The sequence below is a fragment of the Ursus maritimus genome, unplaced genomic scaffold (assembly GCF_017311325.1).
Source record: "Ursus maritimus isolate PB19 unplaced genomic scaffold, ASM1731132v1 scaffold_9, whole genome shotgun sequence".
NCBI classification, from domain to species: domain Eukaryota; kingdom Metazoa; phylum Chordata; class Mammalia; order Carnivora; family Ursidae; genus Ursus; species Ursus maritimus.
This window is the reverse complement of record NW_024427107.1, coordinates 15,460,228-15,532,316: the sequence shown is the minus strand read 5'-3', so window position 1 is coordinate 15,532,316 and position 72,089 is coordinate 15,460,228. Positions and strand designations below refer to the sequence as shown.

The following is a 72,089-nucleotide window of genomic DNA, read 5'->3' as shown; positions in this document are numbered from 1 at the left end:
ATCCCAGAAAATTTCCATGTTTCTAAATATGATGCTTTATAGGATGGTTGTACATATATGCAGCCTAGAATCAAATTGATCCTCTTGAGATATAATAAGCCTATAATTCTCAGCTACTTTAAATCCTGTCTTGGTCCCATATGCAACCACAGCTGTGAGGTCCTCAGTATGGTTATTTTAAATCAAACAAACTGTTTGTCTAAAGATAGGCAATTAATAATGCTAGTAAAATTGTGGGATGCAAATCTTTACAAATTGAAATTTTACTTATTTCACAGTATTTCATGGATTGTTGGATTTGGAAAGAGATCTTACTTCTCCATCAGGTGCTTAAATCCTCTTTAGAATATCCAAATGTCCATCTAGCCTCTATCTGAAGATATGTTGAAGATGGAGGTAGTTATTAAGGCTCTTCCATTTTTATTTTATTTTATTTTATTTTTTTAAGATTTTATTTATTTATTTGACAGAGATAGAGACAGCCAGCAAGGGAGGGAACACAAGCAAGGGGAGTGGGAGAGGAAGAAGCAGGCTCATAGCAGAGGAGCCTGATGTGGGGCTCGATCCCATAATGCCCGGATCACGCCCTGAGCCGAAGGCAGACGCTTAACTGCTGTGCCACCCAGGCGCCCCATGGCTCTTCCATTTTTAAAGCACTCAAATTATTAAAAACTTCTACCTGTGTGAGAAGATTTGGACATAATCTAAGTATTTTTCTATCCATCCCTTCTTCCTTCAGGATTTGTAGCTTGCTTGCAATAAACCACTTCCCCTTATCCCAATAAAACAAAGCAAAGCAAAAACCAACCTGAACAGAACTTACAAAGCTACAAAGACCAGTAAGAAACTACTACATTTATTTAATTATGTAGGTTTTTGGTAGTAATGCAAAGAAGTAACTTGTTAAAGCAGGAACACATACAAAAGAGAATACTTAATTATATACATTTTTTTCCTTTGGGGAATCCAACCTTTTATTGGCTGAACTATTGATAACTTCAGCTGTTACATTTTTTTCTCTTAAGACTTAGGATCTGCCCTTTGGTTTGTGATTGTTGAAAACATGGTCTTAAATACATATTAACTTATTTTTGTTTCATAAGAGCCAAATCTTTGCGATAAAATTAGCTCAAAGCACAGTGCAAAAGTAAAACATTCTAAGCTAAAAACAAAAGAGTCAGCTGAACTAAAATGGAATCTATTAAGAATACTGTATTTTAAAACTGCACAATTATTCCTTTTAGTTTGCTGTTGACATGAAAAACAGGCAAGTGCAGGGAAGAAAGAGCCATTGGAATAAACTGTGGGGGATGAGAGGTGGGCGTGTTGACACTCAGAGGTGTGATGTGGTGAAACATACCAACACTGCCTCTGGCCCTTGGTTTCTTCATACACAAAAACAGAACAGCTGTAATATCTCATCGGAAGGTTGTTAAAGGGATTAGAAATAAAACACACAAAGTATCTGACAACCAATAAAAATTGGCCATTTTTATCACTCATATGCCTAATGTCCAGGTTTATAATGAATCTCTAAATTGAGAAGGGTCCCCAGGGAGTCCCCAGAGTTAGTGACTAACTTGCTGCTTCATAAGTTTAGGGGGCAGCTATAGAAGAAAGATCACGGACGTGGGAGTCTGAAAGGCTTGGTCTTGAATTCTAGGTGCACCACTTGCCAGAAGAGTGACCGTAGGCAAGATATCCAGGAGTCTGAACCTGCATTTCCCAATCATGAGTACCACATGAATAAAACACATGGCAGGTATTTAATAAGGGGACAATGCTCCCCCCCTTTTCTAATACAGCCAATCTATTGCAGACATTCCTGTAGAGCCCAGAGTGATCATAACCACGGGAGGGAGTGGGCACTATCCAGTTACTTTCAGAGATTTCAGGGTTCCAGACTGTTAGGCAGGTTGTGAAGTTTTGGCGTTGTAACATGCTAATAAGGTTCCTACTGCTCGTCAAATGCATATTGTTATTGTTCTGTGTAGAAGGATGAGACATTCCCTCCTGGATCTCATTGAACATCTCTATCCCGAGATACAGCCCCCGCCATGCCACTGAGACAAGGTTGTTGTCACAAGCTCAATGTCATCACTCCAATCTGTGGTTCTGCCAACTAGTATTTATCAAAAAGTCATATGGCTTCTTCTTCTTCTTTGTTTTTAATCTTTCCTTTTTCTCAGGAAACAGAGTAATGGAAGTTTCTGAAATATGGGCATTACCATAAAAATAGAGACCTGGAATCTGGATGTGTGGGTCTGGCTCTTCGCACTACTACTTACAAGACGTGTGAATTTGGACAAGTCACATACCTAATTTTAGTCTTAATTTCCTTCTGTATAACATGAGAATAATAATAATAATAATAATAATAATAATAATAATAATAATAATAATAATAATAATAATAATAATAATAATAATAATAATAATAATAATAGGTTGATATCCTCAGAGAGTTGTTTTGAGAATCAAATGTGATGATAAGTTGCGGAGAACGGATGTGTCTTATGTAAATGTGAAGCATATTATCTAACCAGACCTGGGTGAGCCAAAGATAACAACACCTTTGAAATCCCTCCTAAGATGGAGAGAGGCTGAGATACTGCGCTTCCCTGCACCAGATGATCCACTTGGAGTCAAAGCCTGGGGAGCATCGTGCTGAGGCTGGAACTGCAGTGGAGCTCCAAAAAGCAAAACAGATTGGCAATTTAGGCTATAGAGAATATATTTTTAAATATGTAAGTTTCAAGGCATAAGCGTCATATAGTTGTAAAGGTTTTGTGTAGTATGTTTGTAGCAGTATAAGTCAATGGATTAGTAGTTGGTGAAATATCTCTGTGAACTCCAATGGACTAACAAATGGTAGTTATCATTTGTTGTGACAGCTGTTAGATATAGAGTCAACCCCGTAACTACCCCCTATACTCCCTGCCTCCAAACTAATGGGGAGACTTGCTTCCCTAGATAATTCTAAAGAAAGGGCTTTATTAAAAAAAAAAATAAAACACCAACAAACATGTAAACAAATAGGATTAATCATAACTTTGGTTCTGATCATTGGTCTTATACATGGTGTTTTATTTTTAACTAATATTCAATTTAAAACAACTTAAATTAATACGGTAAACACAGGAAACCCATCATCCAACATTTGACATGATTCACATGTGTGATCCTCCCTCATCCTATAGCTCTTGGACATAACTACTATCCTAAATCTTGTGTGTATCATTCATGCTCTTGCCTATTTTAAAATATAACTTTATCTTAAACATCTGTATCCCTAAAAACATGCAATTTTAGCTGTTTTTACTTTATAGCAAAGTATTATGCTTATTCTGCATGTAAATTTGTACTTTTATTTTTCACTCAATTATATATCGCTAAGATTCATTTATGTTCCTTTAACCATAATTTATTCTGACTTTTGTGTAATATTCCATTTGGCGAATCTACTACTGGTCTTTTCCCCGTACATTTATTTGTAGATAGACATTTGTGTTGTTCCTGCATATCGCTCTTATAGTGTACGTTCTTATATGTGTCTCTTCATGTACACTTGCAAAAGTAGCATTGCTAGATTTGGGGGGCATGTCTTTAATATTACAAGACAATGTTTAACTCTTTTCCAAAGTGATTACATCAATTTATATTTACACAGCAATGTCAATGTCAACGTCTATACCCTGTCAACACCTGGTAATGTTAGATTTCTTAGTTTTGTATGTGAATTGACATATCATTATGGTCTTGATGTGCTGTTCCCTGATAACCAATAAGATTGAACATTATTTGCCATAAGTGTTTTCTCTTTCATGAAATTTCCACTCATGTCTTTTGCCCATTTTTCTATCAGATGTTCTGTTCTTACTGATGCAAAATTTCTTTACATATTCTTGATGTTAATCATTTGTTGATTATACAGGTTGCAGATATCTTCTCTCAGTTTGTCCCTGTCTTGTCTCTTTCCTTCGGGTAACTTTGGTTGAACAGAAATTCTTTAACATCCTTCGTATAATTTATTTATATGTACTTGGTATTATTTGGTTGTTGTAATGGTGTGCTCTTCTTTTTTCTTATTTTTAAACTCAGATGTTTTCAGTAGATGCCAGAAAAGCATTTGATAAAGTTCGACCTCCATTACTCTTAAAAACGTAGAGACTGAAGGATAGCCACAGAGTTCCCAGTGATAAAGATATTCAGTCAGTAGTGACTTCATCCCTAATAGTGATACAGCCTTTTCGAAACTATGTTTGAGGAATAGAGAAGCTGATTTGGTTTGCGCAAAAAAGAATTTGGGGCCAAATAACATCTAGAAAACAGCACTCTAAGAGACAGTCCCTTTAAAGTCAGTTGCAAGACAAGCATATCCTGTCTTATTACTATTAATTATTATTCTAGAAATTCAAGCCAATGATTAGACTAGGGGAAAAAAGTGGCATAGACTCAGAAAGGGGGTTTCAAAATTAATGTTTGGAAATGGATACAGTGGTTTTTCAGGTTTTCAAAGTAGACACACTGAAAAATAATTAGAAATAGTTAAGACAGTGTGATGGCCAGTTGCAAAATAAATATGCAAACATCATTAGATGTTAAGAGATGTAGCCTGGGGCACCTGGGTGACTCAGTCAGTTAAGAATCTGCCTTCAGCCAAGGTCATGATCCCAGCGTCCTGGGATCAGGCCCTCTATTGGGCTCCCTCCTCAGCAGAGAGCCTGTTTCTCCCTCTCCCTCTGCCTGCTGCTCTGCCTGCTAATTCTCTCTCTCTGTCAAGTGAATAAATAAAATCTTGAAAAGAAAAGAAAAGAAAAGAAAAGAAAAGAAAAGAAAAAAGAAAAGAAAAGAAAAGAAAAGTAGCCAGAGGAGGAATACCTCCACCACCTGTTTGCTTGGGTGAAAATGAACCAGTGGCCTTATTTTCTGTCTCTGGTGGCTGCCAGCATCTTCTTTGTCTTCCTGGAGTCCAGAATCCCAAGAAATGTAGGAAGAGTGGTATAGATGGTAGAATGCAGAACATTGTGGATCTCTCCTGGGGTCCTGTAGAAACTATTTCTTGGGGCTAAGTCTCCCATTTAGTATTGCAGATGTGAATATGTGATTTGGAGTCAGGAGACTTGGATTCTGATTCTGGTTGTACTGCTTGCAGGCTATGGGGGTTAAGATGAGTTATTTCACTTCCCAGAGGCAGAATTTCCTCAACTGTGAAAGGGAGATAATGCCATCCTCATAGGATTATTCTGAGATGTCTCCGAGGATGTTTGGAACATATCTGTACATCGTAAGCTGTTATTACAAAGACTGGAAGTTCATTATTTTAAACTCAGTACCAATCACAGACCATGAATGCAATTTCTTGAAGAGAGATGGACCTTCCTATATTCTCTGAGATGGGGGCTCCCATCCCTGGGATCTCCAAGACTGTCATATTGAGTGGGAATGAGGGTGGTGTTTCCACAAGCCCTGGGTGACAAGAGCCTGGTTGTTGGAAGTTAACTCTGGTGTTCTGGAGGCTGGCATTCTGAGATCAGGGAGCCAGTATGGTCAAATTCTGGTGAGAGCTCTCTTCCTGGCTTGAGAACTGCTACCTTATCATAGTGTCCTCACGTGGAGGAGAGTGTCCTTTTAATTTATGTTTTCTGACTGTATATTGCTGGCATATAGAACGCAGTTGACTTCTATATATTGTTCTTATATTCGGCCATCTTGTTAAACTATTCCACATTTTAAATAATCAATTTTTATGTAGGTGTTTGGTGATTTTCTTATAGATAATCCTGTCATATAAATAATAAAATATGCATTATTTCCTTTAAAATTCTTATGCCTTTACTTTCTTTTTGTTTTCTTATTGTACTGGCTAAGACCTTCAGTACAATATTGGGTAGAAGTGGAGATGGAGGGTATTTTTGTCTTTTTTTCTGATATTAACATACATTCTTTTAACTTTTCCTCCTTGGATGATGTTTATTGTAGTTTTTTTTTTTTTTTAAATATCCTTATCAGGCTAAAACTATCCTTTTGGTTCTTACTTTACTCAGATTTTTTGTATTACTATGTTATCTTGATTTTGTCAGATGCTTACTCTGCATTGATTGTGATAATCATGTTTTTTTCCCTTTAATCTGTTAATGTGGTGAATTACATTTATAGATTTTTAAAGATCCAATCATCTTTGGATTTCTGGGATTCAACTTGGTCATGGTATATTATCTTTTTATATACTTTGTTTTAGTTTGCTAATATTTTAGTTAGGATTTCTTTTTTTTAAAGATTATTTATTTACTTAGTAAATAAATACTTAAATACATATTAAATAAATAAATACATATTTACTTAGTACGTATATATGACTTGGCTGGACCAAAGTGTTTGTGTCTTATGCTCACTATCTAATTTTCTGACTTGCTGAATAGCTAAAAGAGCCTGAAGAAACTGCTTTTAGTGATTCCCTTGTTTCAGCCACATCAGTCCTTTACTAGTGGAGGTTTTACCTCCCAAGGTACAAAGTGGCACCTGCTTAGTCCCCTCTTGTTGCCATTTGCTTCCTGAGAGATATGTGGAATACATGGGTATAAAAGGAGAGGTATTGATGATGGTCAGGGAATGGGGCAAACAGCGCTCTGGCTGCTGCAAAAGATGATGGGCATGCAGTTGGGGTCCACCTGCACCACTCTTCAGCTTTGCAACCAGGGACAGACAGTGGGATGTGAGGGAGACCCCTTCCTCAGCTCTTTCATAGTGGCCCAGCATGGTTTGGCCTGTGCTTGTGCCTCTTAGTCCCGTCTCATTGGCCTCCATATTAATGGTCAGGCCGTTGACCCAAGTTTTCAGAGTTGTTGTAAATTTATCTGTTCACTGCATCCAAAGAGTCTTTCTAAAATACAAATCTGATTATGTTACTCACTTGTGTTGATTTTAAAGATACCCCATTGCTCTCAGGATAAAAAAAAATTTTTTTTGATATTCCTTTACAAGGCCTACAAGGCACCGAATTACTTGTTTCCTTTATGCTTAGTCAGTCTTATTTCCCTTCATATCCACCACACATTCTACAGTCCAAACATATGAATTTCTTTGTTAGAAAAAGTCTCCTCCATCTCTTGAAACATGTTGACTCCTCTTNCCCTTGCCTTACCATCTTTGCTTTCTTGCTCCTTGTTTCCCCAAATAATTTTTACTCGATTTTTGGATTTCCTGTTATTTTGGAATCTCTCCAAGAAGCCTCCCATACTAGTTTTAGTCTGGGAGACATGTCCTTCCTGTTCTACCCCATCACAAAATTTGTCTATGTTTGTCTCAAGGGGGTTATATTTCCCACTACAAGATAAGATCCTTGAAGTTATAGACCTTATGTATCTTGCTCTCCATAACATCCCCAATGTCCAGCATAGTGCCTGTCATTTTATAGTTGTAGAATAAACACTTGATGACTGAAAAAATGATATTTTTTTCTTTTTCTGTGTCCTCAGAGACTTCAAATATTTGTCATTTTATTTTATTTTTTTAGAAGATTTTATTTATTTGAGAGAGGGAGCATGAGCAGGGGTGGGGGTGGGTGAAGGTGAGCAGAGGGAGAGAGAGAGGGACAAGCAGACTCCCTGCTCAGTTGGGAGTCTGACCCAGGGCTCAATCCCCGGATCCTGAGGTCATGATCTGAGCTGAAGTCAGATGCTTAACCAACTGAGCCACCCAGGCACCCCAAACCTTTGTCATTTTAAACCATCAGGAGCATGAATAATGGAGGCAGTGCATAGTGCAGTGGTAAAGAATGCAGACTCTGAGCCCACCAGCCAGGGTTTGAAACCCTGCTCCAACATTTACTAGCTGTATGTCTTCCAGCAGGTTATCGAACTTCTGTCCCTCAGTTTCCACATCTGTTAAATGGACATAATAATGGTATATACCTCACAAAGTTGTTGTGAGGATTAAATAAGTTAACCTTTGTAAAGCTTTTAGAATTCACATGGCACATAGTAAACATATATTTTGAGTATTTAAATAAACAATTCCTCCAGTAGCCTTTTGAATTGAGTTAAAAAATACTTGAAGCATATTTTCAACTGACTTTCAGGTCCATTAGCATACCTCTAAGTGTGGCTGCCTAAACTAACTTCAAAAAAAAAAAATATATATATATATATATATATATATATATATATATATTGGTGTTTTATTGCATTGGCAATAAGGAACGAGTGGCTCATAGCACTATTTTTATTCATTATAATCAACTGTAATATTTTAGGAACATCCTTATGTTCTTCAAAAACTTACTTCATGAACTAACCCTCTTTAATATCTGCCAGGCACCATAATGTGAAGATAGTGGTTGTGGTCCTTTGATTTTTCTTAGCACTTGCTTCACTGCAAAATTATGGCTGTTGCCTTAGATTATATCCTACTATTATGATTTGGGATGATTCTTAATAGTAACCTAGTCAGGTGTTCTATGGGATGGTACTGCAGAGTAATTACTTGCAGAGGACTCTGCCAGCAGCTTCACCTGTAATATGAATTGCCAAAGTGACTCCCTCTATTAGATGTGCTCATACCCCACCGGTTTCCACTGCAGCATGGGCAAAAGCAGAGACATCAAGTACTACTGGCACTGTAAGAATTGTAGGCATTCTTTACATTCCCTGTATTCCTGAGTACTGAAGTTTTCTAGAGTATAAAAGGCCCTAGCACAACTCTGAAACTGTAAATTTAAACTAGGATGTTAGGATGGTAAGGAAGAACAGAGAAACTATTCCAAAGAAATATGTAAGTTTGGGATAACAAAGAAAGAACAGGTAAGTTTTAGAATCATGTTGAGTGATATTTGCAAATATCTCAATAAATCTTATTTCAATTAATTAGCAACACTGGGGAAGCATGTAAACTGGACGTTGTGAATGTATTTTAAGAGCTCATTAAATTTGTTCATCAATATGTATTGAACGATTACTACCAGGTTTAATGGTGAAGTGTTCTAGAACTTCATAACAAAGTGTCAGGAGTGTGGAGGGGGATCTTAGTTAGGATTTATGTTGACCCACTCATGAAGGTGTGGTTTAAATTGGGTTTTGGGAGAAATCAATTCAAATACAGGATTTAGCTCTAGTGAGGGGAAATGGGAAGTCCAAGACATAGAAGGCAAAAGGGTTAGTAGGTTCAGATGTGATCTGACAGCTCTCTACCAAATGACCTTCTTCATGAAGCAGGAAATAGTGTCTGAGGTGGAGCTCGTTCAGGAGTAAGGCAAGACAGATGTCCATCTCATGAGACCTTTTTCAGGCCATCCTAGTCTTCTATGGGAATACTTGGATTTGGGGGGGAAAAACTTACCATGGTGAGTTTTATGTTTTCCAGTGTCTGTACTGGACCCTCAAGATACCGTGTCAGACAGATGACCTTTCCCAAGATGTTCCCAAGATGTATTTTCTGTGGATCACTCAAGTATTAACAGTGGCTATATGCATGCATTCTGGAGTCAGACCGCTTTGCTTCTAACACAGACTTCAAGCTAGTTATGCAACCATAAATGAAAATAAAAATAGTTCTCGCTTATTGGGTTGTTAGGAGGATTAAATTAAATTGTACAGTGTTTGGTGTGGCATATGTAGTCAATAGTCATTAGTCATTATCATTTTTATATAACAGTAATATGTTGCTGAAAATGTGGGCTTCGGCCTGGCCAAATATGAGGTAACTGCATCTGAACCTTCATCATGTCACCTACTTGCTGAACTTCCCTTTCTCATCTATAAAGTGGGGGTAAAAATATTATGTTGTGGTGGTGTAAGCTAAAATGAGATAATGCAGGTAAAGCACCTGGCTCATACCAAACTCTTTTTGTTGCTTTTGGTTCAATTTTCCAAAGACAGTAAAACCAGCTGTGAGCATCCAGTACAGATATTACGGATAAATTGTATCTATGGCTTTATTTCTTTCTGGGATGAGACCTTACAATGTGGCACTGATGAGAATGACTCTGATTTATGGCTTTCTGCATTGCAAGGCTCACAGCCAATGGGTTACTCTGAGTAATAAAGTGGCAGAGGAAGTCAAAGTGGGATTGAAGGAAAGAGAGTATTTATACAATTTGTTACCTTCTATATGAGGCTCTGGGCAGTAATCTCAGCTCTAAGTCTCTACTTTAGGATCTGGTAGGCCAGTATACTTGCCTCAAAAGATGCTTAGTATATCTGGAATGGGAGAACTTACTTCTACTATGATTAATTTCTCTCTCTCTCTCTCTCTCTCTCTGTATTGATTTTACTAGTGGGTAGGTATAAGATGTAATCTTTGATGAGTCTCAACCACCAATTCTAGAGACCCAGAATAGGCTTTCAAGAAACTGTCACTAAAAGTTTTGAGATCAGAATTGGATTTGGGATTTCCATTTCAAGGTACTGCAGAAAGCCTGGGGAAATTATCCATATCCTCTAGGATATCTAAGAAAATCATTGGAATACCCATTTCAATTTAGTTGACTTTAGTTGAAAATGGGAGGTCCCATCTCAATTTAACATCCTCAGGGTTCTCTATCTTCATCTCCTCTTCTGTTTGGCAAAGGGATTTCCAGCCTATTTTCAGGCAACTTCTACAATAAGTTTATATATTATATATAATATATGATTTATTATGTATCGTATATAATTAGCTTGATATACTACTTAGGGGCATCTTTGAGGATCCAGTATATGTAACCAACAATGAAAACTGAAAGATGAAAAAAAACCTTTTTTTGAGGGGCTAAAGAAACTTGATTACATGTCTAGGCATAGCATAAAAAGTACATGGAGACAGAATGAAAATACAATGAAGGGGAGATGGCAGATGGAACAAATCTCAGAAAAGGAGAGTTGGGCAAACATAGAGGGCACTGGGGTAGAAGAGTGAACATGTGTCTTTGGGATAGGGGTTAGGTAGAGTGGATGGCGAGGTTGTAGAGAACCTCTAATTGGATAGTATCCACCTTTTCAGTAAAGTGACAATGTCACCAACCCAGGGATGGAGTCTTGAAATGATTGGAAAGGGCTTAATGCAGTTGCAAGGTCATAGAAGTTAGGGAGACAAAAAGTAAAATAATTTCTGAGCAGATATGTGGTTGATGGTAGATATCATAATTTGTCATGAGTCCAACTGGCATGATTTGGTGGCTTTCTCTGGTGATGCCAAATAGCCTGGGGGTATAAACAGAAAATGATGGAATTGAATGCCTTGTCCACCACAGTATTAGTCTCTTAAGTTAGGACTCTTTTTCCCCAAGGAAAGAAGTTTTCCTTCTTTTGCTTAATCTGATGTAGTGTTATTTCCTACCAACCCCTCAGCATTCTTTTTTTGGGTACAAACTATGATGAAGTGCAACAATTGGTCCCATATTCTTTTGTAAAGAATTTTTAATGTAAAATTTTTCATAAAAATAAATTTACTAATCATACTTTGTTAATGGCTACCTAGTCTATGGAACATGCCTATTCACTTTTTACTTTACTCTTGTCTTTTCAGATAGCCTTTCCCATATATGTTGCTATAATACTGCCATATGTAATTTAAAAATTTTCTTCATCTCTTAGGAGACTGATTTTGAACAATGTCTGTCCCTTGGACAAGTTTGGTTTCTGCTAACCATGTTTTAGAACTTCGGAGTCTATCAAATGATATGTTCAATTCTTGCTATCATGCTTAGCTATAGTAGGTAAAATCTCTTTCTTATTTCTTTTTTTAATAAAAATTTATTTATTTTAGAGAGAGAGTTGGGGGAGGGGCAGAGGGAGAGAATCTTCAAGCAGACTCCCTGATGTGTGCAGACCCTGACACGGGGCTCAATCTCGTGACCCATGAGATCATGACCTGAGCCGAAACCAAGAGTTGGACGCTCAAACAACTGAGCCACTCAGGTGCCCCTCTTTCTTATTTCTAACAGTGATATATCCAAAGATCTTTGGTTCATTCATCATTTTTTTGTTCTTGAGCAGGCCAAAGATAGTATTATTATGAGCTTGGCAGTTTTCCCAGCAAGAGTTGGAGTAGGTATTGACTGTTCCAATATTTTGAGTTCTATTGACTTTTCTTCATTACTTTATAAAGTTTCAACAAGTTATCTGCTTGGGTGCAATGTCATCACTCATGCTAATCCAATAGCCAGCTGAGAGAAGCAGATTCCTCCATTAAAATATGTGGGCTTAGGGGTATTTAGGGCTTTGAAGCTATTCTGCATGATACTGTAATGGTGGATACATGTCATTATATATTTGTCAAAACTCATGGTATGCACAATAAGAAGAGTGAACCTTAATTTAAACTGTGGACTTTAGTTAATGATAATGTAACAATATTGGCTCTTCAATTATAACGAATGTACCACACTAATGCAAGGTGTTAATAACAGAGAAAAGATGTGTGTGTAGGTGGGAGGGCTGAGAAGGGTGAGAGGATATACAGGAACTCTGTACTTCCTGCTCAGTTTTTCTGTAATCATAGAACGGCTCTAAAAAAGAATGCCTATGGGGCGCCTGGGTGGCTCAGTTGGTTAAGCAACTGCCTTCGGCTCAGGTCATGATCCCAGGGTCCTAGGATCGAGTCCCACTTTGGGCACCATGCTCAGTAGGGAGTCTGTCCCCCCCCCCTTTAACCTCTCCCCGCCCCCACTTGTGCGCGCGCGCTCTCTCTCTCTGAAGTAAATAAATACAATCTTAAAAATATAATGCCTAGAAATTAAAACATTATGTAGGCTTCCAAAGAGGAGATGAAGATTCATACCTAAAAGAAATAATTGACACTATAAAGAATGCTATGTCAGGGAACAGAGTGCTATGTAAAGGAACAGAATGTGTTAAAGATTTATAGGTTACAAGTAAAGCTTTCTGCTACCTGGTTTCACATGCATTTCGAACAACATAGTAATGCTGATTTAATTACACATTTAAAAGTAAATTTCTACATATGTATGAACTACTAGTAAATGTATATTTGTAGGCATAAATGAACATGAGAACTGCTGCACTGCGCCTGAGCTATGCTCACCAGTTATGTTTCTAGCAGTAGCATTAAACTATGTTTCATGGGGAGATGTGGCTGCCTTAACTTGTGAGATCCAAAATTCCTCTAAAATTTTCTCATTTTACCCTTAACCTGATATGTAATTATCTACTATCTTATCATAGATCTTCTTGAGCCTATTTATATTTGATTCATTTCCAAACAGATAACAAGTTCCAAATACTTATACTTACCAGTAGTAGTTTAAGGACTTAAAATTGTCCTTTAAAATTTTCCCAGGGATAATCCATTATTTTAGTGTTGTGGCAAATGAGCTTATTCTCATTTTCCCCTAATCTTCCCCAATTTTGAAAGTTTTAAAAGACATCTCTCAATTCATGTTTTTCCCATGATCACAGCATTATAAGTTATTTTCTCATCTCTTAAAAAAAGAACTTTGACATCACATGTTATTCCAAGGCAGAGTATGAGGCTGCCTAAATTACGTGAGGTCAGGAATTCCAACAGTTTACTTCCCTTTAGTACCTTACCAATTAATTGGTTGCTGCCTGAGATTTCACGGTGTTAAAAAAGAGACAGCGGATCCAAAATAGACTCATTTGTGCTAAGCCCACATCACCAAACTGAGACTTAATACCTTACCTAATTACAGTTTCAGCCTCTCTGGGAATGTAATCTTAACCAGCCAGACTGGAATTAACTGGTCAACAGATAGTCAGATAATCTGCCCGATAGACCCCGCCATTCTTCAAAGAAAGGTGACCTTGCCTGAAACAGTCTTCTCTTTGCTGCTAACTTCCTTGTCCCACCTTCTGTCTATAAATGTCTTGCATTTTGTACAGCTCTTCAGAGCTACTTTCTGCTTCCTGGGTGGGATGCTGCCAATTCATGAGTTATTGAACAACGCCCATTAGATTTTTAAATTTTCTCAGTTAAAGTTCTTTTTTTTTTTTTTTTAACAGATTTGTTGGCAGTGTCATAATCTGAAGGAAAACTTTTGATGGCTTTGGGGACTACAAGAAACAGAGACATGGTACCTGTGAACTCTTTGAGTTCTCTGTCTTCCTTGCCATATCTGATGGCCATGGGTGAGTTCCACTTAATTCTGAGCTCTGCTGTTTTTGAGTTGAGCTCCTGATCGAATTGGCTTTCCACAATTCCATGTTGGAACCCGTGGTAGTTTAGACTGCAATTCCCTGTTTGAGTGGGAAACCCCAACGCTTGGTTCAGTCCCCACGTTCTACATTGGGAACTGCTGGTGGGATAGTCCACAGTTCCCAGTTTGTTGGGTCTGCTGTCAGTGCTTTCCATAGTCCCAGGATCCATGCGGGGGAATTTTGGTAGTGCACACATGGTCTTTGCTTGGCCAGGCTGTACTAGCATCTCTTGGTTATTGCTGGTGTGTTAGGGCGCACATGTTTGTTTGCCCTGTTTTGTGTGGACAAAGTTATTGTTAATGGAATTCTCTGAGGCCAAAAGCTGCAAAATTGGTGGGCATGGGTCAAGAACTTAGAAGCTGTTAGAGTGCTCTCCACCTAACTCCGAGATGCCCATGTTAGGATAAGTTGGTCATGAAACAGGTTAGCTTGACACTGCCAACCTCAAGAAAATTTCTGTGCAATGAGGTACGCTGCGAAACACCACACAGTCTCCAACTCAGCAGCATACCCCCCTTAGATATTAGTTTGGCTCTGAGGTACCCAAAGGCTTCGCTAAAAAAGGATGAGATCCTTAAATTCCAGAGTTGAGTGGGCCACCTTCCAGCATACCCGCTTATTTTACATCTAAGATCTGTGGTCCCAGAAGCTATAAATAGCTACAAAAATGGCAAAATTTAAATAAAATCGGCTTAGAATTACAATGGTCATTATGGGGAACATTCTAATTAGACAAGAGTGTTCATTTAAGAAGTGTACTTGAAAGCAAGGATTCCTGAATTAAACAGATAGAATAGGATACCTTTTTAAATTTCATGAGAATATAGTTATTTATTTGCATAAGTTCAATAAGAATCTATTCTCCTTGTAATGGGACACATCTGGAAACATTGGCTATAGTACCGTGGCTTTGATGGGAATGTAGTATTTGGGAGAGATGTATATAGGCTCACATATGACCCGACAGCTTTAAGGAACTTCTTGGAAAAATTGACTTGGTATCTTGGTTCCCAGCAGTCTTACCAGGTGAGTAAGGAAGGTCACTTTCTGGCAGGTCCAGGAACCTCAGGATATCTGTGGGGACAACAAGAAGAGAGGAATTCACTCAAACTATAGGTAATGCAGGAAAATCTGATGATGAGTCCCTGGTTTGCCCCCTTGGCCTCAGAGACTTATAAGAGTTCAATCTGAGATTCCTTATGAAAATTTCCAGCAAAGTAGTCTTCAAACAGAACTTACATGGTCAATCACAATTTTGGCCACAGTTATGTAAATGATCAGGCCAAGTTTAATGCAAACAATTTAGTTTTGGTGTGATTATCTTGGTAAAAATTGGGGGTGATTGTAGAGAGAAAAATTGTGTTTGCACTTTTGTAGACATTAGATTCTAATCCTGCTAATTGCTTTTGAGGTTTTTTTTTTATATACCTATAAAGTGGACTGGATTCTGAATTATTGTTTTCTCAAATATCTGGCTACATCTCTCCAAACTTTTAACATTTTCTCCTACCCTTCTGTTTCGGAATCATTAAGAACACAGGCTGCCCTTGAATCTCCTTGAAAGGAACTATACCAAGTCCTCACTCGTCCTCTCTACCCAGATGGCCACAAACTTCCGGGGCTTGAATTTTGGGACCACATCTCTGAGTTATAAAGGGAGTACAGTTGTAGTCCTCAGAATCAAGTTGACAAAGAAGAGAAGTAGCTGACATCAATGTAGACTGCTTCCTCCCTAGATGTCAGATCAAGAACACTTTTTTCATTCTTCTTTCTCTCTCTGACCAATACTTTTCCTAATTCTTACACCATGAAAGGTGACCTTGCCCGAAACAATCCACTTTTGCTGCTTTCTTGTTAGCCTCCTTCCTGCTTATAAAAGTTCCATTTTGTATAGCTCCTCAGAGCTTCTTTCTATTTACGGAGTAGATTCATGGATTGTTGAATAAAGCCAATTAAGTCTTTAAATTTACTCAGTTGAACTTTGGTTTTTTTTTTTTTTAACACTATTAAATACTTACTCCTTTGACATGATTGTTTGACCACTGTTAAAGTTTTACTACTCTGGCTAAAAGAGAGTGAGACTAGAGAAAAAAAAAAAGTCCTCAAACTTTGCATCTGTGCCTAGAAAAGCTAGACATTCATCAGCAGTTTCCATCAGTGGGTAATCAAGGGCGTGAGATGGTGGTCTCATCCATGAGACAGCAGAAATCTTGGCTTTAACAGCATGTTAGGTTACAGTGACACTAGATAGTCTTGTTGGTTTGTAACTGGTTGCTTGGTGCAGGGACTGACTTTGAAAGGATCGAAGTTGGAATATTTCTTCTAAAATGATACCCTCTGGGAGGTAGTCTATTAAAATGCAAAGAACGTGCACAGGAGGAAATAGATTTGAACTCAAATTCTAGACCTACCAGTAAGATCTGTGTGACTTTAAGCAAATTTTTTAAAAAAAGATTTTATTTATTTATTTGAGGGAGAGAGTGTGAGAGTGCAAGAGAGAGAGAGAGAGGGAGAGAGAGAGAGAGTACAAATGGAGGGGAGGAGGGCAGAGGGAGAAGGACAAGTAGACTCCCTGCTCATCAGGGAGACTGATGTGGGGCTCGATCTCAGGACCCTGGGATCATGACGTGAGTGAAAGGCACATGCTTAACCAACTGAGCCACCAAGGCCCCCCTTTAAGCAAATTTCTTATTTTCTCTTTTGCTTCAACCTATTCCTCCAGAAAACAGGGAGAAATAAAGTCACAGGATTGTTTCAAGTAATGAGGCAATGAAAGTAAAGCCCAAGTTCAGTGTCTGGTACGTTGTTGGCACCTAATACAGGGTAACTATTATTATGGCCTCAAATGAAGTTTATCTGCTACTTTCAGGTGCTTTTAAGATCTTATAATTTATCTTCCCTATTAGGAAAAGCTGAGTTTCCTCGACTAACAGAGACTTCTCTATACACTCCTCCTTTCAGAGCCTTTGGAATCTTGGAATAATAAAACTAGAAAGAACTTGCAGAGAACCTATTCCAAAGCTTTATAATGCACACTTAAAAATCTGACTCCAAGGGGTTTGATATGACTAGCTGAGGAATCTACTCACTACTGATCCCTTCCACATAGTAAGACTAAGCATAATCTTGCTGTTACTTTCTTAAAGAAATGGCATGGTAATGTAGCAAATGTAAAAGGCACATAGTTTTTTTCCATATCGCCCTTGCAAAAATAAAATTTTCTTTCTAGTTGTTGTCCATATAGCATAAGTTATACAGAATTGTAATAATAGTATAGTATTATTCTGAATCTTGCTCTTTATGCTTGATCACATGCTTATCTTTTTTCAGTATTGTTATATAATTTCTTAAATTATACTTTTTAATGGCTCTTTAATATTTAACTCAATGGAAGTATTATGTGAAAACACTTGCCTATAATTGGAAATCTTATGTTATTACTGATATAGCAATGAATGCCTATGCAAACAGCCTTTTCTTTATCATTTCATTAGATACATCCTGAAATTTCAGATTCTTAGGTCAAAGAATAAGGAAATTTAGTGAATTTTAATATGTATTACCAAATAACTGCCAAAAATATTATGCTAATTTATAATACCACCAACAATGTATTTTAGGTTCACTATAGCCATAGCAATACTGAGTATTGCTTTAAAAATATTTGCTAAATTGATAGATGCGAAACGGTATCTCATTGTCTTAATGTAAATTTATTTACTCATTAGTGTGGTTGAACATTTTTTCTATGTGTTTGCTTACATGTTAGGTTATTTTCTTTTGTCCAATGACTGTTCCTAGACTTTGGCTGTTTACCTATTAAAACAGTCACTTTCTAAGAAATGTTTCCTTTAGTGGTTTAAATTATTTTTAAATTTCGACTCTAAAAGGAAATTCACATTTCTTATAAGGAATTCACTGTAAATTTCCAAGACTATCATAATCATCTGTCACTGTTGTCAAATCAAGTTATATAAAAAGAGATACTAGAAAATCCCTTTGCGTGTCAAAAGTATGCATATGCACTATATTTACTTCAGGTCCTACGTATATGATATGCAAAGAGTCAAGTGGGGTAAAATGAGTTTCCAGATGATATTGCAGTCTTTAGCATTCTGTTGTCGTATTATGAAAGACAATAATACAAAAGAAGAAAAAGCCTTTCACAGATTTTATAAAACACTTAAGAAGTAATTTGTGAAGTGGATATTCAAGGAATAGCAAAGCTATTATTTACATATTTATATTCAAGAGGCAGGATATTATTTATAAAACAGTATTGTTAAATTTTTTTAAAGAATGAAGATCTATCTCTCCTTTCTTGGTTGCACTCCCAACTTTATAAGTTTGTTGTCTGAATGAATTCTTTTTATTCTGATGTTGGGGAGTTGAGCAGTAGTAGATTTAAAGGAAAGTAGTAGTAGATTCAACATACCAGTATATGACAAGATTATATCGAAGTTGGGTTTCTGAAGTGCCTTTAGAAACACAAAATTAAAAAAATATATATCACTGGCTTGTAAGGTACTGTTACTGGCCATCTGGTCCAATTCATGTATTGTTTCTACTACATCTGCTGAAAGTAGTTTTTGAATCTGTTTGAACATTACAATGACAGGGAATGTACTCTTTTCAGAGGCAGCCCAATACTAGATGAATGTCAGAAAATTCTTGCCTATGTAGAGCTAAAAGCTGTTTTTTGTATCTCTTAGTCATTAGTCAGAAAATTCTTGCCTATGTAGAGCTAAAAGCTGTTTTTTGTATCTCTTAGTCATTAGTCTTGGTTTTACTCTGGAGATGTGTGGAACAAGTTTAATCTGTCTTCCGCGTGACAGCCTTTCAAATATTTGAAGTCAGCTCATGAACAAAAAACTGTAATGCAAAGCACAGAAGAAATCCCATAATTGTGGGGTAGAGATATACTTCTTGAGGGCCTTCAAAGTGGGTAGAGATCAGATCAGTTTAGGGAATCAAGAGTATGTGACAATTAAGATAGACAGAGGTGAGTGGATAAATTCTTAACAGGGGGATTAAGAGAGGTGTATTTTCCAAGTGAAGTGGACTGCAGAAGCAGAGACATGAAATAAAAGAGTGTGTCCTAGAAACAGTTCAGTTTGGCTGGTGCACAGAAGAAATGTAAACTCTTAGAAGGAAGACGGGAAAGGTATTATGAAAGGTCTTACATACAAGCAATTTTTGAAGGTTTTAGAAGTAGGAGGTATCATGTTTGGATCAGAGCTTTGGGAAAGTTAATTGACCAAAGAACTAACAGGATTAATAGAAATGTAGAAAAATACAATCAAGGACTACTCTCTTCAAAAAGCAAGTGAACAGGTAATGAAGGCCTGAATACGTAACAGAGGTTGAAATGGAAAGGAGTACAATGTATAGAACTTGGAAACAAATTTGAAACTAATGTGGGTGGGGAGAGGAGGAAAGAAAGGATGACTCTAAGGTTTCACTTTATAGCTCTAGGAGAATGGCAGTCCTAGAAATAGAAGTAGCAAAATGAGTAGTTCATGGTAGGAGAAAGACAACGAGCTGTGTCTGAACAAGTAACCAACAGTATGTGTGGGCTATGACCAGTAGGTATTTGAAAATGCAACTATGGACCTCTATTTGGCTCTCTAAAAGGGCCAAAATCAGGTCCCTGGCTGTACACAGGTCTAGCAGACACTGCCAATCAGGCAGGCAAGAGTAGGAGCAGAGAAAGAACCAAGTGAGATGGAAGAGTGAGCGAAGGTCCCATAAGTGCTGTGCAGTCAGCTGGTACAGAAAGGGCTGAGAAGTGAAAAATGAACAATCAAACAAAATATCATGTTGGTGAGGGTTTAAATCTATTTGGGTCTACAAAGTCAAAGAGAATTGAGCACATTTAGGCAGTCAGGAATAGAGACTGGGCTGGTGGCTCTTTTTTGCTTATGTGTAAGAGAAGGATAACTCCATGCCTGCCTTGGTGGGTTGTTGTGGCAATAAAGGAAAATGTGTGTAAAAACCATCACATTACCTAGGAGATGTAAGCATGCCATAAATACTTCTTAATATTATATGATATTATCAATTGAGAAATAAACTCATTGTTCTTTATACTATGGAAACATTTAAAACTATCTTTCAAAATAGCTCATTACTTTCATTGTTAAAATTGTAACCTGCCAAAATCATAATATCGTGTAAGACAAAGAACATCTGACCAGGGATAAAGCCATCAGATTCCTAGTGTCAGCTGCCTGTAATGAACTTTGTGATCTTACCAAGATTCTTTATCCCCTTTTGGGATCTTCATCTTTCTATGAAAGGAGTAGGGCTTCATGGACTCTAGAGTATCTTTTATCTATAAATGCAGATTCTGAGATATGGATTCGGAAGACTGAGTTTCTCATGGCACTTCTTTGTGCTCTGGAACCACGAAGAAGCTGGAGTTTGGTTTTCTGGGTAAGATAGCTGCTGCCCTGAAGGGAAGAAGGGGTTGGGTACATGTTTGGCCCTATCAGGAATCTTCCTTTCTTGTTCACTACTCCCTTCCCCTATTCTGTCTCACTACTGTCCACCACCTTGAGAGGATGAGAAGCTGTTTCATTGTGGACTTTAATCCTATTTAAATATGTCACCCTAGGGGTGCCTGGATGGCTCAGGCAGTTAGGCTTAAGCACTGACTCTTGATTTTGGCTCCAATCATGATCTCAGGGTGGTGATCTCAGAGTTGTGAGATCGAGCCCCATGTCAGCCTCTGTGCTCAGCATGGAGTCAGCTTGAGACTCTCTCTTCCTCTCCCTCTGCTCCTCCCCTGCCTCTCTTTCTCTCAAATAAATAAATGAATCTTAAAAAAAAAATAGGTTACTCTAGGAAAATCCAAACTCTGGGGTCATCTCATCCCACAGATCTCATTGCTCATGAGATAACGTGAGTCTCTTAGCACCCTATTGTTCTGTACATCCTCTTTTCTGAACACACCTGTCACCCACCCCTAATTCCTGAAAGCTTTCCAGTGGAACTCACTGTCAATTTTGAGCAACACCTTTCCTCCACACTCTTGCTTGCTTTGGCCCTGATTTTTCTGAAGACACTGCTTTTTTACTAGGTCTCTCAAATTTTGGTCATTTTTCTCCCATAACCTTTTACCATGAGGCATGTAGGTAAGGAGAGCGTTTTCCTTGCTCCTCAATGCTACTTCTGGCCCATTCTTCCTCCCTCCTTCTCAAGCTTCTCTAGCTTTAAATCTCAAGTCATCAAACCATCTGCCACTCCTGCCACTGTCATTGGCAAACCCTAAAGTCATCTCTATTCATTCAACTCCTGGCTCACTGTCACTATTCCCAACACTGCTTCATAATTCTTGGCGATTTTAATAATCGTGTAATGATCTTTCTCACAACCTGTTTTTTTTTTAGTTCCTTAAGCTTCTTCTCTCCCCGGATTTTGTCCTCCACTCCATTTTAGTCCCTCTCTCACATGATTATGCCCTATACGTTGTATTTGCCAACATCTGGCACCTGTCCATAATCTCAGTTTCAGTAATTCTACTCTGCAAGTCTCAGCTCTAATTTTCTGGCTTACTCCCTCACATACCCAACTCCAACAATTTTTTGGTTCAATGGGAACCTATATCCATTGATCCTTCTACTCTTTTTCCATGGCTCCCTCCAAGTAGGACCTCAAACTTTCTTTCTCACCCATAGTAATATCCCATAATAATCATTACAATCATTCCCTTGCGTATTCCCTAAACTCCCTTGCTACTATCTTACCTCGTACACGTACCTGACAAACCTCAATTCTAGTTACATGTAAATATCTACCTACCCCATGCTTGTATCTGCGAAACTGAATGAGCCAAAGAAAAATGCATGATTAGCGATCTCTAACATCAAATGTGATTCTAATTTTATTTCTTTCCCTTTATCCTCAAGCCTCCAAGACATCTTTCCATATTCTTGCTCTTAGCAGTAACTGCTCTAATACACTAAGAAAATAGGAATACCTGGGTGGCTCAGTCAGTTAAGCATATGCCTTCAGCTCAGGTCATGATCCCAGAGTCCTGGAATCAAGTCCTGCATCGAGCTCCCTGCTCAGTGGCCTCTGCCTGCCGCTTCCCCTGCTTGTGCTCTCTCTCTCTCTCTGACAAAGAAATAAATAAAATCTTAAAAAAAAAAAAGAAGAAAGTAGCAGCACATGGAAGAGAATATCCACAAGCTCCTCCTACCTGTCTTCCCACCTACCCACGCTGTACTCAATATACTCAGCCTTCCAGCTTATTGCTAAAAATGAACGATTTGTGCTCCAATCTATGGCCATGCCCTCCACCTGTGTACTATATTTCATCCTTCTTCCTGATCAGGAAGTTTGTTCAAAACTTGCTACCAGTCAGTCCCTCACTGACACCCTCTTTAAAATATCACTTGCCTTGGTATTCTTTAATCTCCTTCCAAGATTCATAAATTTCTTCACTTCACTTGCCACCATCCAACATAAATATATAGTATATATTGTGATTTTGTATTATAGGTGTTGCCTTACTGCCCCTTGGTAATGGAAGCCCCATGGGCTCAGGGGATCTCGTCTGTTTTATTTACTGATGTATGTCCTGTGTCTAGAAGATTTCCTAGAACATAGTAACTGCTCAATAAATATTGTCATATGGAAGAATGAATGAATGAGTTCTGTTTTAGACAGTGAGTCAGATGTGGCCATGGGATAAACATGTGCAAAATTTCAATAGGAAATTATAAGGAGATTTTAGGGTAAATGTAGATTTGGAGTTTCTTTTACATAAAGTTGAAGTCACAAGAATAAATAAGGATGTAAAGAAAACAGATTAGAGAGAGGAGGCACATTTGGTGGGATGTTCATGTAGGATTATGAAAACATCTGTGTCTAAAATAATAGCCCTGTTCCCATTATGGTGTTTAATAGGTTGTAGATTTTTTTTATTAAATCATATTAGTATATGAATATAATTTTCTAAGCTCAGAAGTATGCTGATTACTTTTGACATCGAAAAACAGAAAGATATAGCCATTTTAGTTAGCAAAGGTAGAAACAAATTAATAGTAAGCTCCACAGAGTCAGTCAACCTCAAGTCCTGCAAAATCATTTTGGTGATAATTTTTACAGTGAAATGGTCTTTTGAACCCTTGACCTCCTTAAGATTAGAATGTTTTTGCATTAAATTCTATAAAATAAAACATATTTAATTACAGAAGTATTTTAATGTGTACACAACACATTGTATTATAATGTATATGTATATATATAAATACATATGTGTTTGTCCCATATTTTAAATAAATTTCATTTAGATTTTATCTCAGAGCCACTGAACCTTTGTATCTGAGTGCAAAGCACCATAGATTCAACTAGTGTTTTTTATTTCAATTGGTGGTACTTATCTGATCTTTTTAGTGATATTTTAGTGAAAGGTTTTCATCAAACCAGTGTATTTTGTTTTTTAATATTTTCCTCATTTGAAAATATCTCTTTAAAAAATATTTTTATAGGTAGCATGATTCTGACTTGACCCCCTTGCATACTGTTTAGGGATTGGTGTAGTGATGGTAACATTATGCATCAATGTAAGAGATTCCCTAATCACCAGCTAGTTGACAATCCAGAGTCGATCTGCCATAATTGGCCCCAAATCAGCCAATCTTTGCTTTTGTACCTCTGCAGTCTCAGGTGAGGCAAAGACTTTGGGTGAGAAACATCATTTTCTAGTTGGTTCTTGTCACCCTCAAAATTAAGTAAATTTACCTGGAAAATTTTCATGAGAGAGCAGGGTCTGGTTAACTGTTCTTGTCTTGACTCTTTCATTGTCTTGATTCAGTTTAAGCCGTCATCTTGTTTTAGGGTGAAGGAGAAAGTCCTAGGGTTCTTGAAGCCCTGTGATGACTCCTGTGAACATTCCAGGACACAACCAAATTTTACAGTTATAAATATTTACATCTCATGCTCTGAACAATAAAGAAAAACAATATTTTGGTTTTCTAAAATCCAGTATAGATATTTGCTTGTGTTATGAAGATAAGTATCAATTTTAGATTTTTAAGTAAAAAATTACTAATGATATATGTTAAAATATAAACTCTTTCTCATCTAATTTATGATTCTTATTTTTTCCTTAATAAAACAGAGAGCAGAAATTCATACTGTAAAACAGAATAGATAGGAATATAAAGAGATGAAAGTTTTATAACTGTAGAAACCATAGATTCTTGGTGACTTATCCTAATAAGTAGAACTTTATTCAGTATTAATAATATTTGCTTTTTGATGTTTAAGAATTACAGTATCAGTTAGCTGATATCTTTGAATAGTTAGTGGTATTAGTGTTCTGATACTTTGAGTTGGTACCACAATTTCAACTAAGTTAAATGGATTTTCTTTTCATATAATATTTTTCAAACTTTAATATACACACAAAGTACGTGGGGATCTTGTTAAATTAAAGATCCTGATTTTGTAGGTCTATGGTGTGGCCTGAGATTCTAATAAACTCCCTGGTGAGAAAAATGCATAGATCATACTTTGAGTAGTAAGGACTTAGGGGACAATTAGGATAATGTTATTTAGGTTATTCATTTTTACTATCATTTTATTAAATAAAGTTGTTTCATTATTTAACAACTAATGCTATACTTCTTTGTGAAAAATAATTTAAGTCGTTTATTGCTCCAAATTATTGTCATCTACAATGCCTTACTGTTAAGTATAATTTTTCAATTATATAACTTGCTTCATTTTTTTTACATTAGTTACAACACAAGGTAATAAGTAATCTAAAGTGAGATTGTCATCTTTAAGGGGTGATTTTATCAATGTTTCAGAGAAAAACAAGTTTAATTTCTTCAGTTAAAAAAAAAGTAGCATTGTTATTTTGGTGGAGACTGTCAAAACCTGGTATAACCCTTGAGTGGGTAGGTCTATTAAGTTTTTACATGTTAAATCTCTTTGATGGGATATCAGTGGGAGATGATTAATTAAGGAAAAATTAAAAGAAATCAAAATTGAAGATAAAGATATGCAGAGTTGAATTTGGAAGTACTGCAGTTAGCAGAAATATTACTTCTTGACATTATTTGTCCGATGCAAAGTTAAAGACTTTTTAGTTAGGGAAATTTCATAGTATGGTTTGTATCATGCTTAAGAGCCCTGTCTAATCTTGGTGGCATACTTACTAGATTTGTTTTCCTATGCACAATGCACTAAAGACCCAAATTAGAGGTCTCTTAGGGGATTTACTCATCCACAGTAAAGTGCAAGCCAGTGGTACAGGTTGACTTGAAGAAAAGCCTGGTGTTATAAATACTTGGAAATGAGAAGGAAAATTGTGAGCTTATTTTACAGGAAGGCATATCCTATGGATGTACCACGAAGCCCTATAGATCCTCAAATTGATCAAATCCACATAACTTTTATCTTCTTTTGGGATTGATTTTGGCCTGATGGAAGATGTACTGTGCTACAAGGCATTGGTGATTAGAGCAAGAAGGCAGAAAACGTTACTGAAGCAGAGAACACCTGCTGGAAGCAGGAATGAAAAGCACTGAATGGAATAAGTATACATGGTCAGCAAGAAAAGCAGTGTGGTGTGGACAATGTCAGAGTCAACAGGATATCCACCAAATAAGCTGTTTTGTAAACTTAATCCTAATTACGTAATATCTTTACAAGGTGATCATCATCCAGTCACAGTATCCTACAAGATGTCAGGTGGAAAAGCATGACAGGTACAGTGGGAACAGAGTCAATCTGAAAACCGAATGCATGCTGATTATATTCATAAACTCAGATATAACATCTGTGTAAATCTAAAGTGTATATATTTTCATTTTCAAAGGATGCTGTTTTTATTTTTGACTAAACAAATACAGAAACATCTATATTGCTTAGCGTGGTTACAAATAATAAACAGACCAGCTGAATTATGTGTCAGGAATGCTGCTTATCCTAGCAACGAATGTCTATGTAAGGGTTACTACAGCTTGGCTAAGGTTACAATTCATTAAAAAAAATAAGTAAGCAGTAGAGCAAAATTCAGTATCCCTTACTCCAAAAATTCATCTTTTAACCATTGATAAAAAATGTATAAATTTTTACCATGCACAAAGCAGGGGTAAAGGATTCTATCCAGTCCAGTTTGTGCATGTTCATAGAAATTTGGGTAAGTTGAAATGAAACTTATTCCTAGTGGCTGGTTCAATTCTAGCTTGATTCTAGGCTCTAAGTGAGAATATGCATGTTTGAGTTGGAAGAAAAGGAGAAAGAACATTTGACTGAAATGAACTAAGATGTTAGCTCTTATTAAATCCTAGCTGTCAAAAATTTTTAGAAGGCTTTTTTTCTTTTTTACCTTCTGGGCATTATGTGGGTTCATGGCCAGTAGTCTGCCTTCATATAAACTTTTAAAGTGAATTTCATCTTTGTGTTACGAAAGGGACAGGCTTTCCTTGGCTATCCAGTGCTATAGATTGGAAAGTAACAACTGACTATTTTAGTCTGTACTTCCAGATATCTCTTAACTAATCCAAAGATCTAAAATTAATAGCACAGGTATTTTTTTGGTAGTGGTGGTAAAATTATGAAAATGTACGTAATTTATGATGGCTTAATACTGGTTAAAAACTAGTTGAATGCTAAAGTATTAAAACTAATTACATCTTCAGTGGGAACTATATCCTAGGAAGAGCAAATCAAGTGATAATTCCCCCAGACTAGCTCTATTGCTAATGTTTTAGTAGTTTACTATTATATTTTAGAAATTAACTCCAGTGTTTAAAAATATCTGACCCAAAATGTTTTGGTCTTTTAGAAAGAATAGAATTTTAAAAATCATAAGCATAAATTGTGAAAGCAAAATCGGCATTAAGACCACATTCTGGAGATAGTCACTGTTAATATTTTGTTGTATTTCCATTTTATTCTTATCAGAGAAATTGAATGTTTTAATTGCTTCACTCTTGATTGCAATTTTATTACATATACAGGAATAATTTTTCTCAGAGAACAAACATCTCTGGAAATCAGTGCGAAAATACCATTTGCTTTAATGCAAATTTTTCTGGAAGACATTTCTTACATTGAGTAAGAAATGTTATGTACTTAAATTCTGTCATATGTGAGCCACACTGGGGATATATCTTGAATCTGTCCACTTCTTTCCCTCTTCACTAATATTCTAGTTTGACCCACATTATCTCTTGCCTGAAGTACTGAAATAATTCCCTAACTTTTTTTTTCTTCAATCATCTTTCTTTCAATTTTGTGTGTCTAGAATTCATTGTTTTCATAGCAGTGATACTTACAAACTGAAATAAGATTGTACCACTGCTCTTTAAAATCTCTCAATGGCCTTTTACACTGAGATTTAAATCTAAACTCTGGTCTTGCCCTATAAAACTCTACATTACCTGATCCCTATTCTCTTCTCTGACTACATTTGGCACTACTCTCTCCTTTACTTACTGCCTTCCATCCATTCAGATTTTCAACTTCTGTGTCCATTTTTGTAATTTGTGTCTTTCAAGGAATTTTCCCTTTTAAGTTGTTGAATTTATTAGCATAAAATTATTCATAATGTTTCCTTACTCCTCCTCAGATGTTTGTAGGATCTATGGTGATATATCCACTTTCTATCCTGATAGAGGTAATTTCTGTTTTCTTTATCAGTTTTATTGTTTCCCCCAAACCAGCTTTTATTTTATGGATTTTCTCTACTGTCTTTCCATTTTCTATTTCATAGATTCCCTTTCTTATTTTTATTATCTCCTTCCTTTTTTTTTTTTTGAGATTATTTATTTATTTATTTGACAGAGAGAATGTAAGAGAGCACAGGGGGAGGGGCAAGGGAGAGAGAGAAGCAAGCTCCTTGCTGAGCAGGGAGCCCAATGCGGGGCTCCATCCCAGGACCCCGAGATCATGACCTGAGCCAAAAGCAGTTGCTTAACCGACTGAACCACCCAGGTGCCCCTATTTCCTTCATTCTACATCTTTTAAGCTTAATTTGCTCTTTCTAACTTTCTCAGGTGGAAATTTAAAGCTTTTTTTTCTTTTCTAACATAAGTACATAAAGTTCTAACAATCCCTTTAAGCACTACCTTAGCTCCATCCCACGAATTTTAGCATATTGTGTTTTTGTCATTGTTTATTTTAGTTCAAAATGCTTTAAAATTTTCTTTTTGATTTCTTCTTTGACTCATAGGTTACTTATAAGATTTGATTTAATTTCCAAATATTGGTAGGATTATCCAGAGATCTTTCCAATACTATTTTCTGTCTTAATTCTGTTGCCGTCAGAGGATACACTATGTATAATTTTAATCCTTTTAAATTTACTGAGACTTATTTTATGGCTCAGTGCGTGATTTATCTTAGTAAATGTCCTGTGTGCATATGAGGAGAATGTGTATTTTGTAGTTTTTGAGTGTATTGTGCTCTAAATGCCAATAAGATAAAGCTGGTTGATAATGCTGTTTCGATTTTCTTTATACATTCTTTATACTTTATACTTTCTTTACACTTACTGATTTTCTGTATGCATGTTCTATGATTCATTGAGAGGGAAGTTGAAATCTTCACTAGGAATGGATTTGTCTTTCTCCTTTAAGTTCTGTCAGTTTTAGCTTCATGTATTTTGAGGTGTTATTATTAATCACATATAAGATTGTTATGTATTTTTGGCTAATTGACTCTTTTATCGTTATGAAATGTCCTATATCTCTATTAATATCACTTGTCTTTAAGCCTGATAAGAGTCTTTGTCTGATATTAATATAGCTACTCCATGCTGAGTATGGAGCCCACTGTGGGGCTCGATCCCAGGACCCTGAGATCATGACCTGAGCCAAAGGCAGACGCTTAGCTGACTGAGTCACCCGACTGACCCAATAGTCAATTGTCTTTTGAAGAAATTCTTAAAAATGAGAAAAACTGACTTTTTATATCCCAACATATTACCTTTGCTTACACATTCATTTGTGTGGATCCCAGTTTCCATCTGGTATTATCTTCCTTCAACCCAAATAGTTTTATTTATCATTTATTTTAGAGCAGGTCTACTACTTTCAAGTTTTCTCAGCTTTTATTTGTCTGATTGTCTGAAAATGTCTTTATTTCATTTCCTTTTTTGCAAAATATTTTGGCTGCCATATTTTCTTTCAGCACATTAAAGATGTCACTGTATAGTCTTTTTGTTAAAAATTGGCAACTATTCTTATCTTTGTTCTCCTCTATGCAATGTCTATGCTTTCTCCACTTGCTTTTAAAATTTTGTCTTTATTACTGGATTTTAATAATTTAATTATGATGCTTTTTCTTGTGGGTTTCTTGGTGTTATTTTGGAATTTGATGAGCTTATTGCATTTATATTTTTAATTTTCATCAAGTTTGGAAAATTTTCAGCAAATGTCTTGAAATATTTTTCTGCTTCCCTTTTATGTGTCTCTAATTACGTAGATTTTATTTTATTTTATTTTTTTAATTTGGAATTTTAGTTATATACATAAATAGCAATATGAGAACAAGGAGTTCTGAGGCATTATGTCTAGGTGAAAGTTTTCTGATTAGTCCACTTGTAGTACGGTATCACCCAAGGTAACAAAGAAGCCAATTATTGTTTTTCCTGAAGAAGAAAACCAGTTTACTGCATTCAGTACTGACTCTTCTCTACCATTTTTCTATAGAGTTCTATAGAAACCAGTATTTACTGGTTTACTGCACGGAGTGTCCGATGTTTACCTATAACAGATTAAAATGGGCGGGGCATGGGGCATTATACTTATTTCCAGGTGAATGCTTCATATTTCCTGGCTTTTGAAAGTTGTCCTTCCACAAATCTTCTAGACTGTATATCCTTGTAAACTCCAGACATATAATGTCTCCCCACTGACCTGGACAAATATGATGGCTTGTGGATAATAAAGAGAGGCAGCTAATCCATGACCCCAGGTGGATACACCAGCTTTTTTTTGAACCTCTAGCCCAAAGAAGTCCAACAATGCCCTCAAAACCAACAATACCAGCTCTTGGAAAAAACCCAAGAGGTGCATTTTGGAGATATTCTTAGCTGTCTAACCCCCACTGAACCAAGTTCTGCACCTGAGGCTTAGTTTGTGGGTGTATTTCCTGACACCAACTTGTATATGGCTCACAATAATGTTGGAGATGTGAGATGCTTTCTTCAAGTTGGGTCCTTGGCTCCTCCACATATTTAGATTGACCCTTGGGAACAGAGTACAATGGAAGCTCATTAACCTTCCTGAAAGTTTTGTGAGATGAGTCATTTTTAGGTGATGCATAGACTTGGAAGGTGAGCAGACTCAAGCTGGCTGGCCCCACAGACCTCTGAATTACCTCGAACATGTTGCTGGCCGAGCTGGCTCCAGCCTAATTACGTGAATTTTAGACCATTCGATATTGTCATAGGGATCACTGAGACTATTATTTTTATTCTCTGGGAATTTTTCTTAACATCTTATTGCTATGTGCTTTGGATTTGATAATTTCTAATGTTATGTTTTCAAATGTAATGATCTTTTTTTTCTGCAGTGTCTAATCTACCCGTCTACTGAATTTTTATTTCAGATAGCATTCTTCAGTTTTTAAAGTTCAATAATAGTTTCTATTACTCTCCTGATACTCCTGTATTTCTTTAATAAGATCTTAAGGATATCTATAATAGCTATTTTAAAGTTCTTGGTTACTAAGTCCATCATCTATGATAGTTATGGGCCTGCTTCTATTGACTGATTTTACTTCTGGCTATGGCTTAGAGTTTGCTGCTTCTTCATTTGTCCTAAGTGTCTGGATTTTGTTGTTTTTCTTTAACAATTTTCTTGTTTTGGCAGGTAGTTAATTTACTTGCAGTGCAACTTAATCCTTTGTGGAGCTAAAGAAACCTTTATTCTAGGACTATTTCTGAGGCATGCCCCTTTATTAGCCCTATTTCTAATACATGACCCTTCTCTACTGAACTCTAATGCCCTGGTTATTCAACAGACTCTCTCTGCTTGGCTTATGGGAATTTGAATGTTTCCCTGCTCTGCCTAAGCTCTGGGAATCACTTAGCTTCCCCAAGTGCTTTGTTTGGTATTATGAAGTTTCACCTTGACCACAGTGAAATTTTATATTCAAATAAGGACACAGGGAGGCCCCTTGCAGGTTTTTGGAGCTCTTTTTACATATAACTCTCTCCTCTCTGGTACTCTTTTATGCCAAGTCCAGCTACCTCAGCTTTGCTGTGCTCAGCTTTTGTTCTTTCTTCCTCCAAAAATGGTCTGTAGACTTTAAGCAGAAAGAGAGGCAATGGTAGAAGTCACTTCGTGTGTTTCTTTTCTCTTAGGAATCACCGTGTTGCACTGCCTGTTTTTAAATGTCTGAAAACAAGTTTTTCTCTGGTATTTTGTCCAGTTTTCTGGTTGTTTACTATAGGAGGTCAAGTAGCTTGCTGAAAGCACAAATCAGGAGCAGAGTTTTCCTTCAGCCACTCTGGCCTTTTTTTTTCTGTCCTTCAAAAGGAGATATAATCAAGTTAGTATTTGCCTTAAAACTATTGTACTTATTCTTTCTGCTTAGAAAAGTCTTCCCATGCATTTCTACAAGCTACCTTCTTCTCATTCCTTAGTTTCCAAAATTGCTTTTCTTGACTACACTCTTAAAAAGCATGACATATCATTTTAATTCTTCCCTCTTTTCTTTCATCCAATTTATCACAGTCTGTAATTATCTTTTAATTTTTTTACATGTGTAATGTCACCTCTCCCCTTGCTATGTAAGTTGCACAAGGAGAGAAACTTGTACTCCCATATTCCTCAGCCCTTGAATGGTAGCTGGCCCACAGGCAGGAGTCAGGAAATATTTCCTGAATGTGAGTATGGATAAGAGTAGTATCTAGATATGTACTCTGAAAATTGTAAGGTGGGGAGGTGCTAAGCAACATAGTAGTGAAGGCCTACACGTTAGATTAGGGTATGCTTACGTGTTCCTGTAGAATCTTCTTTTTCATGTACAGTAAAGAGAATTAAATCCATTATTTTCACAAGAAAAAATGTGACTTTAAATTTTAGATATTATCTATATTTGATATTGGTCTCTACTTTTCCATATGTAATCTAAATTTGCTATACTTTTATTAGAGGCATAAATGTATAGTCTCTGGCCATTCATTTGAAATAGAATTGTGTAACTATTTTCTCAACATTAAGCAGTTTTACTGAAATATATTGGTATAGTGGTATCTCAGTTTGGGCTGCAATTACAAAAATACTATAGAATGGGTGGCCTTAACAATTAACATTGATTTCATACAGTTTTGGAATCTGGGAAGTCCAAGATGAAGGTGCCAGCCGATCCAGTGTGTGCTGAGGAAACTCTTTCTGGTTTGCTGATAGCCAGTCTTCTCATCCTCTTGCAAGATCCTCACAAGGGGGGAGATCCTCTGTCTCATGTGTCTTTTTATAAGGATACTAATCCCATTCACGAGGACTGCATCCTCATAACCTGATTACCTTCCAAAGGCCCCAACTCAAATACTAACACTTTGGGGATTAGTTTTCAGTGTATGAGTTTTGTGGGGACACAAACATTCAGGCCACAGCTGGTGGAGAAAATATTGTCTGGTATAATGGTATATATAAATACTATGTGCCAGTTTTAAATTTGGTTGACAATTAAGGGGCTGGCCTGCTTAATATGAAATAACTGTGTTCATGTTACTGATTTTAAATCTGAAGTAGATAGAAAAATAGCTGACCTAAATAGTCATGCTGTACTTGGTTTTACATTCTCTTAGGTACATGATTTTTATTAATCACCCACTTCACTAAAATGTGGGTCTGCATTTTCTTACATTTTAAAAAAGAGACTATCTATATCCAAGATTTTAGGATTTGATGTTCTCTTAGTATTATTGGCCTACATGATGGAGGTCTAATCCTCTCTCCATTTGGGGATCAGTATCTGGGAGCATAAGCAACTTTGTGACAGGTTTTGGGCCCATACTTAGTTATAGGAACTATGTTGGAATCTGTAGGATATTTTTAAAAATTTTTATTTATTTATTTTTTAATTGTTCCCAGAGCTTTGTTATTGTGATTATGTTTATGGACTGTTCTTCTTCATCAGGTATTGATAGCTTTCAGTATTTCATGTAGCATCATGAGTATATTTTGATATAAACTAAAACAGTTAATTTTTAAAAGTTATGCCTCATGATAATATCACTTTAATCATAACCCTTCTTAAATTCATCTGTGCTGTATTGTCATAATTCAGTACAAAACTACAAACTTAAACAGTACTTTAATTTATTCAGGTAAATTAGGGATATAATTTATAGTATATACAATTTTTTAGATATTTTTTCAAAATATTTAAGAGTATGACTTCTCTGCCTAGATGATAATGGCCCAGCATAAATAAAGACATAAACAAATTCTTGTGATGTGGTTAGAGGCAAGTATTTGTTTATTTAATGTACTTTGCACTTAATTTTTCATATATGAAAGAGAAGGATCAGTTTAGATCCGTCAACATTTCCTGACCATTATGACTTTTAGGCTTTTATGTGAATACTGCCAAGGTGATAATGGACACCACTAGTAGCTTTTATGTGGAAGTGGGAGTGACTTTCAAGGTCTCAGGTAACCATGCTCCAAGAGTAACTTACATTTTAGCCTCTAATTTACTTGGCCCCACTTAGCTTTTTTCATCATTGAGAACACTTGCTCTCAGGCCCACTTTTCCCAGAGTCCTAAAGATGTCTGATGATAAATTGGAAGCCTCAACCCTACAAGTAAGTGAGATATGGAGATAACTTTGTTGTGCTAAATATGGTGCCTACTGTTTTAACTTTTTGCTTGTTAAAAATACCCTGCATCTCCATCAGTCCTCTTTCCCAGCTTGACTTTCCTAATGGATTAAGATTTACTTCTGTTGTTGATTATTCTTTTACTTTATTTTTTAAAGATTTATTTATTTTATTTGAGATAGATTGTGTGGGGTGGGGGACAGAAGGAGAGGGAGAGAATCTCAGGCAGGCTCCCCTGAGCCTGGAGCCCACCTTGGGGCTTGATCCCATGACCCATGACCTGAGCTGAAACCAAGAGTCAGATGCTCAATGGATTGAGCCACCCAGGTACCCCTGTTGTTGATCATTCTTTCCCTTTAGATTGTTTGGACTGTTTTCTTCCTTCTCTCCTAAATAAATAAATAAATAAATAAATAAATAAATAAATATGAGGGAGAGAGAGAGATGGGGGAAGAAAATAAATTTGTAAGATTGAATAGAAAGGAATAATATAATGAATATAATACCCAGTCATCCTTTGTAGGTATCTCTGCCCTTCTGCATAGTTGCGTTCCATACATATTTATTAAATAAATGAGTGGATTAGTGAATAAATCAACAATATTAAGGTATTTTAAACATTCTTATAGAAAGAGGAATATTTTTTCCAGGGAGTCTAAATCCCCAGGCCTGGAAGAATTAGCTATTTAAATCTATTCTTTCATTATTATATGTAGTAAATATTTAACAAATAATGAAAACTGCTTTCTGTGATTAATGCAGTTCACCCAAATCAAAAGGAGTAGGAACGTCTCTGAGAGAACTCTGTGCATCTATATACATAGAGCCGTAACATTGTCATTTTATTCTATAATTTGAAACTAAAGAAGGTCAATTTGTTGTTAACACGTTGCAAATAGTTTATTTTTATTTAGAAGTTTTTATGTTCAAAAGTTTGGATAGGAATTTGCTGATAACAAGGCAATTGATAAGCATCGCCATATCATCTGACCTTTTCATAAGTTGTCTTACTTCAGACACTCACTTTCTTGTGAAGTTTCAAATTCCCCATTTGCTTTTTTGTACTCAATTTCTTTTTTTCCGTGAGTTTAAGATGTTTTTCTAAGAGGGAAAAGTGTATCAATAAGTTCCTCAGCACTGCTAAAATTATCAGTGAACATCTTGTCAGACAGTGATGTGTGAATCTGTTTTGTATGCCTCTATCCAAGGCCAGGTTTGTTGATGGAGGGAAACACTTTCTCATTTTTAAACCCAAATCCCACCCTGCGCAGAACCCATTAGTATAATGCAGAGACTTCTGTGGGAGAAGACGCCATTTTAAGTTGTTTTCTAGCTTCCTTATTTGTCTCTGTTTTCCTAAACATTAAGTTTAAACAATGGACTCTACTGTTTGCTCTTTATATCCATGGATTGCTTTCAGAGGTACTCTATTCTTTTTAGTTCAGGCAGCATTCCACCAGAGTTCTGAGAATCTGTGAGTTAGGAGTTGAGCTTCTTTGTCATGTTCTTTAATGTCCTTTGGTGCAGGTCCAGCCTGCATCAGCTGCTGTAGCGATCTTAGAATAATTTACTTATCCCCTTAATGCCATCGATGAAAGAGGAAGTCAACCAGGTTTGTATAAATGCAGGATTCTAATGTGACCACTAACATTAAGTCACTAATGCGACCCTCTCATTAGCTATTACTTTCAATTAGGTGTTCTCAAACAATTAGCTTTCAAGCTACACGGTCTTATTTATAGCATATACATTCCCTGATGAGAGAAGAAATTACTTCTGGGAAAGCTGAGTCTCCAACTTTTAATTTCGGTACTAAATTCAGATACATTACCTCAGTTGGACTTTCTTCTTGTGGAATTACTAAACTCAATTCCCTTGATCATGTGACTCTCTAGGCATCATGAGCCTCTTAAGAAGAGAACCACTAAACTCCATGGGTGCTTGGAGCACACAGGGAGCTTAATGCGGCAGAGACCTGCTCTTTGCAAACAGCATTAAAAGTTTTCAGATTTTCAAAGCATTCTCAGGAAAAAAAATCCTCACATCTTATTAATAACATTTGAAGCCATATCTTTGTAGGTTCCTATTCTTGTGCACGGATTTGTCAGAAGTTTTTGTTGTTGCTTCTTTGACTATTTTCTACCATGAAAACAGAGACTCTGGAGTCACTTTAAATGATAGTCCCTATGGAGTTTTCAAAATCCATAATAACATTTATTGCATCAATTGTCACGTGGTACTTTACAGTCTGTATTAGACCAGATGGTTTTTATAATATATTACTTCTGCCTTAAGATTTAGGTTTTTAAAATATATTTTTTGCCTGGAGTTTAGTGTTAATTTGATGAAAACTCTGCTTTTAAAACCATCACTTACTGGGTTATAATGTTAAAATTGAACTTGTAAAAAAAAAATAGTCACATACAAAAAATAGTCATGTAGGGGTGCCTGGGTAGCGCAGTCGTTAAGCGTCTGCCTTCGGCTCAGGGCATGATCCCACAGTTCCAGGATTGAGTCCCACATTGGGCTCCTCTCCTGAGAGCCTGCTTCTTTCTCTCCCACTCCGCTGCTGTGTTCCCTCTCTCGCTGGCTGTCTCTCTGTCAAATAAATACATAAATTCTTAAAAAAAAAAAAAAAGTCATGTAGTACTTTCCAGGCTGCCATATCAAATTTTCTCCAAAGAAGACATGGTCTTTGCTCAAAAAGAGTTTGCTATGAATGTAAAGTCATACAACAAACATTAAATATATATCCATCCATTTTTTTTCAAATCCATACTGGGTGCCTAATATTTTCTAGACTCCAGAGAAATAGCCAATATATAAGAATAGACAAAGTCCTACTCTCACACTGCTTTTATTTTATTGTATGTGGAGGATTGGGGTGGAAAAGGACAGATAGTGCCAAGAAAACCAATAAACAAGATAATTACAGATTACAGCAAGTGCTATGGAGAAAACAAGGTGATGTGATAACTCCGTAGAAGATACTTCCAAGCTCTCAGTAGAGATGCCATTTCATCTGAGTTTTGAAGGATGGAAAGGAGCTGGTGATGGAGGAGCACAGAGCAGAGTGAGAACAATTGCAAAGGCCCAAGAAGCTTGACCTTTTGAGGAAGAAAAAGGTAAATTTGACTGGAGCACAGTGAATGAATGAATGAGAGAGATGTAGAAGCTGACCGAGGTGGGTTTGGGAAGCAAGAATCAGATTATGGGGGCCGGGTTGGATTTTGTTTTAAAGGCGGTGGAAAGTCATTGAAGCATTTTAGGAAGGATAGTGTCTTTGAACAGGATATCTCTAGCTGCCCTAGGGGAGACTAGATTATAAAGGCAAGGGTAAAAACAAGGAAACATATTAGGTATCTGTTTCAGTATGCTTAGTAACACCTAGGACTAGATGGGGTCAGGAGTGATGGAGAGGAATGCTAAGAGATATATTTGATATATTTTGATGATGGAATGGTGGATTGGCTGTAGGAGGTAAGGGAAATAGAGAAACAAAGGATGATTTATTGATTTTGGCATGAACAACTGAGTATCATTTGCCAAAAAATAGGGAATAATGGAAATATATAAACTGAAAGATTGTAAACAAGTGTAGAGGAAGCAAACTTGTAACAAGTCATGGGATCATGGGGGCTATTTTTTATTTGTTTAGGTGTTTTGCATATGTCGTATTAAACAAATATAATGATGTGTGAAGTTCTGCGTTAAGTGCCATATGCAAGAATAGAACAGGTATAAATTTTGAATCAGTCAATCATATTTTATTGAGGGACTGTTAATGTTCTAAGCTCTATACTAAATCCATCGTATTTTTAATTCTTGCTCTCCAAGCATACCAAAAGCAATTCAAATATGAATGCTGTAATGGAGGCAAATATAAAGTACTCTGGAAACAGAGAGAGGGAGACACAGTCATCCCTGAGGACATCTGGAAACAATGATTATTCCAGCATTCCTGAATGTGAGGGGCTGAAGCTTGTAGGAGGACTGGGGTTAGGGCAAAGGGCCCAGTGAACTTGTCCTAATACTCTGAGAGGGAGTCTGAGGGTGATTGTGGGGACCCCACGTTCCTGTGGCACTGTCACTACCTCAATGACAACATCTATGCTGGCCTTTCAAAGTGAGAGAGGAACTTTGCCAAGTAGAAATGGGGGTGGAGGAGAGCTTTCTAGAGAGAGAAGAAAAGCCTGATGTCTAGGTTTAGCACTGAGGAATGATAAGAATTGCGATTGGAGATATAGACTGGACACAGCTGTGAAAACCCTGGAAGCTGAGCTCAGGAGTCTTATTCTTGCCCTCAAGGAGCTTTCCACCCAGAGAGTTTTACCACACATGTGCATGCCGATTGATATACTAGCCTCACATTTAACATGATAGACTGAGAGCGTAATTAGTTCTCAGTGAAGTCTTGATGATCATGAAGCTGATGTCTTCGCTGAGTTATCATGTTTAAGGGGGTTGAGATTTGTGTTTACATCACTCAGAAAGGAATCAGTGGCATCATGGTATGAGCCAGGAGGGAACAGTTGACTCTCGAGAAACTTGGAGGTTAATTTTTAGGACTAACTCCTTTTTTCAAGTTCTGCTTTTCTTTTCGATTATAGGCTTCAAGGAGTGAGCCTACCTGACCTTCCTCTTTTCGCTTTGTGTTTTGCATTTTTTGTTCTACTGAAATGGCTTCTGAGTATATGACAGTTCTGCTGGCTCCCAGTTTCTAGAACCCATCTGGCAATACAGTGGTTGAGAGTTTGGCCAAAGTAACCAGATTAGGATTTTGATTCAGTCATGTATTACTAGCTCTGTAAACTTAGACAAGTTTCTTAAACTCTCTAAACCTCAGTTTTTGCTTTTTAATTTATAAGTTAAAGGCAGTACTAATGCTTACCTCATAGGGTTGTTGTAAAGGACAAATGAGATAATACATATGAATTTAGTATAATGCCCAAAGTATGATTATAAGTTCTTGATAATGGGCAGCTATACCTCAGTGACTGAAAACAACTCCGTAAATGTTGGCTATTATAATCCTCAGCAGGATTAACTAAACAACAATGACAAACCTTAAGTATATCATGTAACCTATGTTTCCAATGGCCATATCACCACAGAAGCAAAGATAGAGCCATGCTCAACCAAATTAATTTCTCTGCTTCTTTGTGAAAACATATTTCACCCAGTCCTCACACCTGGCTCAAGAGCACTCAGAGGTAGTTCTTGTGCCCTGGAAAACTGGGCCCACTGCTTACTGGCACACACCTCCTATCGTTCAGTGTGGCCATAGCTCTTCCTGCAGCTTCTTCTGTACCTGCTGCCATCATTGCTCCTATTGTGTAGCTCTTACTGAAGCCTGCTGCCTTCCCCAGTAGAGGGAGGGTTCTGGGAAGGTCTGGCTCCTGGCTTCACCACTGTTTCCATTCTGGGCTCAAACTTGGATACAAATGGAGAAACAGCCCTGTTCTCATTGGTGGGACCCTCTATGACATAGGCTACTTTGTAATGCTGCCTCATGCTCTTACTGTAACAGGTATTTGAACTTTTACCAGCTACTTTTCTGCATCTGAGTCTTCCTAAAATGCAAATATGATTTCTTGGGAATTAGTGTAGAAAACATTCAGTGTATGGATATCATGGTGGTCTTATAAAGCATGCTTGCTGGTTTTGACTCTGCTATTGAGATAGCTATTGGAATTCACTCTAGACTTTTACTTTTTTTCTTATCTTTTTCTAAAAAAAAAAAAAAAGCCTCATATGTCCTTTCAACTTTCCTTAGGAAAAGCATAATCTGATTGTGTTTCCCTGGGAAGTTCCTTTTAAATTTCTGCAGAGACTGGGCTTAACATTGGCTTGTCAGATATTAAGACTATTACAGAAGAGGACTCCTTTCCAATCTCTAACAATGATGGAAGGAAAAAAAATCTGCAAGAAAGCTCTATGATTACGGATAAATGTAAAATACAACTAAAAATGTTTTGCACATATCCCCAGATTTCAATTTTCTTGTTATATCAGTTAATCTTACTTTGAAGATTAGGGGGAAAATAGGAAGAAAAACAGGATATTAAGAATGATTAGGGGACACCTGGGTGGCTCAGTCGGTTTAGCGGCTGCCTTCTGCTCAGGTCATGATCTCAGGGTCCTGGGATCGAGTCTGACATTGGGCTCCCTACTCAGCAGGAGTCTGCTTCTCCCTCTCCCTCTTCCACTCCCCCTGCTTGCGCGCGCGCTCTCTCTCTCTTTGTGTCAAATAAATACATAAAACCTTTTTTTAAAAAAAAGAGTGACTAGGGAAAATCACTGGGAGGAATGAAGAAAGATAGTAAAGGAAATATAAGACAAAAGAACAGATGCACTGAAAGAAAAAGTTTTTTTTTTTTTTCCTTTTGAGTGTTTGCACCTGACAAAAAGAGGCCATGACCTCTGGCTTCTCCTCTGCTTTTATTTAATGATATTTCTTGCTCTTAATTTAAATATTATCATCTTTCATATCAAACTCTAAACAGTTATAGAATCTACTAATTCAGAAGTTGGACAATTGTGTTTTTAATGGTTTAAAAAAGTAACTTCATGATAAAGAAAAGTAATTTTTTTTTTTGTCTAATGGCCACTAAAAGCACCATAAATAATACATTGAATTAAAACTTTCAGATAACTATGTCACCTTTCTATTGGCAAGTAACTTAGTACCAGATGGGATTCCCTAAATACATATTCTGGTTTATCATCTCAAAAGAAAATTTTTATTTCAAATAATCAATAAAGCAGATATAAGACAAAAATAAAGGCAGAAAGAATTCTTTATTTCTTAAAAACAAGTTTAAAGATATGCCAATGTATGATCAACTATTGAATTTTGGAAAGGAGTCTCAAGAAAGTACTGTTTAGTGTCCATAGTGTCTCCGGGTCAGTTGGCAAAAATTCGAGGTCACTGGTGAGAAAATATGGTTGATTTATTTGAATTCGGTAAATTTTTAAGATAGGAGTTAGAAATAATAGAGGGCAGGGCCATAGGTGTCCACTCATCTCTATTGTTCCTTCATTGGAGTACCTGTGACCTTGGCCTAGCAACTGGCCTCAAAAAGCCCATTCAGGTCTCAGCTAGTGGAGACCAATCCCTCTCATTAGGAATCCAGAGATGGACGGAGGTGGTTGGGGGAGAAATGGTGTCTTTACTTATGTACAAAAGCATATTAAGATTTATTATCAAATATTGCTCTAATACTAAGTGGAAGTGGTTCCTTTTATCCTTAAACCACATAAATGGACGTGAGTGTTAATATTCACTTACTTTTCCTTTTGCTGTTTTCACTTGTAAATATTTCTGTCAAAACCCACTCAATTTTGAGATTTTGCCATTTAATTATAGAAAATACTTCCTTCTTTTGATTGTTGTCATCTCTAATTTTCCCAACTTCCCATTTACTCCTCTCTTTGTCTTACATCATTGATTCCCATAGCTTTGAGTACTCTCAATTTACTAATTACTCTTAGATTTGTGTTCTGCTCAGAACTTGCACCTGAATACTAAAACAAAATTTCTAAGAAGAAAATTGCCTTATGAGCATTTCCGCATGGATGTTCCACAGATATCTTACACTTCTTTGGTCTAAAACTCTCTTCCTACCACAAAACTCCTATTTTCTTTTCAGAATCCACATTCCATGAATTTATGGGGTCCTCATAAATGAGTGCTGTTGGGTTAAGCAATATGGATAAAGAGTGACCAAAATAGACACACTATTTTGACAGAGACCAGTACTGAGTCTATATTAATCAAAGTAACTATATAATTTCAGTTGTAGTAAGAACTACAAAGCTGAAGTTGAAGGTGTCATGAAAAGATGTACTCTGGCAACATAATCCAATCTAGAGCTTTCCTGAGTAAGTAACATTTAGGTTGAAGGGGTGGGTATGAAAAGGTAGGGAGAGTTTGTTCCCAGGAAGAGTACTAGTAAATATTAGATTCTGGTCTGGGCAGAGATGGGGTGCATCATAAAGACAGGAGCATCATGGAGGAGGAGGCTGGTGATGTTGGCAGATGTTTTATAGGTCACACTTCAGACTTTATTCTAATAGCAATACATGTCATTAAAGAGTTTTCAGTGGAGGAATAACAGCATCAATTTTTGGGTCCAAAAAGATGGCACCATAATCTAGCCAGTCACCCAAACCAAAGTGGTGGGAGTCCTCCTATACTTTGTTTGTTTGAGCTCTCATATCTGCTATGTCAACCAACTTGTAATTGTCCAAATAGTCAGGTTCCTCTCCTCAGTGTCTTTGCTCATGTTGTACCTGCATTCTGAACACCTTCCCATTCTTTCTTCACTTGGGTAATTTTTACCTGTCCTTCATGAATCTGATCATCACCTCCAGGAAGTCTTCTAAGATTTTATGCCCCTCCTTGTCCCCATCCTTATTTCCGAGTCATCTGATTGACATTCCTTTAGTGGTCTGTAGTACTTACTACCCTAGTACTTACCATATCATATTGAAATTCTGTTTGTTTTCCTTTTACACCTTTAGACTATCAGCTTTTTTAGGCCTATGACCACTTTCATTTCTTTATTTCCAGAGACTAGCACTGTGCAATGGTAACTGCCAAACAGATAGGTATTGAATAAAGGACTGCATCAATAAAGAAGACTCATCTATTATTTTGGCAGTCCTAAGGTAATTAATTTTCTAATAAGGATTATGTATATATGTTTGTTGTATATCTATATGGATTTACATAAATATATTAGCTATACACTGGAATCATATGTAGATATACATAAAACAGTTTTATGGAAAACTGTTCAGTTTTTTTTTTAAGGGAATATTTCAGTCTCCTTATCTACAAAATAGAGATAATAAATGCTAAGATAGTTTTGTGGATTAAATAAAATAACTAAATTAACAGAGCCTGACTTATGGCAGGCTTTTAATAAATGGTATTCTTTTCCATTTCTTTTCTCTTCCCTTTCCTCTCCTTCACCCACATTCTCACGCTACCTTTCTTTACTTACCTGTGCAATTGAGTACTCAAGAAACTTGGCTTAAGTGTTTATGGCAATTAGTGAGTTCTTTTGAGAAGGGTTGTACAAAGTGATAGAGGACTGAATATCTCTGATACTAGAATTCAGGAAAGAGTTTCAAATAGTTGAAGGTAGGAAGTACAGTTAGGGAAACTGTCATTTAGTCACTATCTTTGCATAACATGATTTACCTTATATATCATAGAAAATAGTTTATACTAAAATATTAACTACTTTTTCTTAACTAAGTGATACATACATATATATACACACATATATACACACACACACATATATATAATATTGATAAAGAAAACATCAGAGGTGTTAGATTAGTTTTAATTATGTATGCATATGTATTCACACATTGAAGTAAAATTGTTTTTCTTTTTAAAGATTTTATTTATTTACTTAATTTGAGAGAGAGCACAAACAAGAGCACAAGCAGAGAAAGGGGCAGAGGGAGGGAAAGAGACAAGTAGACTTGGCACTGAGCATGGAGCCCAACTATGGGACTCCACTGCAGGACCCTGAGATCATGACCTGAGCTGAAACCAAGAGTGAGACACTTAACCAACTGAGCCACCAAGGCACCCTGTAAAACTGTTTTAAATAGCACTCTTTACCATTGATGAACAACTATCCCTATTTTAGGACCTGTTTGTTATTTTGTATTCCTTGGAAGTACAAAAAATAAAGCACTAAATAATAATTAAGAATAATTAAATAGGTTTATGAATGGAAAAAGTCAAATATTTGATTCATGTTTTGAACTGTGGACTGTACTCAGCAAACTGTCATACCTTATACTTTATCCTCAAAAACTAAATTATAGAGGCACCTGGGTGGCTCAGTCTGTTAAGTGTTTGCCTTTAGCTTAAGTCATGATCTTAGCTCCAGGGGTTGAGCCCTGTGCATTGGGCTCCTTGCTCACCAGGGAGTCTGCTTATCATTCTCCCACTGCCCCTCACCCCAATTCGTGATCTCTCTAAAGAACTAAATTATATTATACTGACATCTCTTAAAATTCCTGAAGATATGCTCATTTAAAAGTTTTGGGCTGATGTTTTGTGTTAAAATAAGTTATCTAACTCTTGGGGATTGGATAGATACAGTCTCCTTAATTACATTTTACATTCATTATAGACTAGAAGGGGCAGACAATGAGTTAGATTTTGGTAAAGATGCGGGTCTGGGAGAGTATCCATTTTGATGGAGAGAAATGCCATCAAGAAAACCCTCACAGGCATATTTGGAAATAATGTTTAACCAAATATCTGGGCACCCCATGGCCTAGTCAAGTTGACACATAAAATTAACTATCACAGCAAGGTATGAGTCAGACCACAAATTCAAATATCAAAACTGAGACCCAGGGTCCAGGTCAGAGAAGTAACAAAGGTAACTTCCTGTTGAAGGTGAAGGTCTGGTTTGGTCTTAGAGACTAAGGACAACTAGGGACAAACTGAATAATGGGACTTATCCTGGCTGCTGGAGCAAGAAAAATGCTGCAAGGCTGGATATGTCACAGTTAATATAAGTCTCTAAGTGATTCTGACTTATCAGAGTGGGGCTGATTGCAGAGGACTAGGACATATTTGATGTCAGCGCTGACTTTCACTGTGACTCACACATTCAAATTGAAATGTGTATTGAAAATGTCCTTCTGCAGAATTTGAATAGAGATTGAAAGTTTCTCTCATAAGGAATATTCATAGTATTATTTTGGTTTGAGAATGTCTGTCCCATTTGGGATTCCTGTGCTGGGCAGCTTATGTGGTAGTGATGGTTTTATCTGGGGTACAGCAACTTACAGTTGGACTTGGCAGGTGACAGGAAGAACTAGAGTAGATTGAGGAAGGAATTCAAATTGAGTAGGAGGCTGGAAATAAGGACAGCTGAGGTGGGTCAAGAAATGCCCATGTTGACTGTGACTATCTGGGAAGCTATGGAAGAGGAAAGAATATTGAGTCTGGAAGCATCTGGGCAGCATTTTGGGAAGAAGAATTAGTTACTTGAGTAGAAAATGAGTGGTAAGAAAAGTATCATCAAGAGGGATTGAGTGACAGTGAAATTCTAATCTGGAGCTAAGATTCTAGGGGAGCTTGAGGGCTTACAAAGAACACTATAACATGAAGAGTGGGGGTCAAGTAATGAGCCAGCTGACTGGGAAGTGAAACCTGGATGAATAGCCTTTTTAATGCTTGAGTATTATGTCAAACTGCATCAAGTCAACATGAACATCTTTATACTATCTCTGCTCTAGTAAATAATTCTCTGGCCTACAGTTTCAGATACAAAAATAAATTTCCTGCATGAGAGGAAAGCTGTTGTGTATCATCTGTATCTGACTAAAGCCTATGTGGTGTTTTTCAGCAATGCATTTTCTAATGTAGCTATTTTTCTAATATGAGAATGTAAACTATATTTTTGTTTATAATATATAAAAATAGATTCTAGATGTCTTGTAGTTTTATAGAATGATCCTGTGGGTCAATGAGCTCAATTATATATCTCTATTTCCTTCCTCAAACTTTAATAAGAACTGCTATCATACTAGATGCTGTTATGGAAAAATAAAGGATGGAATATGGGGGTGCCTGGGTGGCTCAGTTAGTTAAGCACGCAACTCGATTTCGGCTCTGGTCAGGATCTCAGGGTTGTGAAATTGAGCCCTGCTTCAGGCTCCCCTCTGGTCATGGAGCCTGCTTAAGGTTCTCTCTCTCTCTCTCTCTCTCTCTGCCCCTCCCTCCCAAAAGATGGAATATGTGCTCTCTAGAAAACTATGTCTAATAGAGTACCAGGCAATTAAATGCTAAATATCATAGAGATATAATAGAGGAAAGCCACACACTGTAAGGCTACACCTAATCCAGGATAAGAAGAATGAATTCCAGTTCAGTAACTATTGAGAGACAATAACCTATGTTTCGAGTTTTGAAGAACAAAGCTAGTAGCCAAGAGAACTCTCCAGAGAGTAACACAAAATCATAAAGCCTTACTATAGCAAGCTGCATTTGACAAACTACAAATAATTCAGTACAGAGTGCAAGATTTAAGTGGTAAAATGTTGGAAGAAAGAGGAGGTGCAGAGAAGTTAAAGAGGCATGTAGTAAATAAGTCACGGAAGAGTCTTATAGGTCATGTTAAGGACTTTTGGTTTATCCTGATATCAGTGATAGTCTGAAATCTTTGAAGAATGTTAACATGCAAGTAATATTTCCAGGCTTGTCTTTTAAAACTATTATCATGACAGTAGAGTGGAACATGGTTAGGAGGTGAGCTTGGGCAAGATACATTACAACCCAAGTGGAGCTTTTGAACTAAGGCCATCACAGTAGAAATAAAGAGATAGAATATATTCTGAAGATATTAGGAGAAAAACTTGATAAGACTTGGCAAATAATTGGATGTAGTTGGTAATTGAGAGGCATGAGGGTAAAGAATGACTCCCATAGTTTCTGGAAGATAGGTTGGATGAAAGGTGTTGTTATTTACTGAGAACATGAACTTGGGAAACCTGATGTGGAAAGGATAGATAATGAGGTTTAATTTTGAACGTATTAAGAAAAGTGTAGGTATAAAATCCAAGTGGGGATGTCCAGTGGAAATTTAGATAAATGGGTTAAGGGTCAGCACTGAGGTTGGACTAGAGATTTGGATTTGGTAGCAGTCAAGAGTTGACATAATGGGAAAGGATAAAGTAAGTTTGTGTTATTTGAAATGTGTTTCTGCAAAATTCAGTTTGAAGCCTTAACCTCAAATGTATTTGACTGTTTGGAGGTAATTAAGGTTAAATGATGTCATAAAGGTGGAGCCCTAAACCAGTAGTACCAGTGTCCTTATAAGAAGAGCAAGAGACACCAGAAATATATGCACAAGGAAAGTGCATGTGAGGACACAGTGAGAAGGTGCTTATCTAAAAGCCAGAAAGAAAGGCTTTGCCAGAAGTTAACCTTGACATCACCTTGATTTTGGACTTCCAGTATTTAGAACTACGAGAAAATAAATTCCTGTTGATGAAGCCACCCAATCTATGGTACTGTTATAGTAGGCTGAGTAGACTAATAGAGTCAGGAAGATTCTATAGATGACTAAAGACAAAGCTCCGGGGAATTAACATCATTTAAAGAAGATGGACTACATATGAAAAAGGGCAGCCAAGGAAAGGAGTGAGAACAGAAGGTGATGCTGATGATACAAAATGAAGAAATGATAAGTGGAAATTTGCCCCTGATGGAGATGAAAAGTTGAGTTTAAGGGAGTTGGAAGGAAGATTGGGGCACCTGGGTGGCTCAGTCATTAAGCATCTGCCTTCGGCTCAGGGCATGATCCCGGAGTCCTGGGATTGAGCCCCACATCGGGTTCCTCCGCTGGGAGCCTGCTTCTTCCTCTCCCACTCCCCCTGCTTGTGTTCCCTCTTGCTAGCTATCTCTCTCTGTGTCAAATAAATAAATAAAATCTTTAAAAAAAAAAGGGAGATGGAAGGAAGAAATTAAAAATTGGTTACAGATTTAGATAAACTGTAGAGTATAGAGATAGATAGTTAACAAGTTATACACAAGGTTTTGAATAAGATTGTTTTTTTGAAACAGACATTGGAAGAAAAGGTGCATAGGAAACTTGAAAATGCTAAAGATTTAATAGATTTATTGTGGAATTCTGCTTTTGATTAAGATGAGGTAATAGGGGCTTGATTGAACTTCCTGCCTTTAAAAAATAGATATCTGGACAAAATATAAGAAATATGGTTTTCAGACACTTGATATCAGGTAAGGAAGGACAGTAATCCCTTTCCTAAAAAAAAGGGGAAAATGAGGTAATCCTACAGTTACCCCAGCTGGCTGCCTGGAGAGTTTCCAACCATAATGCAGGAAAGAGGGATCCATATGGAGCTTAAAGTCTTTGAGTTGAAGAAAGAAAAGTGGGATTTCAGAGAGGCCAAAGTAACTACAGTTTGCAGAGGGTATATATATATATATAGAGAGAGAGAGAGAGAGAGAGAGAAGGAAGTAGCTGTGGAGATCCTCAGAGTACCTTTAGTTCTTCAGCTGAGTACTGATCATTGCATGCATGTGAAGGAACTATCCACTTAAAAGTAACAGGAAACAATCACTAAAATTCACCCAGGATCAGGAAAAGTACCTCTTTCTACTAGTCTTAGGAAAAACTTGTAATTGATGGAACATCAGGCAGATTACTACTTGCCATAGTAGTGAGGCAAAATTTACTCTAGAACAAAATATCAAGCTTCAAAAGGATCAGATTGTTTTTAACTAACTTGACTAAGGCTCAGAAAAATGTTCAAGGCTATATATAGGGATACAAAAATATTCAGCATTCAGGAATATTTATAGAAATACAAAAAATCCCATACCCAAGAAGGTAAAATTTACAATGTCTGGCATCCAATCAAAAATTACTAGGCATGCAGAGAGGCAGAAAATATGATACATAATAAGGAGAAAAGTAAATCAACAGAAACAGATACAGAAATTACACAAATGATAGATCTTCTAGACAAATACATTAAAATAGTTATAACTATATTCTATATGTTCAAGAAGGTAGAGGAAGGATTGAATCATGTTAAGTAGAGACATGGAGTGTATATATAGGAAAAAGACTCACATAAAACTTCTAGAGATTAAAGAAAAAGACTATCTGACGTGAAAAACACACTGGATGGTATAAATAGCAGGTTAGAAATTACAGAAGAAAAGAGCAATGAACTTGAAGACAAAATAAAATTGACTATCCAAGATGATACACAAAGAGAAAAATGACTGAAAGATAAATCATTAATGAGCAGTGAAAAAATGTAAAGCTGCCTAATATGTGTGAAATTGGAATTCCTGAAGGGATGGTTATAAAAATATTTGAAGAAATAATGGCTGAAAATTTTCAAACTTTGAGCAAAATTATATAAACCCAAGTACATAGCAATTGAAGAAAGCTTCAGCAAAGCACATCATAATAAAGTGTTAAAGAGGTATTAAAGAAACCAGTGTTAAAAAAAGTCTTTAAGGAGTCCGAGAAAAATGACGTATTAGGTATGGAAGAACAAAGATAAGAATGACAGACTTCTCACTGAAGACAATGTGTGGAACATTCCACTGCAAATCAGTGGAACGGCATCTTTAAAGTAGCAAAAGAAAGAAAAACCATCACCAAAAATATCTTTCAGAATTAAGGTTAAATAAGACTTTTTTCAGAGAAATAAAAGCTGCAAGAGTTAATAACCAGCAGACCTGAATGACAAAAAATGTTACAAGGCCTTCAGTTTGAGGCAGATGATAGCAGATGGAACTCTAGATTTACACAGAGAAATGTAGAGCACCAGAAATGATAAAAATATGAGTCAATATAAATCTTATTTTAAACATCTCTTTAAAAGACAATTGACTATTGAAAGCAAAAGTAGTGACAAAATAGTGTGAGTTTTGTGACATATTTAGTAGTGTTTGAAACAATAGCAGAATGGGTTGTGAGGACTACACAACAATGAAAGTGTATTATTTTAAGGTTCTTATACCATATGTAAAGTTTTATAACATTAGTTGAAGGTAAACTGATTAGATGAGGATGTATACTAAAAAGCAAAGCAATTGCTACACACACACACACACACAAATGATTTACAGCCAACAAAGGGAATTAAGCGTAATCAGAAAAAAATGCTGCATCAATCTAAAAGAATGCAGAAAAAGAGGAAAAGATGAACAAAGAACACATGAGATAGATAGAAAACCTGTAACAAGATGGTAGATTTTGACAGCACTGTATCAATAATCACATTAAATGTAAGTTGTGTAAGCACCCCCAACTAAAAGGCAGAGGTTCTCAGACTAGTTAAAAAGGAAAGAATCAACTATATACTGTCTACAAGAAGCCCACTTTAAATATATAGACATAAATAGTTTAAAAATAAAAAAAAGATGGAAAAAGATATACTATGCTAACACTAATCAAAAGAAAGCTGGTGGGAATTTAAAATGATACAACTACTTTGGAAAACAGTTTGACAGTTTCTTAAAAAGCTAAATATATACTACCATATGATCCAGACATTCCATTCCTAGGTATTTATGCAAGAGAATGAAAGCATATGCCTATACAAAGACTTGTATATGAATATTCATAGCAGCTATATTTGCAATAGCCAAAACCTTGAAAAAATCCAAATGTCCATCAGTAGGTTAAGAGATAAATAAGTTGTGGTTTACTCACAAAATTAAATACTCCTCAGCAATAAAAGGGAATGAACCACTGATACAAAGAACAGCATAATTGAATTTTGTAATTATCATGCTGAGTGAAAGAAGCCAGACATTAAAGTATATATACTGTGAGTCTCTTTATATAAAATTTGAAAATGTAATCCGTAATGAAGCAAAGCAGGTCAGTGGTTGCTTGGGGATGAAAGAAAGGTTAGGAGAGGGGGATTGGGATAGGCCGGTGATGGGTATTAAGGAGGGCACATATTGCATGGTGCACTGGGTATTATATGCAAATAATGAAACATGGAACATTGCATCAAAAACTGGGGATGTACTGTATGGTGACTAATATAACAAAATGAAAATTATATAAAAAAAGAAAGGTTAGGAGAGAGGAATCACAAGGAAACCTTTGGGGGTACGGGATATGTCTGTTATCTTGACTGTGTTGATGGTTTATATGTGTTTAAATATGTCAAAATTTACACTTTAAATATATATCCTATTTCATATGTCAATTATGTCTAATAGAAATAGTTATTGTGTTATTGTGGCAATGATCAAGGAAGCTGATTAAACAGGTAGAACTATTACTGGAGAGGGTTGAGAAACCTGACTGAAGTCGTAAACTATGAATTTATTTGTGCACAAATATATACAACTGCATGATTTTTTCCCCATCGCTGTTAAAAGCTGACTTATAGGAATAGAGAATGTGAAATCTTCAAGGAATCAGGTTAGTTATTTGCCAGGAATCATAACCCACTGCCAAAAGAGTGGCATCGACTATGAGGTGAGAGGATTTCAGTCTCTCAGGATGAAGCCGATTTTATGATGTGTGTTTGCTAATGCACAGGGGCTGAGGAAAGAACTCAGTAAATGTTACCATGAAAGAGTTAATGTACTATATCAAGTGTCAAATTTTCTACTGGTACTTAGGCACTCAAGAGAATCTGACTTAATGTATTTTCAACTATCTTGATAACATGCTGTATTTAATAAATGTTTTCCAATATAATATTTGCTCTACCAGCTCATTTCATATCTCCCTTGTACTTTTTAATAATCTGGTTATAGATGAGCTTAAAAGCACTGAATAACAATGGACAGAGAATTATATATTTAGTACCTTCCTTGACCTACAGCATTAGAACATAAGCTTTCAAATAAAGATTGCAAAAAAAAAAATCCTATTTAATTGTTCTTAGTCCTGCCATTTGCGTTGTTCGTGTGTACCGCACCTTGCAATCCTAGCATATAGTGTTCAGCAAGGGTAGATTTGCTATGGATTCTGCCGCTCCTGGCAACGCTACTATCGACTATAACTCAAAAAATACCAGATGGCTGGCTGTAATCAAACAATAATGTAACAGAGAAAGATTAATCCTTATTTTTAAATATGATGTTAAGCTTTCGCAAACCCATTTCAGGTTAAGCTCAGGTGATTGATTTATAGTATCATAGACATATAAACAAGTAGAATATTGGGATATTGGAATTACAGGTCTAGACTTGCCAGTATTTACTGTTGTAAGAATCTCAGAATATGATCTCAGCTCACCCCTGTAATGTGTCCATATCTATTTGTATAACTAAAAATAAGTAAGTTTAATATACATTGCGTTTACAACCACAATGAAAGTCTTCTTTGATCTCATTAATGAGAAAGAGGCTCTCCTCCTTTGTCCTGCATGTACTTCATTCATAGCATTATCGCATTTGTTGGAGTTATTAGTTTAACTTTGTTCCTTCCATGAGCTTTTTGAGAACAGGAACTGTGTTTTTCATTTTTGTGTTCCCAGCAACAAGACAGACACTTTTGTTTCATTAATGAATAAATAAAATTGGAATCATGGAATTCAGCAATTATAATTTTCATCAAGGTCTTCAACATTAACTGGCATCACTAGTGATAGATCTAATAAATGCTTTTAAAAAAGCATTTTGTTTCTATAACACAGCCCAGTGCTAGGCAGGTGGCACTCTTAAAGGCCTATGGAAAAGCATTTGATGAACGGGTTCCATGCATTAAGAGAAAATTAACTGAATTTTCTTTATTGTCCACTTCCTAAAAAATTGAACTAAATTTTTACAGTCATAGAGATATCATTTATTTAGGTAATGTGTCCCAGAAAGCGTTTTTTTCCCTTAAAAATAAATGCCCTTGCAATTTTAAAGTTTCTTCCAAATGAATAGAGCCTGTGGCATCAGAGATATCTTGGCATCAACCCCTCCCACTCTCTTTGAAGCCTCTTGAAGGCCAGGTGCTTGGATGTCTTGTTCCACTGAGACATCACCTTCATCACCTTGTTTTCTTGCCAAGACGCTAAAAATAAATTGGGTAGAGTAACACACAATTTATGTTCTCCACCTCACCTGTGCATTTGACTTTGCTATCTAGCACTCCTGTCTTTCTACAGCCAGTTCTTACTCATTCTCCGCAAATGTTATTTCAAGCCTCGGCATTGTTTTAAGTTTTGGCCCCACCAAAACCTGTGTTCTCTCTCCCATGCTGCCCGTCATGTCAGCAGAGGATCCTTGGCTCTTGTTTCACAGAAAGGTTAGAAGTCATTGGGCAGGAATGCTCCATCTCTTCTGCCCCCATCCTGTTACTGTATTAAGGATTTCTTCTTTTCCTACAACAGCTCTTGCGTCTTTTCCTGCCTAAATAAGAGTGTATTTGTAGTACTGACCATTCTCTTTTATCTTCTTTCTCTACTAGCTTAGCAATTAAGCAGGCTCAAATCTCTCATGTATTAAAAATCATCATATTTCCCTTAACTTATGCTGTCCTTATTGTAGCTAAATGTTATGTACTCCTGTTATTTTTTACATCTTCGTCTTCCTTTCATTCCTTCATATGCTGAATTGGTTTCCAGCTTAATGAACTTTGCCTTCAGAAAAGTCAGAAATGCTCTTATTATAGAAAAATCTGTGAATACCTTTCAGGATTTATCTTACTGATAAGTGGTGGTTTACGTTGAAGGCCAGTCTAGAGCCCTGTCTTCTACTCACTGTAACATGTTCCCTGGATGATCTCACTCTTTGGCCTTGAAGTACTTTTTTTTTTTTTTTTAAATCTGTTTGGTTATATCTTTTGACTCTATATCCGAGATCTCTCTCCTGAGCTTCCCTTGGTGCCCAACAATTTCCTGGAGACCTCCACTTAGAGTCTCATATAAATATCAAACTCTATTTGTCTCCGCAAAAGCTATTATTTTTCCCTCCTGTTGTGTTTCTTTTCCTATGATTTATATATAACAGCGAGGGGTAGCACCCAGTTGCCCAACCTTGTGTGTCTTCCTGGACATCTCTCTCTATTTCGATGTACCTATTCAGTTAACCACCCCATGTAGTGAGTATTATCTCTAAATATCCCTAAGTAGTTTAAATCCTCTCTGTGCACATGATCCCTTCCCTACTTCAATCATCACTCTCTCACTGGGAATACTAATTCATCCACCTGGTTTCTCCACCTCCAGGCTGCCTTGCTATAATCCTGTCTCTGTGCTGCAGCCAGAGTGATCATTCTCGAGGATCTAACCATGTAACACTTGCACTAAGAACTGTTTAATGACTCCATGTTGCTTCAGCGTAAAGCACAAGCTCCTTAACATAGCTTACAAGTCCTTCATGATTTGTCCCCTGTATATCACCCCACCCTCATCCTTCGTCAATTTAAGCTCTCTCTCGAGGCTCCAGCCTTTCAACACTACTTTCAAATGCTCAACACGCCAGGCTACCTCTTGTTTTGGGACTTCACATATGCTGTTTCCTGTGCCTGGAATATTCCTACCATCTTTCAACTGGCTCTTTTAATTTTCAGCTTAGACATTAGTTACTAAAAGTATTTCCTGATAACTTGAGTCAGGTTTAGGTGCCACTTCTAAATACCTCCATAATATTTTACCCCTTCATCTGTTAGAGCATGTCAGAGCTCATCTGTGTTTCCCCCATATGTAAGTTTTATAAGGAATGAGCCATACCTATTTTATAGCTTTATTTCTAGCAACTGAGATACCTTGGTGCTTAATGAAAGTTAGCTGAATAAATAGATGATTGTGCAAATAAATGAATTAAACCCCTCTTTTTGTAATTTATGTTGCTTGGTTTCATCTATTCTTTTATAGGAAATTTTCATGTCAGCTCAGGTGTCTTATCTCCTTAAGATCTATATAAGACTGGCTTGAGCCCACATTTCTGTGTTTCTAGAAATTCAAAGCTCACCTGGGAATTTCATCACATTTCTGATAAGCTTTTGCTGTCATGAATACTGGACCCTCAACTCTGGTGACTATGATTTGTTTTCCTCACTGTTAGTCCAGATAGGAAACTCAGGTCTTTTCACAATTTTCAAAGAGCCTTACATATAATACATTGGGAAATTTTACTCAAACAAGGGGTGGGGTGATATGAGAGGAGATTAGGAGGGTTTTATATTTCAGCAGTGCAGACAGCTTCGGTTGGATTCTACCACCACCAGGGGTCTCCAACTGGTCCATTTCAGGGATTCCTTTCACCATCTTTATGTGCTCCTTTTCTTTATTTGTTCTTTCTCAACTCTATAGCAAAGACCAAATTCCTCTTCATCTTGTACAAAACGATTTAGCTGTTCCCTTCCCTTGCTGCCTGTGCTCTCGTGTTCCAATCCATACCTTCAACTCTCATTGTTTACCTCAAATAGCTTATTGAGATATTTTTCCAAGCAAAGGGAGTTCCTTTCTTAAAATAATGCCTTTTAAATCTCATTATGATTGTTTAATTCATTCCTTCATTCAAGAAATATTTATTGAGGTGTATGCTATGCTATACTATGCCAGATATGGTGAGCACAGAAGTTAAGAGGATGATGGGGTCCTTGATCTTAAAGAACTCAGTCTTATGGGAAAAACAGATGTGTCATGCATGGAAATGTGCACAGTGCTGAGGAAACACCGAAGGGATGGCTACATGAGTCTAGGACTGCAGACTTGTGTCAGCCTGAGGAAGCTTGAGGAATGACTGGACTAGAGAAAAGAAGTAGTATGCTTGAACTTCATTTTCCAAATTTTAGTTATGAAAGGCAGGAAGTAGTTGTGGTGGTACTTGAATGGGAAGGGGGCTCTGGATGATATCCGTTCCCTCATTTTGTAGCTAGCTTAGAGATTTTTAGAAGAAGCAGGTGGATAGCTCAAAGCACTACAGTTTAATAAGCTCTTTTCTGGGGTGGGCCTTTTAAGAGAAGTGAAGATTGAGGTACAACAGAAATTCCAGCAGTCTAGATTTGTCAGTTGTGAATCCACCTCCCTCACTAATTAGAAGGTAACCTTGAGTAAGTTTTTAAATGGGGCAGGGGGAAGCACTTATACTCTTCTGCAAGTTATTGTAAGGATCAAGTAAGATAATGTATATGTGTGTTATTTAAAAGAAATATTTAAAATACATGAATGTAAGCTATTCATCAAGAGCTAGGATAAAAACTTAATGTTCAGAAATTAAAAGCTGTTGGATTTACGAACAAAAAGTTCCAAGCATTAAAAAGACTCCATAAATATGGGTACAGTGATTCATAAAGCAGATAAATAAATACAAAATCTTTTATAGCCAAGTTCATTTTATTTTATATTTACATGTACTTGGCAACATTTCTAAATCAATGATGCAACAGAAAGATGAGCCACAGTAAACCTGACTCTGATTTTTTTAAAGTTGAGCAGATTGAAGATGAGTCCAGGATTCTTAATACTGATGGTGGTTCCAAGTTTTTGTGCATTCAATCTGATGGTGCATTCTGCCTGGAGAGAGTCCCCCTTTTCATGTGTGTTTAATGACAAAAGAATGCTTTCAAACTGTGAGTCAATTTACTAAACAGCAAACTGTAACATCCCTGAAGGCCACACACATACAAAAAGGCAAACCAAGATCTATAGAAATGATCCTAAGCCATTAGCTGGCTCTGGGCTGAAATTGTTTCAGGAAACATTGCCAGAGGTACAGTGTAACTTTAAAACAGAAAAGGCTGCAGGATAAATAATGGGAAAAAAATTACTATGATTGATATAGATCAGTATATAATTCTCAAAAGAAACATTTTATAACAATACATTGGGCTCAGAAATTATTTGCTGATAAGCTTCTTTTCTCAAATACAGAATGAACTATTATTTGCAATTTAACCTTTCAAGTAATGAAAAAAAGAGCAATGTACAAAGAAGAAATCTAAGTTATTATCTCCTATCCATTTAAAATTAAAAACTTCTAACAAAGTATTTTTTTAATGAGCAAAATCATAGTGAGTGGAATTTAATTACTACTATTTCTTTAATTAAATGTTTTATATGTCTTATACTTACAATCATAATTTGGGAAATAAGGTTGCTTAAAATTGATTTATTTAGTGTGCTTTGCTGTGTCTTAATTAACATTCATTTACTTTATTTAAAGAGTCAAAGCTTAAAATTTAGTGGTTCGGTTCTGGGACAAGAATAAATGGATAAAATCAACAATACATGATTCAGTTCTCTATTCAATATTAATCTTAAGAATAGAAACTATTCTATTTTAATTCAAAATGAACCAAGGAGTATAAGCTATAGTTTCCACCTGAAAAACAAATATTTAGTAGAGTTTCAAAACTATTACAAAATTATGCAATAACATCTAGTCTTATCTCTTTAGAATTTGATAAAGTATTTGGCTAATTTTATATAACAATGTTATATAAAACTTTCATTTGATCAAATGAAATTTTAGTTTTTTATTTCATGTAAATAGAAATTGAAATGTGAGCTAATGTTGTATTGTTTTGCCCATGCTGAACGTAACTAATCATAGGTTAGGCCAACTTCATTCAAGATTAGTGCAATTACGAAATTATTAAGTTCTATGAAAGTGGCTTTGGTCACTTGATCTACCATTGATCGGCTCAACTAAAAAGTAAACTGACGTATTTATAGAAGTTTTTCTCTTCCAAAAGAATATTTTTTGAAAAATTAGAAATTTCATGATTAAATGTTTTATCTTCAACATTTAGAAAAGAGAGAATACATCCAAATAAGAATTATACAACGACCGTGTAGCAATAGGTATTCTCATATAAACACAGTATTCTCAAGAGAGTATGAAAGGAAAGATGTCTTAAAAATTATGGTGATTTAATTTTATTTTGCCCTAGAATGACATTCTCTTGAGTATTTGTGAAAATGAAGATGAATATGCAGGGATACATTCGGTTGATTTTGTGCCAGATGGCCAGTTGCAGAGGCTGAACTAAGCTGAACTGATTGATTCGTTTTTGCCATATTGCATGCTGGCGTTTACCACCGCTCACATCATTCAAGTAGTAACATATTTGGTAGGTTGGTTTTTTGAACCATTTTTAAAAACTTTCTTGTGATGACCTCTGCTTTCAGACACATCTTTTCCTTTGTTATGTCAAATGGTCAGTTCTGCTAAATAATTCCTGAAATTCAACTTTCAACATACTCTCTCATGCTCATAGGATAAATTATTTATATTTAGTGATAGTAAATGAGTGAGTTACAGTAAATAAAAATAATTACCTGTTTAACATTGGAAATAAATCTATAGTATGCAATAATTATGATTCAAATTATTAAGTCCACAATAACTTTAAAGGAATATAGAAGACACAGTTCCTACCTTCAAGGCGCTTGCATAGGAACAGGGAGAGGAAGACAAACAGGTCTTTTTTAAATATTGCTATCATAAGTACTTTAGTATCCATATTAAACAAAATTACCTAGCAAGCTATAGAAAAGCTAAGTGATTTAAAACTGAAAATATACATGATCAGGGTCCAGAGTAGGCTATTCCTTTATAACAATACCTTAATAACCTTTTGGGGTATTTTGACAATTCCTCATTTATTATGATTATTCTCTGTTGTGTTCATCTGTACTCTACTTATTTGAAGGGAAAGAGAGAGACAAAGTGTGAGATATTCCAACGCTGGAGTGCAGGAGTGATGCAATCACATATGTGCCAGTTCTCTTTCATTACTTCTATAGGCTTCTTCCAGGGTCTAGAATGGGTAGGTTTTGAATATAAGCTGTTGGTTAGTGACTGATAATTTAAGAGGCAAACAGTGGCAAAAGCAGTTACCAAAACCCTGAAGAAGGAAAAGGATCAATAAAGGATTACTGTATATTTCACTCGTGCATTAAACTCAAAGGAGAAATTTCATTTTCAAAATTTTAGTGTCTCCCATTTTTAATATATATTGCATGGATCACTGTACAATGAGACAACTGTTTGAAGAATTGTATATTTAGCGTAGTCTTAACATTTTTTAGAAGAGTAAGATGTTCTTGGTACTAACCCCAAACTTTAAAAAAAAAAAAAGAACAATCATCATAACCCTAACAAATCATAAAAAAGGATTTTGTATCCTTTACTGGTTGAAAATTTCACAATATTAGGGGAGAAACAGAACCCGGAAAACACTTTTCAGAGAAAAAAACAAATTATCTCTGGGCATGAGACATCAAGTTTTGAATTTTTAGTTATTCATCCTCCACAGAAATTTTAGAGCAAATTGTAGGAAAACGAAAAGGATTATCTCAAGGTGCATAAGGCCAAATTCTAATCTATTTTAGTTCTCATTTATATGTTTATCAAGATTGTGTAATATCTTCTGTGAATGATGGGTGGCTGAAAAATTTAATAAGGAAACAGATTTTATTGTGAAAAGAGGACTAAAAATGGCATTACCTAGAAATGAAATTTGGCCTTTATTATTTGAGTTGAGAGAGAAAAACTTGTCAAATGATTGAGACATTACGGTTTTTTTTTTCATCTTCTGAAACTTGAGACTGACTGCTTATATATATTTCCACTCTGCCAAAAATTCCCATGCCATCCGTGTTACCTATAGTGATTTGTTGAGTCAAGCAGAGCAGTCAGCACTGCAGACTATAGGATTGAAAGAGATTAAAGCCGTGAACCTACAGTACTTTATTGACCTAGGTCCGCACATTAACCTGATCTGATCCTGTAATTACTATGAATAGAATAGGGCTTACAGTTCTCCTTAATAACACCCCATGCTTTTTTATTCTATAAAGAGATTTTCTATTCATGTTCTTTACTCCTTTTCAGATTTACAGATTTGTAGCAAGAAAGAATGTGTGTGGCTTTGCTGACACACCAGGAGAGAAAGATACCTAATGTTCATGGGCAATAAGTGACATAGTTCATTATGTCCAAGTTTCTTTTTTTTAACTTAACTTACTTGAAAGTTTTGTTCCATATTTCCAATTAGCCAGATCTTATCCTGCTCTTTAGAAGTAATAAAAATTGAGTTACAAACATTTGCTGATAATGAAGGAAGATTTGGCTTTAAACTTAGAGAATGGTTAAAATACCATAATTTCTTAGCATTCTTCTGCTTTTAACTTTTAGAGTGCATACATTTAAAATCGTATTGAAAACCATCACCTATTTTAACTGATTCAGAATGATATATAGTCAGAAAGATCATGTATATAAGTGATACACAATGGCATAATTAATAATCAGTATTGTCTTTCAATTTAGAAAAACACCTGCAGTTAGCTGATAAGGTCTATTATGAGAATAAAGTAATACCTGACTATTAATAATTATGATATATGGTAATCAAAAATAGTGACGTAATCATTGCACTCTTAAAAATAAAGTCTGTAGTAGTTGACTGAGTTAATCATTAAAATGTAAACAACAGTTGATGTTAGGAGTTGGCAATTTAAATTATCATGAAGTCTTTTAAAATATAAAGTAAGAATATTACTTGTGCACCATAGCTTATAATTTTCATTGCAATTGTGCAAAATTTCAAAAGCACATCATCATTCGGAAATGATAAATGTGCTTGCGAGTAAGTGAGAGAGTAAAAACAAAATGGCTGTATGAGTCTAGGTGAGAGAAGTTAACATATTAGAGAACCATCTTTTTAAGTGTTACATTCAACACCTCAAGTAAAAATACATTTTGTAAGATTTCTATGAACATTATATTTGTCAAAATAATTATCTTTTAAATTGTCAGCATGAGTCATTCTTTTTCACAAGAATAAATAAAATAAGCCCATTAAGAGAATAAATTGTGTTAGTTAAATTTTTTGAACAAATATTTAAAAATCAAGTATGTTCAAGAAAAAATGTGAGCTACAAAATAGGGTAATACTTTGACAGTTATGGGATATTGGGTGGATGATATAATTTCATTTCTTTTTAAAGTTCCTGTTTAGAGCAATTAATACAAGAAGAATATAGCATTTAATATCAGAACTTTGTTTTAAAATCTTTTATCATAATTTTCTCTTCCTCCCAAATAGAGGGATTATTATAAGTCAATTTGATTAGTCTGTCAAAAGCCTCTTTCTCTGTTGCACTTTAGTAAGTGTATGAATAATCTATATCATGCTTTTAAGAAGTAAGAATTTGAAATTAGGCAGGTTAAGAGTTTGCCAAACAAATGCAGTTTGCTGGTATTCGTTGTGAGAACTATATTGCTTTAAAAGTACCATGTGCATAGAATCTATTTAACAGTGTGATTCTTTGATGCTATTTTGGTATTTGAAGTTTTACTATTGAGAGAATATTGATAATCTAACTAATGACGTTATTAAAATATTTCAGGCTTACAAAATTCAAGCTAGCAATTAGTGACTTCAGGAAAGTATGTGTATATATTTCCCACTTTGCAATAGTGTGTAGTGGGTAAGAGATTCACAGTGAAATCCCATCTTTTTGGTAGCTATTTTTACCATTAAAATGAAAAAGCATTTGGAAACAGTAGGGTAGTTTTTATCTGTAGGATTAAAAAGAATCTGAACAGAAAAAATGGATTCATATCATGTTCTTTTTGGGTACTAAACCTAGAGAAATATATAGCAGTTGATTTATTGTAAGTGGGTTGAATTTTCTCTCCTGGTGGGCTTTTCAAACCTTTAGTTGCTGTTCTTATCCTTGCTGTGTGAATATCATTTTTATATCACTTTTTGTTAAAAGGAATTTCCCATGAAAGCCCACAAAAGTAGCCTGGAATGTGATTATCCTCTTTCCATGAAAATTTTGATGGGTTTGGGTCAGTATTACATTTCTGTTCACTGATTTACTTTGCACCAGTCTCTATAATAAGGGAATTGTTCATGAATGAGGGTTGGCATTATAGCCTTTAGGACCAGAGAGGATTTCCTCTGTAAAACACAAAAGGACCAAAATGACAGTAATAGGAAACCATGCTATTAGATAAGCCTATGAGATTTTGGTAAATTTTATGGCTATAGTAGATGGTAATGTAAACATTTACCCTCCCCATCTTGGAAAAAAATTGGTTGCTAGAGAGGGTAGAGGAGGAAAATGTCTTTGGGAAAAAAAAACCCCGAAACTTTCCAAGTACTTATTGGGCTGTTTGATTTTGAAATTTGTTACATCATATGAATTATCTCTGGCCCAAACCTATTTGTCCTACAAGAAAGAAACTAGAATGTGATTAGGGCCTTTAAGTTGAAGATCAGAATAAATAAGTAATATTTTTAAAAATGTAATTACTGTTGTGTCTTACTGTCATAAATGTAGGTTTGTAAATAATAAATCCTGTTTTGTACAATCATTCACAGTTAATTACAATAACGTTGCACTGGAATCTAGACTGTGAGTCCTGATAAGCTTGCTGTCAGGCCTTAGAGGTGATATTGACTGAAGGCAGAGGTTTAACAATTTTGTCTTAGAAAAAAATTGCAGCTTTTAAATGCTTGCTGCTTTACAGCTATAAATAAACCAATATTTATTTTGAGCTAGTAATGTAATACATACACTATATTTTGCCTTCAAATATAAAACCTTTGTGATATTATAATTTTGTGGTATTGTAAATTGGCTTATCTTTTCCTATTGTTAAGAATCGTACTAACAGTATTTCATTTATAACATTGCAGTGTTAGCAGTAACTTTAGCAGCTCTGACATTACGGACTATAAACGAGGGCTATCAGTTGGTTAATTTTCTTTCCAAATATAAACTAAAGCAGTAACACTCATAAGTCCACATTCAGAGAGCTAAATCTTATAAGTGATTTAGCTTTTTATTAAAAATTATTATATAAGACGAATTTTTGAATCTTTTCTGTGTAAGGATACTGTACATTTTTATTTTATTATACATTCATGTTTTGGAGTTGACTATATGGGAATTATGAGAAGACTCTCAAATGCCTACAGTTTTTTCCTTTTTTTTTTTTAAACTAGCTATGATTTTCTTTTCTATTATTTTTGGGACACATACATTTATTATACAGGTTGCACTAGGTAAGGTTTATATACTTTCCATAGTGCCACTATTTTTATTCATTCAAATGTAGGTCTGTTGGGCAGGGAAGCATTTAAACACACTTTTTCCCTCTTTAGTAGAAAATCTTATGGTTTCCATAAAATAAAAGAAAATAACAAAGAAATAAAGAAAAATAACAAAATAGATTAGATGGCAAAACAGAATACTGGCTGACTGATCTGAATTATGCAAATAAAAGCAAAAATTGAATTAAAAATGAGGATACACAGCAACAAAACAAAAACTTCACTGAATTCAAAAAAGCCATTCTTAAACATTAGTATTGGTTATAGCTTTGAATCACTTATGCAGAATTCATGGTGGGCATTGCTACATTCTTGATAATTCACCTCTTTTGTTTGATAAGCATGTTAAGAGCATGAGTAGTGCATGTGTTTTTGGGCAAAATTCTTGCTGTAGGGACACAAGCAGGGTTTCCATTTTTCAGCTTTCCAGCGTGTATTTTTTTTACGGGTCATCAAATGCAGGTATGCTGGGATTCTGGAAAACAAAGTATGTGGCTATCCCCCCCGCCCCAGGTCGATTCTGTCCTTATATCATTGCAGTACTTTAGTCACACCAAATTTTACCATCGATACATGTGTAACTGTGTGAGTGTGAGTGTGTGTCTATGTGTACACGCATATGTGTGTCTAAATTAGCCATAGATTTCCAGGGTGGAAGACCTGTACCTAAAGAAAGGTTATAGTATATGTATATTACATACCTATTTAAACAAGTGTAACTGTTATTAGTTGCATAGTATATGAAATTAGGGCTATGATCATGATTTTACAAGATTACGAATAGTTACAACTTACTGAGCACCAACTTCATGTCATGTACTTTTCATACATTTACTCCTAAATGGTAGCTATTATCATTCTAATTTTATAAGGAAAATTAAGGATCAGAGAGGTTAAGTGACTTGCCAAATGTAATGACACCAGTACATGTGAGTTTTTATCCTTGTCCCTTTGAATCCATTTGGCCTTTAGATTTAAAGTTTACAAAGCATCCTGACATAAAGGATTCTAATCTCATGAGTTCTAATAAAACAAAAAAAATTCTAAAATGCTGAAAAGGCAAATGAATTTGATGGCATTTGGTGTAGCTCCATACTTGATAGGTTGACAAGGATAAATGCATATTATTTTACATTTTACAGAAAGGCTTTAAAGAGGCTTCAGGATCTACATACTTTATCCAATATAAGTGGCCTATTGGGCATAAGTGTTTCAAATGTAGTCTTTTATTTGCAAATCAGAACCAAGCGCTAGATAATGTGTGAATGAATGAGATTAGAAAAGAGATATGAAAGATCTCTTCTTGAATTTTGCTCTAAAAACTGACAGAACTTCATTTATAAATCTAAATTGTCAGGTGGATTGAAAGCAGGTAGATACTGGATGTTGTTGACATTTTTTTGAGTTCCTTTATTTTCTATCTATTTGATAGAAAAGCCTAATTTTTTGGCTTTTTGATATTATTATTGAATTATAGAGTTATTTCAAATTTTAAATGTGAACAATTATGTTTAGGCTTCTCATATGCTCTCTGGAACAGAGTGGGGAAATGATTTTGTTTATGCAGATAGCTTTCATTTTTTGCTGTTTTCTTATGTATTCTAACGATGTAGTGATGATATAACAAATATATATCTAACAATATTAGGAGGAAAATTCATTGTGCTAGCCTGAGAACACTGAAGTGCTATGAAACTCCTTTACTTCCAATCTGGCCATTCTATCAGCTGTCAGAAGGTGGGGGTGGGGGGTTGGGAGAAGGGAATTTAATCACAAAGTGTTCAGGCACCCCAAATTGTCATTATAAGTCACATGAGTAAAATGGCTGAGGGATCCAGGTCCAAGGTGTAATCAACCAAATTATTTTAAATGAATTGTAGGATTTCATACTTTCAGTGACAGTAGCAAATGACTGTGCTTTCTTAGCAATTCATTCAAATTAGTGATAGAAAAATGAACACACCCAGAATAGGGGTTAGGTACAGCCCTTTACAGAAGGTAATCTTTTATAGGCAGACATAACATTAACTTTGTAGTACTCTTGGCCAAAACATTTAACCTAAACCTAATTGTTAAAAAAAGAAGAAGAAATTTATGTTGTAGGACATTTAAAAATGACTGATATGGGTTCTTTAAACATTTTAATGCATGCAAGACAAATGCTGGGGAACTATTCTAAATTAAAGGTGGCTACAGATACACACACACACACACACACACACACACACACGTAACTAAATGCAATCTATAGTCCATAATTCTTGATTGGATTCCAGGTTCCTTCCCCTACCACCAAATAAGTTGTAAAGGACATTACCAAGAGAACTGGAGAAATTTTACATATGGATTTTATAATACATAATACTATTGTAACATGTTAAATTGATTGGGTGTGATAATGGTATGGTGGTTTATGTAGCAGAATGCCGCTGCTCTTTGGAGGCACACGGTAAAGTATTTAGAGGAGAAATGTCATGATGATTGTAGCTTAAGTTCAAATGGTTCAGCATAAGAAGATATGTTTCAAGTTGAAACGTAACATTGCCAATATTCAACAATTTTTGACCAAGAGAAAGCAAATGTGGCAAAAATGTTAATAATTGTTGAGGTAACTGAAGGATATATAGGTATTTGTTACACTATTCAAATCTCTGTAGCTATAAACTTTTCAAATAAGTTGGAAAAAATTACGTTTTTGTTTTATTTTAGTGAGCCATGAAAACACAATTTAGTTGAAACTGGCATCCTATAGTCAATGTACACAGCTAGTTCCTATTATTCAAGCCAAATAAAACCTTCTCATTCTCAGTCATGGGAAGTATATTCAAATTGTCCAAATAATTAGCTTCATGGATTCATGTCACTTTTCCAGAAAATAGCACAATGGTTCGTTCACCAGAAAACCATTTTGAAGTGTGTTTTGTATCTCCCAATATAGGCGTTCATTTACTATATTAATTGGGATGTATTCTATTATTATAGATCTCAAAGAGTCCAGTGATTCAATTAGTTTGGGAGTAGCAAATGTAAATCCTAATCTTAGTTTGATACTATGCAAACTAAAATTTTTGTTGTTAAAGTGTCTTTATTATGTGGTCTGAAACATCTTTCAGAATAATGTGAAATGTGTTGAGAAATGATCACTATTTAAAAAAATCCAATATGATTTTACCTTTCTTATTATCTAATAGACCTGGTTTTATGTCCTGGTTGGTAAGTTTGTATTTCCTTGAGTGTGAGTTTTCTGCCCTGTATTCTGATAAAATGCAAACTGTAATGACTAGGCCATAAGCACCAGTCTACAGAACTGCAAAGATACTCCTTTCGTATATATCAGGTTGGGGATTTGTTTTGTGGTGATCACCCTTTCTGATTTGAAGATTGCATGACAAGGAACTATTAAAGTAAAGGGCAAAGAATTCAATTTCTTGATGTCGCTTTTCTTGGACAGGCTTTAAAAATAGGTCACCCCGTGTTATCTGGATTTGTGTCTTACACCAGCACCTGCTAACGCTGCTGTGCTTAAGGGTCTATCAGTGTTTTCATTTTCAGGGTTTGTAGACTGTATTTTGATTCTCCAAACCTAAATAAGCTTCCATCCAAATGGCAGTGAACGAGGTCTGTGGGAGGATGCATATTTTTATAGTGTACTGCAATTAAAAAATGGATGTTTGCTTTAATATACACTAAGAGGTAGAAAACGAAAACACCAGATTAACAAAATCATCCTAACATTGGATAACTCAACATTTGGTTCTTTCTGAAAAGGTCTATGGATTGTGCAATTAGATATCTACTTAAAGATTCATTAAAATGGTAATTATAAGTTTCTGAAATTTGTGTGTGTTATATTTTAATCATGAACATATTAATGTGCTACCTTTTAGCTATTGTTAAATTTCACCTTTTAAATGTGTCTAAGTAAAGCTTTTCAGAATGGGCAATTATGCTTTGTTATCAGGTACTATTCTAATATAAAGATAATGCCACTAATACTTTACATGCATATATATATATATATATATATATATATGTAAGTACATATGTATATACACACACACACAGAAAGATTTTTATATACTTCTATTTCATTCCAGAAATATCTTTTCTGACATGTCTGGGGTGTAAGTTTCTAAGTGACATGCAATAAAAAATAGTAGTAGTTGTTTTCTACATAAATATTAAAACTGGAGAGCTGTCTTTAACACTTGATACCACCTATATCTAAAAGTTTTACAAAGGGTTTCATTTTAACACAGCTCCATTTCAGCAATTTATATGTAAGAGCAGAAATATATTTGATAAATCTTTTATTTCGTGGATTCATGATTATTTTTAAAAATCCAAAAGCTGAAAATAAAAACGGTGGCCATTCTGTATTGTAGAGCAAAAAGACTGTGTTGCCACTAAAATCTAATTAAATACAATAAAAACGACTTACTTTCTTGTCTGCTAGTATTACATCATATAAATTAGAAAGCAAATGGTTAAATTGCCCTTAAGTAAAATATTGATTTTTAGTGATAATTCTTAGCTTTCTATGAAGAAACATTGTATCTCCAAATAAGACATTGAAATATTAGAATAAGAGTAGTAAATGATTAGTTTTTGGTGATGTTAAACCTATAGTTGTAAAAATATGGTCACCTAATGCTATGCTGTAAGTGACTTCTAAGCTAATATTGTGCTTGTGTCTTTTGTGTAATAAACGTATCAGATACTGTGCTTTCAAAGATTCTTGCAATATCCCGGTTTACCAAGGTTAGATTAAAAATTAGTTTGAAAGAAGTATTAGCGATGATTTTCTTACCATCTCTGCTCTTGAGTTTTCTTTTTAAGGACTGACATTGGGATCACATGCTGCAATTTTTAAGCATGATGGGATGGGTTAAGGATAGAGACTTAAGATGGCTTACCTGGCATTTCTGCTTACATTTTAAAGACCCGGATCAGTGTCATCGGAGGCATCTTTGTGGTCTATCCCGACACAACTGAAAATATTAGAAATACAAATGGAACTTTGGGACAAAGGCCATATTTTACATGTTAGGTTAATTTATATTTTGGCTAAGTTGCTCGTTTCATACAAAGGTTTCTGTGGGCATTGATTTTTTTTTTTCCTGTTGACATTAAATGAGAAAGCAAAAAAAATTTTTTTTTCCAGAAAGCCAACAGTTTTCTACGTAAATGGGTTCAGACTTAATTTTAATGGAAGTGAAACATAGTCAATAGAGGCAAATTAAAACCATATAATTTTGTAATCTTAGTTTAGCTATAATTGCAGCAATAAAACAGTGGAAAGAATAATTGTGGAACATATGTTTGTGAGTGACATTATCTAGGTGACTTCCCCTTTACGGCAATGTGCTGTCCTATTTGTTTCCCCCTCCCTATGTATTGGAATGACAAACCTGCAAGCCTGGAGTTAATGCTGATTGCAGCAGCTGCTTACACATGGAGTCTCCATAGCAACTGTGAAGGTTGCCATGCAACCATATTCTTTTAGGGACAGTGAAAATGCCCAAAGGCTTACTAAAAATACATGGAGAAAAAAAATCTGAAATTTTCTTACTACTTTTAGTGGTTATAAAGAACTATGATACAAGTTGAAAGCACAGGTCAAGCAAATAAAAACCCAGCCCTGACCTTTCAAAAATTGCTTGCTGTTGCCTGAAATCTCAAGCTTTATTCACAGAGATGACTTTTGATCGATTGTAAAATTGGTAGCTTATGCTAGGCAGCCCTTGAAGACGGGAAGATTCAGTATGGTGCTATTGGTATTCCTCATGGGGTTAAAGGTCAGTAGAAAGTCATCAATGCAATATTGATTGGTGGGGCTGAAAAATGCCCATGTTTACACCTTCTCACTGCTTAGGGTTGCGCACCAAACCTTAAGTAGACTCATGCAGCCTCTGAGCGTGCTCTGGAACAAACCATTCCACCAGCAAATGTGACATCACTTCAGTCAGCTCAGCTGTTTCTGCAGCTTTCTATAAATAGCTAGATAAAAAATTGAAGACTACTTGCAGAGCATTTAGTCAACCAATCTGCCTATCCTAATCATTTAAGATATGTTACGATTCTGGTTTTTAAAATCTTGTTATTGTCCATGTGTTTCATTGTAAATTGTTTTAATAGCAGAATTTTTTTGGTATATATGTATAAAATATGCATGTGTATATATACCTTTAATATAACTTGACTCTTTTAATACGTGACTTATTAAAAAAACTGGTTAGATATTGGCTGCCATCTAAAGGTGTAGGCTATATCCTGGCATCTGATCATACATCTTCATGTACATATAGATTTTTTATTTAATTTATTATTTTATATACAAAAATTTAGTGAACAAGTAACATAGACAAGTTGACTATCATCAAATTATAATATTGTCAGGTTTTTAAAAATCAGCTGAGGTGATAACAAGGATGAATATTTGCAAATGATAAAGAACTTATATGCATTTTCTTTAATCATACTTCATATTAATCAGTCATATTCTAACGTTTTTTTGTGAGATTTTCTTGATAGTTACATGGTTATATATTCAAATGAATCCGTTTCTCTACAAATACTCTGAAATTGCAAACTGTTTCTAACTGGCTAACACTGCAATGCTTTGTGATGAGGCATTCCTCAATTTTCCATAGATTTTTGCATCAGGAAAGATGACAGTAATTACCTGGGTCACAGTAACAGAGAATTTCATTACTTCAAATCAGTAAGGCAGATTTCCTTGAAACCTTGCAGATAGCCTGTGTCTACAGTGTACCAAAATATGCGGTTATCCTACTCAACCTAGTTGGAGGGTCAAATGAACACTTTGTTTCCAAGACTTCAAATATCCAGACTGACCTAGGATATGAATGTATAGGTATACCTGAAAAACTAAGTTCCGTCCTTTGGAGCATCCTCAAGAGCAGTAAAGAACACTTATCTAGAAAGAAAGCTCGATCTATGTACCAGCTCATTTCTTAGTGTTTTTAGGTTTTTTTCTTTTGCTTTGCTGCCAGCAGTTTGGGTTTTTATAATATCTTCATCCCCTCCTGTAGGAAAGATTATGGTAGGCAATACAAATTTTACCCAAATCTACTCTTTTCTTAAAATAATGAACACAGATATCTTAGGCTACTAACAGGCTTTTTGTCGTCGTATTCCTCTTTAATTGACAATTCATAAAAGCTATATATATATAGCACATGATGTTAAATTGATGACTGAATTGAGACGAAGTCTAGATTTGTTTTTAATAAAGATTTACTTTATTATGTAAGCAGATAACACCTAACACCAGACATAAAATCAACCTGCAGTTCGGTGATCTGAAATAAAAATTATTTTTTGAAAATCATCATAAAGTTAAATATGTAAAAAAATTTAATAACTAGTAGGCTTGATACCAAGTTATCTGAACATAGCTAATACTTTTAAAAATTTGGAAGTAGTTGAATTGACATTATGTAAACAAACTGTAAACGTGTATATGTAAACTTATGCAATAAGCTGTATAAACAATCTATAGAGCAGGGCTTTAGGTTTATACTCCACGCTGCTGCTTTTTCTTCAACTGAATATCTTATGATAAAAATGGAAATATGACATAGCATGCAAGCTTGAAAAAAAATTAAATTAGTATTGTTACATCACTATCTCTCCCATCCTAGCATTTAAAAGCATGAGAGAAAAGTGTACTAATTTTAAGATTATTTTCTTTCTTACAGTGATTTGCTGTGGATGCCAACTACACATTTATATTTTATTTTACTCTGGTTTGGTTTTAAATTTGAATCTTTTTCAGGGAGCAGTTTTTAATTTGCATTCCATTGCTTCGTTTATGTTCTCAAACAAATTTACGAATATAGGTGGACTGTTTTCACTTGATTTGATAGACAAGCCTCTTTCTAAATATGCACAAATCTCCAAAATGGTCTGGCTTTTTAAGATTATTGTAATTAAAATTTTTTTTCAAAGAGCCATACTAAAATAGTGAGAAAAATTTTATACAGATATTATTTGAAAACTGAATTGAATGAGAATGTATAACTTTGGTTATAATTCTATTTATCTCAGAATACCCCTACATGTTCATCTATGTTTAAATGCAATACCAGGGCCAAAATTACACTTAATTTTTGAACGTCTGTTCTATATGCTCTCAAAAATTTTTTTAAGTAAGCATTTAATAGCTTGGAAAGAGACCTTATTAATATCAAAAAGATAACTTTATTAAAATATAACAAAATGCATTTAGAAAATAGTTATGTGATCCTATTTTAGGTCAGTATGTCTCAGGGCATTATCAACACCCTAAAAAAATTGAAATTGAAAAAAAATCTTTTTAGTTTTTTTTATGACAGTGAACCATTAAATCTCATGAGTAATGTTGAAAAAAAAAAGCTGGATGGATTGTGCATAGATTGCTCTTTACCCAGGATGCACTTCTGTCTGCAAGATTCTGAATAGAGACACACCTGCTAGCTAGCTGATAACACTCTGGGGTCATTTCATTGAAGAAACTGTCAGCCAGGAAGTACTTAAAATAAAGCCACAGACAAAATCATGACCTGCACTGTTGAGACTAAAAAGGTGTAAAAGCAGAAAGGAAATGTAGATAAATGCACATTCCTTTGTACCACAACAAAACTTTTACATGTAAATTCAACTGAATAGGAAAGAATGGGAAAGAATGTTTCCCTCTACAGTAGAAACAAATTAGATTGTTCAGCTGCACATTTGGCTTTCAGCCAAAGGAGTCGTGTGCCATGCTTGTTTGCCTACCAGTGCTGCTTAGATTGGCAAATGCCCATGCAGTTTGAAGAGGGCAGGCGGATGACTGGATGCCTGCCAGGAAGTGTGTGGGACTGATGCCACTGCTGGACTCCATAGCCTGGTAGGAATGAGGAGTACAAAGGCATTCAATAATCTGAATGTCCCTTTGCTTCAAGAGAGTGGTGCCAGGCAGCATTTAATGAGAGATTGCTTTGTTACAAAGTCCTCAACATCAAGTGGGCTGGTGAGCTCATTAACCTGACTGCAGCAAATAAAAAAGGCACACTCAGAAGACTCCCATGATAGCCTACTCAATGGTGTAAGAGCCCTTTTGCTTCCTTTATGGTGATCCATTAGCACGCAGCAGTGTAAACACCATAAAGCAAGCCAGGTTTCTGATTGTTCAACTAAAGTCTGTTTCCCCTTGGGGATTATACCACCAGTTGATATAGGATTTTTCCTCTTAAGGTTTCTATCTACTATATAATGACCTTCTTTGCAATGAAGGATTTTGGGGGTTGCTCTTAAGAGCATAGCTCCAGTTAAGGAAACATGAATAGTTCAGGTGTCTGAAAGAAGGTAATGATGTAGGACATACAGAGAAACAAACTACAAAGTGGAGTGATCCCAAGGGGAAATCTTGCCGTGCACTTCTGAAGCCCAAAATGGTGAACACATTACATTACTTTCCCATGTTCCCTTTATTTTTAGCTTTCATGGGGCTTTACACTTATATAGGAGGTAGGCCACCCCTGCAGTTAGGAGACAGTTAGTTCACTGAGCATC

General features: G+C 35.7%; 1 pseudogene; it reads right to left on the bottom strand.

Annotated features, from left to right (window-relative positions):
* Positions 1-29,870: 29,870 nt before the first annotated feature.
* LOC103677473 lies at positions 29,871-30,594 on the bottom strand (annotated as a pseudogene).
* Between the last annotated feature and the right edge of the window lie 41,495 nt (positions 30,595-72,089).